Here is a 69219-nt window from a genome sequence, read left to right as displayed (position 1 = left end):
AATGTGCCTTCAACAAAAGTCTTGACCACTGCATTGTGCATCGTGTTGCCCATAACTGTTGCACTCTTGATGAAGGCTTGTGCCACAGCTTGGCCAACTGCGTCTATCATCTTGCTTTCACGTTGAGCCTCTGTCAATGGCTGGAAAGATGGAAGATTAAACTTCTTTATCACCTCACCAGATCTGTTGACGCTGTACGACTTGAGGCATTCACGTTTGAATTTCTCCACCAGCTCTTCATATTCCTTCTTTTGTTCTTCTTTGAGCTTGTCTTCAGGAACAGCAATATGGTTTTCTTCACTAACTGCAGATGACTAGTGCAGCATCTTCTCTGAGTTCCATCATGTTGAAGCTTAGATGTCCCACCGAGCATGCCAAAAGATGTGTTGACGCAAAAATCAACACACTGGAATCCGAGGGCAAGTGTTCGCCGAGTCACGGAAAGTCAACCAAGCGTGCCAGTCAATTTGACCTGAAATTGACAAGGGAGAAAACAAAGTCAAATTCGAGAGCGTATCGGATGGGATTCCGAATATCTCTCAGATGGGCGTATCGGCAAGCTTTGCCGATACTATAGATGACAAAAAAATATTAAATGCAAGCGCGTAATAAACGAGCGTATCGGCAGGATCAGCCGATACACTAAACGACAAAACCGGCTTTGAACAGCCGATCGTGTATGTATGACAAGATCTAAGCAACAAATGTGTAGCTCAGATGATGTGAAGCTAAAAACAGATCTAAACCGGCTCTTGAGATAACAAAAGTGTTACTCCAAAACCTAAAGCCGATCTAATATGTTTTTAGATATGATAATGGCCAAAAAGCATAGGAAAACCTACCAATCTAGCCGATATCGATATTTGGTGAATAAATCTAGACGAGACGACAGCGATGCGCCTGGAAGTCAAAGCCTAGATAAACTCGATAACTTTTGAATAGATTTGAACGAAGCCACAGCGATGCGCCCGGTAGCTAAAGCTCAATTACACTCGGTAAAATGAACACTCGCCAGCAAATCAAGTCAATCGAATGTGAGGCGTTCTTGATCAACTTGAAAGAACTCGTCGAAAAAAGAAGAGAAAAGGCGAAGTCGCCGAAAAAGTGCAAAGGAATTGTAAAGTTTGTTGTATTGGATGTGTATCAAGTTTTTCGGGTCCCTTACAACTGATATATATAGCCTAGCGCTATCAAGTCCTAGCCGATTACGGCAAACATTACTTGACCCTAAAGAAAAGATTATCTAAAAGATAAACTACTTAAAATATTACAACCGAATCATCAAGATTTTTGTAGAGTCCGGATCCTCTTCTCCTTCCTTGACTTCATCGGCAACTCCCCATCAGCTGAATACCAGAGCGGACGAGTCAGCATCTTTGAAGCATATTCCTCTGGTCCATCGGACGGACTCCATCGGCCGATTTCAATACTGTGCATCTTTTGGTTTCTTCCAAATCGGCCGCCTTCTCTTCACAAGAAATACCTTCCTTGACACGTGTCAAAAAATGGTGTCAACAAAATATTTTTAGCGCGTGATTTATTTTGGTAAATTTTCGGGCTGTTACAATTACGCACCTCGCGGCCCGAACCTGTCTAAATCCTTGTGTTTCTTGCACCATCGAGTTCCAAAGCTAGTCGATCTCTTGCCTACAATCCTACTGCTAAGAGTATCCCTGAGCAAACTTGATGGCTAAATACCGACAGCTAATGCGCCAGGTAGGGGAGTCGGCGAGTTCATCGGCGAATTCGATGGCCACTTTCGCTTTCAACACCATGGCGCTTGCTCAAGGCGTCAACTTCGTCTTCGGCTCATGGGTCTGCGTCGCCAATGGTTCGAGCGGGTTCAACAGCCACTTGAACAACCCCATGGGGCTAGAGGTGACCTTGTCGGAGAGCTGCACCGCCGGATCAAGCAATCTCGGCGATATGCTGCTTCCCGACCTTGCCCAGGAGATCGAGCAGAAACTCGACATCAACCCGAGTTCTACTCGAACTTGGATTGATTTCAACCCGAGTTCCACTCAGATTGGGACTCTTTGCCTCAACCCACCTTTGGGTTATGCAACTCAGCATCTGCCTACCCGCAGGCGATTAATTCCATATACTCCTCTTACAAAGCTAGCTTGGAGCGGACAGTACACGTCAAATACTCTCTTGCCACCGCTACCCGGGAGGCACCCATTTTCGACGTATACTTAGATTCAAATGAGTCATCTCATGACAATTTGGATCTAATCATTGATGCGCTGGCAAAACTCCAAAACGAGCCCATCAGTGACCAAGTATCTGCAGAATTACTCGACCACTTGCGAGAAGTTGCCAGCATTGATGACCTGCCGTACCAACACGGTACTCCTCTTATTCCCATGTGGGAGACAGGTTCCGGGGGAACAGAACTAGATGATTATGGGTCAGATCTTGACAGTTACACCCCAGAACACTAAATCTATGTAACTCTCCTCAACGAGCAAGATCAGGACGTCATCAGTCGCCATGATCCCAATGAGACTCCAGATCAGATCTCGGAAGACGACCTGACCGCAAATGCTCCACCAGATGAAGACGAAGCTAGGCGAACAGCTCGCAGGAGTAAGAATGAGCAAAGGGAACAACGAAGAATCTGGGTAGCTGAACGTGCACGCGTTAACCCGCGCGATCTCAACCATCACTTCGACAATACAGCAGATGCAATCTTCAATACTCCCATCGCTGCGATGGCCGAAGCTACCATCCGCCTCATGCAAATGCCCAGGAATCCAGAAACAGAGCACATAATTTAGCTCACCCGTAATGTTGTTGAATAGCTTGAGAGACAAAATCCCTTATCCTCAATACGCGGTGCACCGTCCAGAGCCACAGCGTCAGCAGCTCCGCAAGCTAGCCGCACTCCAGGTGGCCATCGCCGTCAACAGCAACAACAAAGAATCCAAGAGGAGCAAGAGGTCACCAGTGCCCAACGCCCTAGGGGCGATCGACCCGTAGGCAACCAGGCTCTAAGGAACCAGTCGAATCGTTGCCAGCATAATGGCCGCGGACCCAACAACTAGGAAGTAGCCGATTCTGGGATTGATGCCCGGCAAATCATCAACGCAAGTCATCAAGGACACCTCTCCAACACTGTTGATCGCTATCCAGCCCTCAGCAGCACCTTTGCCAACACCGAGTACCCCCAAAGACTTCAAACCAGCGAACCTCGTGGAAGTAGTCGATGACGTCCTCATCTCAGACATTTGTGATGGTAGCCCTTATGTCGAAGAAGCGCTTGACGTAGGACCTCAAGGATTCGACTGTCTCTTGTTTGCACATTGCAAGAGCATGGCGAGTAGCCACCCGGTGAAGGGATCCTTGAAAGTTGTTGCTGAAGACATTCTTGAGATCTTCCCATTAGTGGATGGACTCTGGCTTCAAGCTCTTGAGCCACATAAGAGGTGCGGGCTCCAGGACCATCGGGAAGTAGAGTACTTTGGTGACGATGTCCCCTCCTGCAACATTGATAGCGGTCGAGTACAAATGTAACCATTGAAATGGGTCTTGCTTACCAACGAAACCGTCCGGAAACAGTGGTGAAGCTACGCGACATGATGCAACACTGGGCCGACGAGGAGGAACAAGAGCGAAGCTGCTTCCCGTGTCGTAACAACGACAACAATGAAAAGCGCAACAACGATCGTGGAGGCAGCAGTAGTCAGCGGGATCCCACGTGAAAATGTAAGCCAGATGATGTTGTCGGGGCTATTGATCGCAGCCCGCGAGGCAAAAAGGCAGGAAAGCCTAAGGATCAGTTCGACAAGATCTTGCACAACAAGAAGTGTCCAATCCATCCAAAGAGTAACCACTCGATGTTCAAGTGCACACTCATTCACAAGCCCTCCAATCTCCCCTGCTAGATGCACCCAAGAAGAAACCGAACAAGGAGGATAATGATGATGACAAGAAAGATCCTGACGGGTTCCAACAACCCGAAAATATGGTCAACGTCATCTTTGGAGGAGATCCAAACTTCTCCAAGCATGCTCAAAAGCTACTGCTACGGGAGATCCTCTCAGTCGAGCCTGCAATTCAGAGGCTGTTGAAATATAGCGAGGTCCCCATCACCTTATTCAGGGAGGATCAATGGACCAGCTTCTCTGAACCAAGAAAATTTCCACTAGTACTCGGCCTAGTCCCTCATTCCCCAATAATCTTCTATGTGCTCTAGCAGTTCCCCAATGCATCTTCCGTCCCAATACTTCACCTCAACTCCCCTCAAATAAAGAGAGGGTTAATGCTCTCGCAATTTGTTGTTGTATTGGGATAAGAGTGTTGGGATACTGCAAAAGTAACTCCCCCGATAATCCTCAAACTAGTATTGGGACATCTCCCAATACCAATTATTGGGAACTTCTGGAGATGCTCTAAAGAGTAGCTAAGCATCTCCAAGATAGAAGTCATTTTTGGCTCTCTATTTGACTCTCCATCTAACTCTGTAAACAGATTCCTCTTCATATTAAGAGATTTACTCCAACTGACTCTATATTTCCCACTCTCCAAATATCTGCTTCAGTTCTTCCCCTTGACACCCACTGATACATGGATCCCATCCGTCATCCTCTTATTTCTTCCTTCTCCCCACCGGTCCCTCCCCCTTCCCATTCCGGTGAACCTCATGGCGGTCCTCCCCGCCCCTCACCAGGCGACCCTCACGACGGCCCTCTCCGCCTCCTCTCCTGCCATGGATGCACCACCGCTAGAGCTCTGGTCCTCTTGGTCCTGGATCAATTGGAATCATCCATGGATCAGGCCATGTGGGTCGAAAATGGTGCCGGAATCAGCAGAAAGGAGCGTCGCGGGTCCAAGAGTCGCCGACGGGCACGAGCTCCATTGCCACGGCCCGTGATTTCAAGCTCCACTACCAGCAGGTGGGAGTTCCGCTGCCACACCACTGCGGGTCCGAGCTCCGCCGCATACTCACGCTCACACGACCAGCCGTCTGTTGTCGAGCTTGTCAGCGATGGTGTCATGTGGGGCATCCAGTATAGGCGCAGGCCACGCAATCCGGCGCAGCAACCGCCGGCGCAAATTGGCTAGGCGCCATCTTCGGCAGGCAACATGCAGAGGCATGCAGGTTTCCTAGATTAGAGGAGTTGGTTTCCTTTTTGTTAGCAGCCGTGAGGCCTTCATATATCTTGTAATTGACATTGGTTTGGATTAAGCAAGGAACACCTATCCCCAACCTCTCCCTCTCTACTCTTAATCTTATCCCCTTCATCATTGAGCAGTTAAGCAAAAACCCTAGCGCTCCTATCCACCGAGACTATGAGGTACGTAGTCGAGGTCCCACTGTCTTGGGCGCCGAGGCCCTTGACAACCTGGTATCAGCTTCCAGGCGTTCCTCGTCGACCACCCTGCCACCAAACCCCACCGCGCCGCTGCCGCCTTCCCCATCCATCAACTCCATGGCCGAACCTACCATGGCGAAGCTTGCTGCCATGATCAAGCAGCTCTCCACGAACCTGGAGTCGCTGCAATCCAAGGTCGATCGGCTCCAACAGGAGCGCACCGGTGCATCGTCGTCGGGACCCCGCACGCCGGCCACCGGCGAGCACCACAATGATCGTCCACCCCGGTTCCAGAAGTTGGACTTTCCCAAGTTCGACAGCAAGTCCGACCCCCTTGCGTTCATCAACAGATGTGAATCCTTCTTCCACCAACAGCGGATCGCCGAGGAGGAGAAGGTATGGATGGCATCGTACAATCTGGAGGGTGGAGCCCAACTCAGGTACATGCAGGTCCAGCGCGATGAGGGCATGCCGCCGTGGTGCCGCTTCACCGAGCAGCTCAACCTCTGCTTCGGCCCTCCTCTGCGTTCCAATCCGTTGGGCGAATTGATGGCGTGCAAGCGCACGACCTCCGTGGTTGACTTCCAGGAGCGGTTCGAGGCACTGCTCCCTCGGGCGGGCTACCTATCTGAGGCGCAGAAGGTGCAGATCTTCACCGCGGGACTCCAGCCACCCCTCAGCCTCGACGTCGAGATCCACAACCCGCAGTCCCTCGCCGTCGCCATGAGCCTCGCCCGCAAGTTGGAGCTCCACGACCAGTGCGCCGCGGCAACCGCCCCTACACCACGCTCCAGCCGCGAGCACCAGAAGGGTATCCTCCAAGCGCCTCCACCATGCCTGGCGCTTCCTGCTCCAACCGCGGCAGCTACCGCAGCAACACCGATGGCTACCGTCGAGGGCCGCCCCGTGAAGCGCCTGTCCCAGGCCGAGATGGAGGAACGCCGCTGACTTGGCCTCTACTTCAACTACAACGAGAAATTCGGGCGGGGCCACAACCGCGTCTACCAGCGCATCTTCCTCCTCGACCTGGCAGCAGCCGAGGACGGCGACGACTCGGAGACGGACGATGCCACGCCAACAGATCAGCAGATTTCTCTCCACGCGATCATGGGCGTATGTTCCAGTGAGACCATGCAGATGCATATCACGATGGGCAGCACATCCCTCCTCGCCCTGATCGACTCCAGCTCGACACACAATTTCATTGCCGAGGAGGCAGCAGCCCGCGCCAAACTTCCGACCCTCACCCAGGGCCTCCTGCGGGTCACCGTGGCGAATGGTGGGCGCGTCCAGTGCCCGGGCGTGTTCCGCAACGCGCCATCCTCCATCAACAAAGAAGAGTTCCTAGCAGATTTCTAAGCCCTACCACTTGCCAGCTAAAGAAGAGTTCCTGACGGATTTCTACGCCCTACCACTTGCCGGCTACGACGTCGACCTAGGCACACAGTGGCTCGCGACGCTGGGTCCAGTGCTGTGGGATTTCTGCGCTCTCACCATGTCGTTCTGGAGGGGGGTCGCCAGTTGCGCTGGAGTGGCACGGCGTCTACCGCAGGGACCACGGTTCAGTCCTGCCTCGCCACGGACTTCTTCAGCGCCATCCTTGAGGAATTCGCGGCAGTCTTCACCGAGCCCTCCGGCATGCCTCCGGCGCGATCCTGCGACCACGCCATCAACCTCCTGTCGGGATCTGCCCCGGTGGCTGTCTGTCCGTACCGCTACCCGGCGGTGCACAAGGACAGCTGGAACGCCAATGCACTGCGATGCTGGCGCAGGGCATCATCCGGCGCAGCTCTTCGGCATTCTCCTCGCCGGTCCTCCTCGTGATGAAGACTGATGGCACCTGGAGGTTCTGCGTCGACTACCGCGCACTCAACACCATCACGATCAAGGATGCCTTCCCGATCCTGGTGGTCGACGAGCTGCTGGACGAGCTGCGCCGCGCCCGATTCTTCACCAAGCTTGACCTCCGTTCCGGCTACCACCAGGTGCGGATGCGCGCAGGTGACATCGCCAAGACCGCCTTCCGTACACACGACGGTCTGTACGAGTTCCTCGTCATGCCGTTCGGCCTCTGCAACGTGCCGGTGACATTCCAGGCGCTCATGAATGATGTCTTGCGGCCCTACCTACGATGCTTCGTCCTTGTCTTCTTCAACGACATCCTGATCTACAGCGAGTCATGGGCGGATCACCTTCGCCATGTGCGCGTCGTCATCGCCACACTCCAGCAACACCAGCTCTTCGCCAAGCGTTCCAAGTCCGCCTTTGGGGTCGAGTCGATCTCGTACCTTGGCCACATTATTTCTGCTGCAGGAGTCGCCATGGACCCAGCCAAGATACAAGCTATGGCCGATTGGCCCCAACCCCGCTCGGCGCGCGCGGTTCAGGGATTCCTCAGACTGTCTGGGTACTACCATAAGTTCGTCAGGGAATTCGGCACCATTGCCGCGCCCCTGACTGCCCTCCTGCGCAAGGACGGGTTCTCCTGGACGACGGAAGCTGCTACGGCGTTCACGGCTCTTAAGACCGTGGTCACGACGGCGCCCGTGCTCGCCCTACCAGACTTCGACCGTACCTTCGTGGTGGAGTGCGACGCATCCACATACGGGTTTGGTGCCGTACTCCTTCAGGACGAGCACCCCGTGGCGTTCTTCAGCAGACCGACGGCACCACGCCACGCCTCGCTGGCTGCATACGAGCGTGAGCTCATCGGCCTCGTCCTCCCCATCCGCCACTGGAGACCGTACCTCTGGGTCGCCGTTTCGTGGTAAGTGTCGACGCTCACTAACGATCATTTCCATGCGTCAATTTGATCAGAAAATCATGAGAGTTTGCATTTCTTACACGTACTTATATTCAATAAAATCTCTAAACAACACTTTACCTTCTAGAATATGCAAGTTGTGTTTTTGAGCTAATATGCAGGTTGCAAGCACACTTTGGCCTAGCAGAAATCATAGAAAATATCAGAGTACCGATTCAGGCTCAAATGGACCAAGTGTAGCCCAAGAACCGAAGCAAAACAAGTCAAGACAGGCCAACCCCAGCGTGGATCAAGCAAGGAGGCCTAGACAAGCCCAACCCCCAGCAGTTGGGGGCGGTTGGCGGCCAGGGCAGGCTGGCCGACCAGGCCCATGGGCCCCACCGCCTCAACTTTGCTACGTGGCACCTCCCTGTTGCTCCTTTAGGTCGGTTTGGGGTGCTGCGGCCGGTGCCTCCCTCCTATAAATAGAAGGGAGGGGTAGAGAATAGGATACACACACACACACCTCACTTCACTCACCTCTCAAGTTTCTTCTTGCATAGTCTTTAGGCTTAGTGGAGTTTAGGAGAAGTCTAGGAGTCATCGAGTCGCTGGTGTTGCTCGAGAGTCTGGTATGGGTTCATCTCTAGTTCTCTCTTGTAATATTCGGTTGTTTGTAATAGAATTAGACTATGGTTACCGATATCTGCTTGAAGTATGTTCTGAGTTATCGGATATATGCTTCTTGATATGGTTGCGTTATCATTCTATGCTTGCATTATATGATCGCCCTGTGCTGGAGATGGTTAGTCTTTTGTTCTTAGAACTCTATCAACTGCTCCAGTATTCGTATGATTGCTCTAGTGTGATGTCTGTCCATCCGGAGGGTGGGGGCTCCGCACGGGACACTAGAGTATCCCTTACTAGTGTAGACATGGTGTCTAGATTAGCTAAGTGTTGCTGAATGTCAACTATACCCACGGTTTGTAGAGGTAGCCGGCAGGTGGTGACAACCCTGTCCGGGCCTTTTAGTAATCCTCCACGTTCGGTTTGGGGGTTAGGAGGTACATAAAGTCGCCGGGGTGTACGGGCTCCTCCCGTCGCTTCGATAGCGATCTCCCTGTTGTGTAGTTTAATCTCTGACGAACTAACCAATGAGAAAGTGTAGATATAGCTAGCCTAGCATAGCTGACTCGAGCTTTGACTTTTACCTTGCTCCCGGCCTAAAGCATCATTTATCTTTCTTTTATTTATTTATCCGAGAGGGTAGTTTGTGTGTGTGTCACACTACCTCCTACCATGTTATTATCTTACCCCTGTTTATGCATGAGAATATCCAATCTAGATAGAGTTCACCCACTAATCTATATATTCTCTCACTCACCGTCTTCCCTGCAGAAATATAAATGACACCCCGGTATACTCCCGGGTAAAATGCTACAGCGGTATTCCGTGCGCTTGCGGATTCATTCGTGGTTCATGAAATACTGTCACCCCAAATTGGCGTCTACGGGCGTCATCGCTGGTGACGTTGGTAGGCACCAACAGTAAGAACTGACCATTACAGTCTAAACTTCTTGTTGGATCAGCGACTGGCCACCATACCACAACACCACTGGGTGGGCAAGCTTCTCGGCTTTGACTTCTCTGTCGAGTACAAGGCGGGCAAAATGAACACCGTAGCCGATGCGCTGTCTCGCCGCGACACAGAGGAGGCTATGGCCATGGCTATATCCGGGCCTCGCTTCAATTTCGTCGATCGCCTCCGCCAGGCCACATCCTCTGATCCGGCATTGGTGGCGCTCAAGGATGAGTTGACCGCGGGCACTCGCGCCGCCCCCTGGTCGCTTATCGACGGGCTTGTGGCGTTCAAGGGGCGCCTCTACATCCCGCCGACGTCGCCTCTGCTCTAGGAGATGCTCACCGCCATCCACGACGACGGCCACGAGGGTGTTCAGCGCACACTGCATTGGCTCCGGCGCGACTTCTACTTGACGAACCTGCGCAGGCTGGTCCAGGACTACGTTCGCACCTGCGTCACGTGCCAGAGGTACAAGTTGGAGCACCTGCACCCAGCCGGCCTCCTCCTACCGCTGCCCGTTCCCACTGCGATCTGGGCTGATGTCGGCCTCGACTTCATCGAGGCACTGCCGCGCGTGGGGGGCAAATCCGTGATCTTGACGGTGGTGGACCGCTTCAGCAAGTATTGCCACTTCATTCCCCTCGCGCACCCGTACACGGCGGAGTCGGTGGCCCAGGCGTTCTTCGCGGAGATCGTACACCTACATGTCGTGCCGCAGTCCATGGTCTCTGTAACACCCGGTTTATAAAAGAACATAAACCGAGCAATCATATACGTGCCAGGATCAAGTCACACGTATATACAACAGAATGAACAGTATATCATAGCACATATCACGTAAAAAGACATAATAAAGCGAATACGAATGTTATTTATTACAATAATGACAAAATGTCTGATACAGCGGAAGCGAAGTACAAAAAATACGATAAAGCTCTCCGAAGCTGAAGCAGGGCGCCACAGGGACGTCGACTGGGAGACGAAGCACCTAGAAGTCCTCGTAGTCCTGGTAGCGCTGGACGAACTCCCTCGTGTCGGCAGGAACTGAGCAGCAGTAGCGTAGCCAAGAGGAAAAAGTAGAGAAGAGGCAAGGGTGAGTACACAACTTGTACTCAACAAGTATAACACAAACTATGAGGCTCTAGGCTGGCTGACTCAACTGCATTAGCTTTTAAGTGTTGGCAAAATTTTATTAAAACTATTACTACGAGTTGATGAATTACCATTAACCCAGTTACATAGTAATTAATCAGAATTAATTACACTACTACTGAGAACCATACCAAAACCAAGCCACCAAGGTAAACCCCGAGAAGCACCTCCCTCGTCGGAAGGAGATAACTTCACTAATCAAAAGGAGGATCTGGGCCGCTCATAACCGTGAGCACGGCTAGTATACCAGTTTTACACTCTGCAGAGGTTGCACATCTTTACCCACAAGTCGTGAGCTACGCCAGTTGTTCATCACACTTCCTTAGGTGAGATGGCCAGCGACTCACTACGAGGCCTTTAAAAAGAATCTCGTTGGTAAGGCGTAACCGCGAGAGTTAGGTCGGCGACGATGGGGCCCACCTCCGGGGGTACAAGCACAGGAGCGCAATCCAAGCACAGACCAAGCCGGAGGAGCAGGGACCATTGAAGCTTACTACTCTTGCCCCGCAAGTAAGTTACTCCAAACCAAAAAGATCTAGTTATTACGCCAAGTCTATCCCATTCTAGCCTTGTGGTAGCGCTGTTGTCCCAGGTTGTCGCTCTATGAACCGGTCCTTATGGAGAGTGGCCAACCAAGCACTAAGCACCGTGCTGGCCCCCTAAACCATGTTTCTAAAAAAAACATCTTTTAACGAGAAGTGAGCCACTCAAGCCACACAGAGTGCCACTCTCAGGATTAGATTCAAGTAAACCATTAATCAAATTAATTAAAAAAGGACCAGAGTGTGTTATAGCGCAGCGACCTAGCACAACTAACCAAAATGCAACCCAAAGGCATATATAAAGGATATAAACTGGCTAGGAAATCCTTATAGGCATACAGTATTAAAATGCAGTATGAAATTGTAATTAAAGTGATAGGTTGTTCATGTTATACTTGCCTTCCTCGTACTGCTCTGGCTGCTGCTCAAAGTGCTCGGAAGACGGCTGCTCCGGGTACTGGTACTGGGGCTCCTCAACTGGATCAGCGTCTACTCACAAACACATGGCCAAAACAATGCACGAAAATAAGCATACAAACAAACATTAATAAAAACTAAGAAACAGTACATCAATACATAAAAACAGCACACTAAACTAGTCTAATACTGTTCTACGCGTTACAACGATCGCGTGGATATAAAGAACGCTAAAAACGGAGCTAAAACGCATAATCTAGGCTAAAAACAAGTTCTAGGGGCTTATTTGTAATAAAACTGAAGTTCCAGGGGCTTTTCTGCTAAAACCGAGGACTAAAACGCAAAAACCGGAAAGATCCGAGGACCAACGCGTAAAAAGACCCTAACTGGACGGCGGGTTCTATTCTAAGAAAAGCCAGGGGGTTATCTGCTAAAAACTGGGCTCAACTGTAAATATTTTTGAAAGCGCCTGGACTGCGGGTTGAATCTCAGAAAACTAAAGGGCTCTTTAGCAAAAGTACCGGCCGAACCGGTACCTTTGATTTCCAGCCGTCGGATTGAGATCTGGTGGCTTAGATCTAATGCTACCCCAGTCTAATCTCGAGCGTCGAAACCAGATCGGGCGGCTGGGGGGTTTGGGCGCGTGGGGGCGGCGGCGTGTCACCGCCGGCGGCTCTGTTTTGCGGTGGCGCAGGCTGAGCTCGCCGGAGTTCGCCATTTCCGGCCCTCCGGGGGTGGTTTTGAGCGGGGCTGGGGTCTAGGGGCGTCTAGGCGTCAAGCACAAACCACCTGAGGGGTTGACAGGGTTCGGGAAAGGCCGGAGCGTGGATGGCAAGGGTGGTGGTGGCTCTGCGCCCTGGCGAGACTCGCCGGCGCGGACCGCAGCGGCGGCCAGGGGTCAGATGAGAACCAAGGGCCACACCAGCTAGCGCAAAAGGAAGCGGGAGGTAACGGGGTGCTCACCGAGGGCTTGGGGAGGCTGATTGCGCGGCGCAGGGAACCGGCGGCGAGGTCCGGGCGGCGCTCGGACGAAGCTCGGCGGCGTGGTCGAAGCAGGGGTCGTGGCGGGGTGTAGCGGGCCCGGAGACGCTCCAGAGGTCGAGGCGGAGCCGGAGCGCTCCTCGGCCGGGGCTCCGGTGTGGCGGAGCGGCGCAGCCGCGGTGGCGCAGAGCTGCGGCACGGCGGAGCGGGGCGGTGCGGCGGCAGCTAGGTTTAGGGGCGGCGCTGCGGTGTGGGGATGGGGTTCCTGGGGGTGCGGCTGGGTGGTTAAAAGGCAGGGCCAGGCGGGGATTGCGGCGGGGCGCGGCTGGATGAGAATCCCGGCAAACTCGCCGGTGACTTCGGGCATCCGTTGCGCGGCGGGGGAAGAGAAGGAGCTGACTGGCGGGACCCACTGGTCAGCGGGCGGCGCGCGCGGTGCGGGCGAAGCAGGCCACTGGGCTGAGGGAGGCGGCGTGGCGTGCGGGTGACGCGGGCCGTTGCGGGGCTCGGCTGGGCCGGGTGGAGAGCTGGGCCGCGCGGGGTTCGCCTGGGCCGAGCGAACCGGGCCGGGGGAGTGGCGAGCTGGGCCGGCCGGATGAAAGGGAGAGAGAGGAGACGGACCGGGCTGGGTTGACTTGGGCCGGGTTTGGGTTTTGGCTGGTTTTGGGTTTTTTCCTTTCTATTTCTCTTACTTTTCTAAATCTAATTCAAACAAAGTTTGAATTCAAATTCAAATTTGAATTCAAACCACACTCAAATAAAAGTATGCACCAGCATGAATGCAACAAAAATTTAAACCTATGATAAATTTTAATTACTCAAGGAACAAAAATTAGATTAAATGCCAACTAAACACAATAAACCTTAGAAAATTAAATAAAGCCAATTAATTTATTAATAAATACAGAAATTTAAAGTTAGGGTGTTACATACCCTACCCCCTTAAAGAAATCTCGTCCCCGAGATTTAGCTGGGCTGGCTAGCAAAGAGATCTGGATATGTCTTCTTCAACTCATCTTCTCGCTCCCATGTAGCCTCAGCTTCACTGTGGTGACTCCACTGAACTCTGCACATCTTGATGCGCTTGTTCCGAGTAACCCTTTCTGACGTCTCCAGAATCTTCACCGGATGCTCAGTATAAGTCAGATCCTCCTGGACATCGACTCCGTCCAGGGGTGCCTGCTCCTCGGGTACTCGCAAACACCTCTTCAGCTGAGATATATGGAAGACATCATGAACTCCTGAGAGACTGAGAGGTAACTCCAGGCGATAAGCAACTTCGCCTTTCCGCTCTAGCACCTTGAATGGCCCCACATAACGAGGTGCTAACTTCCCTTTGACATTGAATCTGCGGATTCCTCGCATCGGAGACACCTTCAGATACACATAATCACCGACACTGAAAGTCAGATCCCTCCGTTTGCCATCAGCATAGCTCTTCTGTCTGCTCTGTGCAATCCTCAGATTCTCTTGCACAGCCTGAACCATCTGCTCTGCATCATCTATGATCTCAGGACCGAAGAGCTGCTTTTCACCAATCTGATCCCAATAGAGAGGAGTCCTGCACTTTCTGCCATACAATGCCTCAAAGGGAGACTTCTTTAGACTGGCCTGATAGCTGTTGTTATATGAGAACTCAGCAAATGACAGGCACTTATCCCAACTAGTGCCGTACTGGATGGCACAAGCTCTCAGCATATCCTCCAACACTTGGTTGGTTCTCTCTGTCTGCCCATCTGTCTGAGGGTGATAAGCCGTACTGAAACGCAGCTTCGTATCCAACGAATCATGGAGCTGCTCCCAGAACCGAGAAGTGAACTGAGACCCTCTGTCAGATATGATCTTCTTGGGTACACCATGCAAGCAGACAATCCGAGAGATGTACAACTCTGCAAGTCTAGCACCGGAGTAAGTAGTGTTCACTGGAATGAAGTGAGCAACTTTCGTCAGTCGATCCACTACTACCCAAATGGAGTTGTACCCTTTCTGAGTACGAGGCAATCCAACAATGAAGTCCATAGTGATTTCTTCCCATTTCCACTCTGGAATCTTCAAAGGCTGCAATAGACCTGCTGGCCTCTGATGCTCAGCCTTGACACGCTGACAGGTGTCACAAATAGCCACGTACTCTGCCACCGAACGCTTCATCCCATACCACCAGAAACGTTCCTTCAGATCATAATACATCTTCGTGCTGCCCGGATGAATAGAGTATGTTGTATCATGGGCCTCACTCAGAATCAACTTCCGAAGATCATGCACATCAGGCACGCAGATCCGGTTCTTGTACCACAAGGTACCCTGATCATCCTCTCTGAAATGAGGAGCCTTGCTCTTCTTAAGCAACTCACGAATCTCCTGCAGCTTCTCATCATCCTTCTGATGCTGCCTGATCTCTGACTCTAGAGTCGGTACTGCCTCAAATGCTGCACTGGAAGTATGATGCAAGAAGCCCAGACTCAACTGCTCGAACTCCTCGCATAACTCTGGAGGCATCTGGAAAGCAACGGCCATGTTGACATAACTCCTTCTGCTCAAAGCATCTGCTACAACATTGGCCTTGCCCGGATGATAGTGAATCTCCAGATCATAGTCCTTGACCAACTCTAGCCATCTTCTCTGCCGCATGTTCAGCTCATTCTGCGTGAAAATGTACTTGAGGCTCTTGTGATCAGTGTAGACATCACACCGCTGCCCATACAAGTAATGCCTCCAAATCTTCAGAGCATGCACAACTGCGGCTAACTCAAGATCATGAGTAGGATAATTCAGCTCATGCCGACGTAACTGCCGTGAAGCATAAGCTATCACTCTGCCCTCCTGCATCAGAACACACCCAAGACCATCCTTCGAAGCATCACAATATACCGTGAACCCCTTCGTCTGGTCTGGCAGAGTCAGGACTGGCGCCGTAGTCAACCTTTTCTTCAGCTCATCAAAGGCCATCTGACGCTCATCAGTCCATACAAAAGCCACATTCTTCTCTAGCAAAGAAGTCAAAGGCTTCGCGATCTTGGAGAAATTCTCAATGAACCTCCGATAATATCCAGCTAAGCCCAAGAAAGATCTGACTTCCTTCACTGTCTGCGGTGTCTCCCACTCGAGCACATCCTTCACCTTACTCGGATCAACAGCAATGCCTCCCTGAGAGATAACATGACCGAGGAATGGAACCTCGTCAATCCAGAACTCGCACTTGCTGAACTTGGCATACAACTGATGCTCTCTCAATCTCTGCAACACGAGTCTCAGATGCTCCTCATGCTCTTCTTCTGTCTTGGAGAAGATCAGAATATCATCAATGAAAATCACCACGAAGACATCCAGATAATCCATGAAGACCATGTTCATCAGATGCATGAAGAAAGCCGGGGCATTAGTCAAGCCGAAGGACATGACCGTATACTCATATAGCCCGTACTTGCAGGTGAATGCCGTCTTCGGAATATCCCCAGGACGGATCCTCAGCTGAAAATAACCCGAACGAAGATCAATCTTCGAGAATATACGAGCACCTCGAAGCAAATCGAAGAGATCCTCAATACGGGGCAGTGGATGCTTGTTCTTGATAGTGACTGCATTCAGCTCACGATAATCCACACACATCCTCTTCGAGCCATCCTTCTTATCTACCAGCAACAACGGAAAAGCCCAAGGAGAGAAGCTGCGACGGATATAGCCCTTGGCTAGCAACTCATCAATAGTCTTCTTTACTTCTTCATGCTCTATAGGCGCCATACGGTAGGGTCGCTTTGCAATAGGAGCTGTGCCAGGCAAGAGATCAATACAAAACTCAATGGCGCGTTCAGGCGGCATACCTGGCAGATCATCCGGAAAGACATCCGGGAATTCAGACACCACGCGAATACCGTCCGTGGGTCTAGCCTCCATCTGATGAAGAAATCCAGAAGGCTCTACTGCACTGATAACAACCTCTTGGCCACTGGAAGCTGATAGCAAGACTGTCCTCTGAGCACAATCTATCCGAACTCCCCATTTGGCCAGAGTCTCCATTCCCAGAATGACATCAATGCCCTTGGTGTCTAGCACCATCAGATCAGTACAGAACTCTACTCCCCTCAAAGAAACACTGACTCTCGGGCAGTAAGTGTGAGACCTCAACTGTCCTCCCGGTGAAGATACTAACAGGCACCTCTTTAATGTGCTAGTATGAATACCATGATGCTCGACAAAAGAATGAGTAATGAAGGAATGCGTAGCACCAGTATCAAAAAGCACTGTAGCTGGATATGAATTAACCATGAACGTACCAATAACCACGTTGGGAGCCTCGGCCGCTGACTCGGCCGTCACGTGGTTCACCCTGCCCTGTGCTGGCGCCCTGGGCTGAGCTGGGCGCCCCTGCTGTCCCGCCTGCGCCTTCCGGGGGCAAGCGTTGGCGTAGTGCCCCGGCTGGCCGCAGTGAAAGCAGGTGCGAGGAGGTCCCTGAGCCTGCTGTCCGGTAGGAGCTGCCGGACGTGGAGCCTGTGGTGCCGGTGGAGCTGGTGGAGCACGAGCCGGAGGTGCCGGTAACCTCGGGCCCTGACCTGCCTGCTGCTGTCGAGGCGGGTACTGCTGCGGTGGCCTCTGCTGGTACTGCTGAGGAGGCCGGTACTGAGGCTGGTACTGCTGGGGCTGCTGGAGTCGAGGACGAGTGTTGCTGCCGGAAGCAACGGGGACAACCTTCCTCTTCTTGTCCTCCATCTCCAGGTGCTTACGCTCAGTGTTGAGCGCACTGTCAACCAGATGGTTGAAGTCGTCGAAGCGGAGGTTGAGCAGCGCGTACTGGAGGTAGTCCTCAAGACCCTCCATGAAGTGCTCCTGCTTCTTGCGGTCATCCGCAACCTCGGCAGGGGCGTAGCGTGCCAGCTGAAGAAAGCGATCACGATACTCCGTGACCGACATAGTCCCCTGAATTCACAAAGTCAGATCGATATCGGAAGATTAACTCAAGATTCATAAGGATAGAACAAGGAGCATTAGCTCAAAAGAAACCGTTGAATGATTATACTTAAGATTACCTGCTTCAGTGCAAGGAACTCCTTCTGTTTCATCTTCATAACGCCCGCGGGGACGTTGTGGCTGCGGAAACGCTCCCTGAACTGGAGCCAGGTGAGAGACTCGCGGTCATGGACCGGGTGGGACTCCCACCAGTCCAAAGCTGCCCCTCGCAGCTGTCCTGCTGCGTACAAGACGCGCTCACGATCATCGCACTGGGCGATGTCCAGCTGACGCTCCACTGCACGGAGCCAGTCGTCAGCCTGAAGAGGGTCGGACGTGTGAGAGAACGTCGGCGGGTGACCCCTCAGGAACTCAGCACGCCTGTCGCGAGGCTGCGGCGGTGGAGGAGGCGGAGGCTGAGTGTGAGCGTGCTGAAGAGCCTGAACAGTGTTGTTCAGGGTAGCCATCATCTGCATCTGGAGCTGGAAGTACTGCTCCGGAGTCAAAGGCGGAGGCATCGGGATCCCAGTACCCTGGTTGTTCTGACCCTGCTGCTGGCCAGAACCTGAACCGGTGCTCCTGGTGTTCACCATCTGATTTGACCAAAAGATTTCACGAGTAAGGATATTGCAGGAATAAATTCAGATGGACATGATAACTCTTTGCGGAAAAAGACTCAGCCATGATAAAGTAGACAGGATAGAGTGGACCTTTTTACCCCCAACGATCTAACTCATTTTATTAATTAGTTAACTTTAGCATCTGAGTGATTTTCTTTAAACAAATTTAAACTACTATGCTATGCAATCAGTCAAAAATCCAAATCAAGCATGTAGCATAATAACAAGCAGACAATTTTCACGACTTAGCCGAGTTTGGCAAAAGACTCGACTAACACAACGCGTCGCAGAACGTGCTATCGTGTTATTATAAAAAGGTCACCTAGCTAACTCATGGTGGTCAGATGACTGATTCAGGCCAAAATCTACGAAACTATTCTTCAGAGAGAGAAATCAAGGCGAGAAGGGTAAAAGTTCAAGAAGTCAAGGGGTATAATAGTAAAATAGTTTCAGCAGGCAAGGATTGGTGAGAAAAAGTCCTAAAACTCGACCAGTTCTATCTAGGCTTCGTCCTACAGTCGATATGGCTCTGATACCACTCTGTAACACCCGGTTTATAAAAGAACATAAACCGAGCAATCATATACGTGCCAGGATCAAGTCACACGTATATACAACAGAATGAACAGTATATCATAGCACATATCACGTAAAAAGACATAATAAAGCGAATACGAATGTTATTTATTACAATAATGACAAAATGTCTGATACAGCGGAAGCGAAGTACAAAAAATACGATAAAGCTCTCCGAAGCTGAAGCAGGGCGCCACAGGGACGTCGACTGGGAGACGAAGCACCTAGAAGTCCTCGTAGTCCTGGTAGCGCTGGACGAACTCCCTCGTGTCGGCAGGAACTGAGCAGCAGTAGCGTAGCCAAGAGGAAAAAGTAGAGAAGAGGCAAGGGTGAGTACACAACTTGTACTCAACAAGTATAACACAAACTATGAGGCTCTAGGCTGGCTGACTCAACTGCATTAGCTTTTAAGTGTTGGCAAAATTTTATTAAAACTATTACTACGAGTTGATGAATTACCATTAACCCAGTTACATAGTAATTAATCAGAATTAATTACACTACTACTGAGAACCATACCAAAACCAAGCCACCAAGGTAAACCCCGAGAAGCACCTCCCTCGTCGGAAGGAGATAACTTCACTAATCAAAAGGAGGATCTGGGCCGCTCATAACCGTGAGCACGGCTAGTATACCAGTTTTACACTCTGCAGAGGTTGCACATCTTTACCCACAAGTCGTGAGCTACGCCAGTTGTTCATCACACTTCCTTAGGTGAGATGGCCAGCGACTCACTACGAGGCCTTTAAAAAGAATCTCGTTGGTAAGGCGTAACCGCGAGAGTTAGGTCGGCGACGATGGGGCCCACCTCCGGGGGTACAAGCACAGGAGCGCAATCCAAGCACAGACCAAGCCGGAGGAGCAGGGACCATTGAAGCTTACTACTCTTGCCCCGCAAGTAAGTTACTCCAAACCAAAAAGATCTAGTTATTACGCCAAGTCTATCCCATTCTAGCCTTGTGGTAGCGCTGTTGTCCCAGGTTGTCGCTCTATGAACCGGTCCTTATGGAGAGTGGCCAACCAAGCACTAAGCACCGTGCTGGCCCCCTAAACCATGTTTCTAAAAAAACATCTTTTAACGAGAAGTGAGCCACTCAAGCCACACAGAGTGCCACTCTCAGGATTAGATTCAAGTAAACCATTAATCAAATTAATTAAAAAAGGACCAGAGTGTGTTATAGCGCAGCGACCTAGCACAACTAACCAAAATGCAACCCAAAGGCATATATAAAGGATATAAACTGGCTAGGAAATCCTTATAGGCATACAGTATTAAAATGCAGTATGAAATTGTAATTAAAGTGATAGGTTGTTCATGTTATACTTGCCTTCCTCGTACTGCTCTGGCTGCTGCTCAAAGTGCTCGGAAGACGGCTGCTCCGGGTACTGGTACTGGGGCTCCTCAACTGGATCAGCGTCTACTCACGAACACATGGCCAAAACAATGCACGAAAATAAGCATACAAACAAACATTAATAAAAACTAAGAAACAGTACATCAATACATAAAAACAGCACACTAAACTAGTCTAATACTGTTCTACGCGTTACAACGATCGCGTGGATATAAAGAACGCTAAAAACGGAGCTAAAACGCATAATCTAGGCTAAAAACAAGTTCTAGGGGCTTATTTGTAATAAAACTGAAGTTCCAGGGGCTTTTCTGCTAAAACCGAGGACTAAAACGCAAAAACCGGAAAGATCCGAGGACCAACGCGTAAAAAGACCCTAACTGGACGGCGGGTTCTATTCTAAGAAAAGCCAGGGGGTTATCTGCTAAAAACTGGGCTCAACTGTAAATATTTTTGAAAGCGCCTGGACTGCGGGTTGAATCTCAGAAAACTAAAGGGCTCTTTAGCAAAAGTACCGGCCGAACCGGTACCTTTGATTTCCAGCCGTCGGATTGAGATCTGGTGGCTTAGATCTAATGCTACCCCAGTCTAATCTCGAGCGTCGAAACCAGATCGGGCGGCTGGGGGGTTTGGGCGCGTGGGGGCGGCGGCGTGTCACCGCCGGCGGCTCTGTTTTGCGGTGGCGCGGGCTGAGCTCGCCGGAGTTCGCCATTTCCGGCCCTCCGGGGGTGGTTTTGAGCGGGGCTGGGGTCTAGGGGCGTCTAGGCGTCAAGCACAAACCACCTGAGGGGTTGACAGGGTTCGGGAAAGGCCGGAGCGTGGATGGCAAGGGTGGTGGTGGCTCTGCGCCCTGGCGAGACTCGCCGGCGCGGACCGCAGCGGCGGCCAGGGGTCAGATGAGAACCAAGGGCCACACCAGCTAGCGCAAAAGGAAGCGGGAGGTAACGGGGTGCTCACCGAGGGCTTGGGGAGGCTGATTGCGCGGCGCAGGGAACCGGCGGCGAGGTCCGGGCGGCGCTCGGACGAAGCTCGGCGGCGTGGTCGAAGCAGGGGTCGTGGCGGGGTGTAGCGGGCCCGGAGACGCTCCAGAGGTCGAGGCGGAGCCGGAGCGCTCCTCGGCCGGGGCTCCGGTGTGGCGGAGCGGCGCAGCCGCGGTGGCGCAGAGCTGCGGCACGGCGGAGCGGGGCGGTGCGGCGGCAGCTAGGTTTAGGGGCGGCGCTGCGGTGTGGGGATGGGGTTCCTGGGGGTGCGGCTGGGTGGTTAAAAGGCAGGGCCAGGCGGGGATTGCGGCGGGGCGCGGCTGGATGAGAATCCCGGCAAACTCGCCGGTGACTTCGGGCATCCGTTGCGCGGCGGGGGAAGAGAAGGAGCTGACTGGCGGGACCCACTGGTCAGCGGGCGGCGCGCGCGGTGCGGGCGAAGCAGGCCGCTGGGCTGAGGGAGGCGGCGTGGCGTGCGGGTGACGCGGGCCGTTGCGGGGCTCGGCTGGGCCGGGTGGAGAGCTGGGCCGCGCGGGGTTCGCCTGGGCCGAGCGAACCGGGCCGGGGGAGTGGCGAGCTGGGCCGGCCGGATGAAAGGGAGAGAGAGGAGACGGACCGGGCTGGGTTGACTTGGGCCGGGTTTGGGTTTTGGCTGGTTTTGGGTTTTTTCCTTTCTATTTCTCTTACTTTTCTAAATCTAATTCAAACAAAGTTTGAATTCAAATTCAAATTTGAATTCAAACCACACTCAAATAAAAGTATGCACCAGCATGAATGCAACAAAAATTTAAACCTATGATAAATTTTAATTACTCAAGGAACAAAAATTAGATTAAATGCCAACTAAACACAATAAACCTTAGAAAATTAAATAAAGCCAATTAATTTATTAATAAATACAGAAATTTAAAGTTAGGGTGTTACAGTCTCCGACAGGGACCCCGTCTTCACGTCGGCGTTCTGTCGTGAGATCATGCGCCTCACCGGCATCAAGCTCCACATGACCTCCGCGTTTCACCCGCAGTCGGACGGACAGACCAAGGCCGCCGACAAGGTCATCGTCATGTATCTCCGATGCCTCACGGGTGACCGTCCGAGGTAGTGGATTCGGTGGTTCTCGTGGGCTGAGTTCATCTACAACACGGCGTTCCAGACGGCGCTAAAGGACACGTCGTTCAAGATCGTCTACGGTGGTGACCCGCCCACGATCCGCTCATATGAGCCAGGCGACACCAAGGTTGCGGCCGTGGCAAAGTCCATGGAGGACCGCGATGAGCTGCTCGCCGACGTTCGTTACCGGCTGGAGCAAGCCCAAGCAGTGTACAAGGCGTACTACGACAAGCATCACAGAGAGATCCGCTTCGCGGTGGGCGACTGGGTCTGGCTACGTCTTCGTCAGCGCACCGCGGCGTCCCTGCAGGCTTCTACGACGGGCAAGCTCAAAGCCCGCTTCTACGGATCGTAACGCGTCGCCACCGTCATCAACGACATCGCCTACCGCCTGGAGCTGCCACCTCGCACCCGACTGCACGACGTCTTCCACGTCGGTCTCCTGAAGAAGTTCATCGGCGCGCCCCCAACGTCGCCACCGGCACTGCCGTCGATACACCACGGCGCCACTGTCCCGGAGCCTGACCGCGTCTCGCGTGTTCGCATGGCCCGGGGTGTTCGCCAGCTACTCGTCCACTGGAAGGGCGAACCTACTTCATCTGCATCGTGGGAAGATTTCGACACATTCATGGCGCGCTATCCTGTGTTCCAGCTCGAGGACGAGCTGTGCGTCGAGGGGGGGAGAGATGTCATGTGGGGCATCCAGTATAGGCACAGGCCACGCAATACGGCGCAGCAACCACCGGCGCAAAGTGGCTAGGCGCCATCTTCGGCAGGCAGCAGGCAGCGGCATGCAGGTTTCCTAGATTAGAGGAGTTGGTTTCCTTTTTGTTAGCAGCCGTGAGGCCTTCATATATCTTGTAATCGACACTGGTTTGGATTAAGCAAGGAACACCTATCCCCAACCTCTCCCTCTCTACTCTTAATCTCATCCCCTTCATCATTGAGCAGTTAGGCAAAAACTCTAGCGCTCCTACCCGCCGAGACTACGAGCTACGTAGTCGAGGTCTCGCTGTCTTGGGCGCCGAGGCCCTTGACAGATGGTCGCGGGAGGTGGAAGGGAGCGAGGAGCGGCGCGGGAGGGCGGAAGCGGCGCGGGACCCACGAGATGGCGAGGCGGAGCGGATAGCAATTTTTGTCGAGTGATAGGGAGGGGATGGCGAGTGGGATAACCAGGCGACATTGATAGAGAGTTTGTTGGATCGCTGTTTCTTCATGTTTTTCCCAAATTTACCGATCCATATGCCTTTAGAGAGGCTGTAGGAGAGTAGTTGAGTTTGTCTACCTCTCATTTATTTCTCCCTTCCTCTTTTTTAGTCACTTGATCTAAATAGAAGGCGACTCAAATTTAGTCACTGCTTTCAGGTCTGCTTGGTTGGATGCTCAAATATTGGCATATCAAAATATGGGCATGCCAAAATATAGGCATGCTAACTTTTTACCAAAATTTTGGTAAGTCTATAATAGTATTTGGCTAGGTGGTCTGCTTTCCTGGCTTTCAAGTTTCAACCAAATGATTACCAAAATTTGTGGATTTCTGATATTTTGGTATGCCAACATTTTAAAAGCGAACCAATCAGACTCCTAGTCATTTGATCCAACAATTGACCATCAGCAAGTTTTATAAAAACCCTCTTTTATTGGGTTGTGACTAATAATCGCCATCCAAATATTTTCATATAACCCCTTAGTTTCATATAATATTTACATACAACCCTTTAATTTGGATCGTGATTAATTTGAATATTTGCAAAGTACCTCTAGAATTTTACATATAACCTCCTAATTCGGGTCGTGATTAATAATCATAATCTAAATATTTGAAAAGTACCCCCCTACTATATTTATATAGATTCCTGGTTTTCCCTATCCGTGTTGGTAAGGCCGTCGGTACTTTTACAACTGTAGCTGCATAATAACGGAATAACCATCGACAGACCATGATGCATTTCCTTGTAAAATATTGTGTTTAGAGAACGGGTTGGCGCTTGAGTCTATTTCCACGTCTAAAAAGATATTGTGTTTAGAGAAAACATCTTTCAATTCTCACTTTTGCTGACGATATTTTCTTATAATGTTTTTTATCTGCACTCTTTATTCTCTCTCTCTCTCTCTCTCTCTCTATTTTCACTTGGCCTCCCAAGTGAGCTAAATATGCTTTGACTGGATCAAGGTAAATCTAGCTCAACATGATGTACTTTTGCATGTTAATTCCATGATGAGCAATATATTTGCTGAGTTAATGTTGACCATTTTTTTTGGCTAAATTAAAATCTTATCGGGTGGGGATCCTTAAATCCACCTAACAGTAAACTAATTATAGAGAAAAAGATAATTTGTACAGAATGATTTAAGTATTCTAAGATAAAACTAGAAAGTTCGGTTTATCTGAAGAAATATTTTTCGACAAATCGAACCCTTACTTGAACATGTTTTTTCATTGCTTCACTGGCCATCATGAATCCTGTAGGTCTGACTGGAGTATAAAAAGTTGGAAAAAATCTATTTTTGACCCCTAAACTCTTCGCAAAGTCCAACTTTAACCCCCAACTATAAAACCGGACACAACAGACACCCCAACTTCTAATACCGTGCAACTTTGGCCAACCGACCCCTTCTGGGTGGTATTGTGATGACATGGCAGTGGTTTTGCTTTTTTTTTCCAACTAAGCCATGACGTGGCTGGGCCCACATGTCATACCCATTCTCTCTATCCCTTCTTCACTCCCGACGCCACCATCTTCGCTCGACGGTGAGGCGGCGCGGAGTAGGCGGCTCAGCGGCACACGCGGTGGCGGAGGCGCGAGGGCGCGGCGGCAAAGGCAGGCACCGCGCCTGATAAGCGGAGCGGGGCTCATTCTTCTCCCCTTTCTCCCCCTCCTCCTCGCCTCTCGCCGGCGGGCACCACGTCGCCGGCGAGCACCGGCCGGGAGCGCGGCATCCCGCTCCCGAGCGCACCTCGCTCCTCTCTCCCTCCCCTTTAAAAGCCACGACTGGCCTCCGCTCAAATCCCAGCCCCTTGGCCTCCATTAGCCGCCGCCACCACCGAGTTCCCTCGCTGTCGCCGTTGATTTCGCCGCCGGTGAGACGACCCACTTCGATTCCTCGCGCCCACACCATCCTCTCTGCCTCGCACACACTTTAAAGGGGAGGATGCTTCGCGTGGAGGCGATGCCGAGCAGCTTGAGCTCGCCCACAGCCGAGCAGCTCGCCGGAGATGGCTAATCTCGCGCCACAGCGGTGGAGCGGGCAGAGGGCGGGGGCTGCAGCGCCTGGCGGCGGCGCCAGGCCGCGGGCCGCCTGCTCCCCGCACGGTTAGAGGAGGAGGGGGCGGGGCCTGCAGCGCCCAGCGGCGGCGCCAGGCCGCGGGCTGCCTGCTCCCCGTGCGGCCAGAGGAGGAGGGAGGGGGCTGCAGCGCCCGGCGGCGGCGCCAGGCCGTGGGCCGCCTGCTCCCCACACAGGAACAGGAGAAGGGAGACAGGGGTAGCAGCATCCCGGCGGCGCTCACGGATGCGGTCGAGCGCTTGCACAGCAGCGAGAACGCCGTCTCCGCACGGGTCGCGGCAATCATCGTCTCCAAGCTCCGGGAGCTCCGCACGCTCGTGCTCTAGCACAACGCGCCGTGTGCGCGCACTGGAACTGCATCACGCCGCCGTCGGTCGTCGTCGTGGCCGCGTGCCTGGCAAAGGGCAGCAGGGGGCGGTACCGGCCACAGGCGCAATGCGGCGGCCGGAGGGGGTGTGGGTTGGGTGGAGATGGGGAAGAAGAAAGGGAAAGTGACGGGAGAGAGAAGGGGAGAGCCAGCGTGGCAGGTCAAACCCACTCCACGTCAGCACGAAACCACCTAAAACGAGCACAAGTGCCAAAGTTGCATGGTATTAGAAGTTGGGGTGTTTGTTGTGCCCGGTTTCGTAGTTGGGAGTTAAAGTTGGACTTTGCGAAGAGTTGAGGGGTCAAAAATGGACTTTTTCCTAAAAAGTTTTTAGTAGAAGAAATGTTTTGGGTAAGCAAAAAAGATCTATAGACTAGTGGTTTCAGAGCCTCGGTAATTCTTTAGTTTCTAAATTTGATTCTTCGTGGGAGTGAATATTCTAAAATTTAATGGTAATATGTTTTCAATGGTAGACAACATTTCTGACGACAGCGAGTGTCAGTGGTAATTTCATCAATTTTGGCTTAGTCTCCAAAAATGCTAGTAGAAGTAAATGTAAGTATCTAATTACACTGTGTAATCTAAAAACAGTATTTCGAGTAAAATTTACCGTATTCGAGCTCATCAAGTACCAGTTTGTACCTCCGCCAGGTCCCAGTCCCTTTTCGCACCCCAGACAAGTGGACCCCATGAGTCAGAGCCACACCAGCGCTAGAAATCGCGACGCGACGGCGGAGGGGCCGAGGGGTTCCGGTAAAAACCACACGAGTACCCGTACAAAACAAAACCCTTTTTCCCAGCCTTTTAAACCCCCCACTCCTCGGCCCCGTGTAAAACTACCCTTGTTCGCCGCCGCCGCCGCCGCCTCCTCCCTTCGCCCTCAGCCTTTCCTAGGGTTTCCTCCCGGCTACGCTCCGCGGCCGGCGGCGGCGTCGGCGAGACCCGCCCGCCCTCCCGCCTCCAACACGGTCGCAGCCGCGCCGCCCTCTCCGCGCCGAGCAAGGTATTTCGCCTCTTCGGCTCTCTCTTCCCCTTCACGTGTGGCGATCTCTCCGTCCTGTGGGTTTTGATCCGTCTCGCGATTGCTTAGCGTCGGGAAATGTCAGAGGGAGGGTTTTGTGGGGGCTCGTGCCACCGCCGGGATTTCATGCCCGTCTCGCAAGGGGGCATTGAAGGGGCGCGCGGCGCTCGCTGTGGTGCTACTTGCTAGTGGGTCAAGTTTTCATTTTGGATTCATATCCGTTCCTGCCCATGTACTTGCTCGATCGGGAGAGTTAATAAAACGCTTTTGAGGGTCCAACGATTTTGTTTTGTCTTTTTTCTGAGGACTGGAATGATTGATTCAATCGTCGAGTTTGCAGTCCCCGCAATTTTGCTTAGCGCAACTTCCTATTCCTCTCCTGATTCGCTTAATCTTGATTTCGATGGATGTGGCTTTAGTGATCGGTTACGTCATGCTATGTCTGTGCTCATCGGTATTAGTGAACGGCATAGAAATTTCTTCTTTTCATGTACAAATTGGCCCCATCATGATTAATATCCAGACAGATCGCAAGGTTCTGCATTGCCTTTTTGATATGTTTGATGTGATCCTCAGGACTCAGGACATATCTGATGGAATCTATTGTGTAACAAATCATGTTTATTGGTAACTGTTGTTCATTCTTCAATCAAGTGTCATTTTTTAGGATTACACCCGGTTGGAGGTCTTTCACAAGTCTTTTGAGGGCTTGGCTGCCTTCATTTTGAACTTGTTGATGCATATGCAAATGTGTCACTCTATCGACTGATACTCTGGTGATGTTGGTCTTTACACTGGGGGAAGTGGGTTATGTTGACTGATCTAGAATGTTATGGTCTTTAGCATTTCAGTTGCTATTTGATCAATTTCTGAAAACTAGACTTGTTATACATGTTAGGATAAATGAAAAAAAGAACAATTCTTATGTAAGACATATCAAGGAAATCTTTATTCCAGCACCTTTTCCTTTTTCTGCCCTTGATTGTCCACTAGTACAGGCTGCATTTGTGGTTGTGGTTCTGGTGAGGCTGTATATAAGTCACTATTTACAATTGACTACTGAACTACAATTTTCTCAGTACATGTAGACGTGTCTTCTGACCTTTCTCTTGTCATGCTTAGTATCTCTACTTTTCTTGGTTTTGCAAATGTTGCTGGCAATCATCTTTATATGTCTTGGAACTTCTATACAAATCTGTTCCCTAATCATAATCATCTAACTATTATGGGCAAGGCACTAATCTGTTCTTCCCTTCAGCAATGGCAGGGCAAGCAGGGAACCCAGCAAACCATCATATAAGTCCCCACGTGGTAATCTGTGTTTCCATGTGTTTCAGTTCAGTACTTAGAATAGTTGCCAGGCTTGCTGAATGCTATTTTATTGTTTACAGATAAGCAGCGCTTTTGTTCAGCAATATTACCACATCCTACATGAGCAACCAGATCAAGTGCACAAGTTTTACCAAGAATCAAGTATGCTTGGTCGACCAGAGTCCAATGGAACCATGGTGGATGTAACCACCCTTGGTGTAAGTCCTAGTACCAGTATTTACTGACCTAATGCTGCAGTGGGCATACCCTCTGAAACTGTCTCTAACTCTTGGTGTATCCTTCTTCTGGACAGAACATCAATGAAAGAATTATGTCTATGAACTTCGGGAGCTTCTTAATAGAGATAGAGACGGCGGATGCACAGTTATCTCACAAGGATGGGGTGCTCATTGTGGTAACTGGATCCCTGACTTCAGATGATGGCGTCTGCCGTAGGTTTACCCAGTCGTTCTTCCTAGCTCCGCAAGAAGCTGGTGGCTATTTTGTTCTCAATGATGTGTTTAGGTTTATATCAGAAAGGAAACCTGCTGAGATTACTCAAGTTGGTGCTCAAGAAAATGAAAGTGGTCAGAATGGTATATCTGCATCTGAAACATGTTCAGCATTACCAGAACCTACTCCAGCTGACAAGAGTGTGATCTTGGACCATGTGACAGCTGAGAATATTGTCACAGAGAGGCAAATTAGTAATCCCTCTGTTAATGGAACTGCTGTTGAAAATAATGTTAGTGTTGAGCCAACTGTGCAAGTGGTCAAAGAGGATCCCAAAAAGGCTCCAGTTGCTGCTCCTCCCCCTCCTCAGACAGATGTTACTAAGAAATCTTATGCATCCATTGTGAGTTATTTATCATTCTATTCAGTTTGTTGTGATGCTCAGCTTGCTATTTTTAATGACTCTACTACCTTAGTGCTGATGCCTAGGTCTTAGTGTTGTGCAGAAGTGATTTGGCTTGGATCACTTTATGGACTTCTATATAGTTTGCTTCTTCTAATTACGTTCCTGTTATGATTTTACTTCACAGGTGAAGGACATGAAGGAGGGCCCACCGACTCCACCAGTTGCCAAAACAACTCCAGTTCCCAAGCAAAAGCCAGCTCCTAAGCCAGCGTCCAAGGCTGTTGAAGGTCCGGAAAAAGCATCCGTGAAACCTGCCCAGGCTAATGAAACCAGTGATATGATTGTTGCCCAAAACAACTCTTCTCGCAGTGGTTAGTTTTGCTTCTGATCTTGGCATTGCGGTCCTATTGGCACTATTATCAATACTGACATTGTATTTACTTGACCTGCAGAGCAAGGCTATTCAATTTTTGTCAAGAATTTGCCTTTTCGTGCTAATGTCGAAATTGTTGAGGAGGAATTTAAGAAATTTGGCGCTATAAAGCCAGGTGGCGTCCAAGTCAGGCACAATAAGGTTAGAACTTTTGGTTTTGGTTCTATTTGTGATGACATTTAGTTTTAAACAATTCTTTGCTGCGTTGGTGCAGAGTGATCGTTTTGTCTTTGGCTTTGTCGAGTACGAGTCCCAGCAGTCTATGCAAGCAGCAATTGAGGTTAGCCTTTTCATCCAGTTCTTATCATTGACTGTTTATACGAGTTAGTCTGCTTTCTGGACCTTACCATACCTGACCAGTGGAAATTTACGTGCTGTAATCAAGGCCATCCTTTTTTTGAATCATTATTTTCTTATGGTTCTGAAAATTTTAAGCACCTAAGAGTGCATGTATACTGGGATTCACTAAATGTGTGGATTGTGCAGCTGAATGTGTATTTCTGATAACAGCTGAATGATTTTCTGCCTGATGACTATAGTGATTGTGATATTATAACATGATATCTTCTCTATAACAGTTGTGATGATGTTTTGTTATTTTATTTTGTATCTACAGGCATCTCCAATTCGTATGGAGGATAAAGAAGTTCAAATTGAGGCGAAAAGGACCAATTCGCGAGGTAGGCAATCTACATGATCTGAATAGTAGTAAACTACTTAGAGGTTTATGTTAATATGTATCAATTTGATAATTTAGCTGTGCCAAAATCTTCCTGTTTTGTACCAAGCTTCTCCAGATTGTTCAACATGTTAAAATGGTTGCATGTCTTGCAAATTAGTGTAGAGGAAATGGCGATATACTTTTAGGTGCTACCTGCTTACCTTGTTATTATTAATTATTGGTTGATGTTATTTATAAGTGGGTATTTCAAATTATATTATTCCATTATTTGTGCTGGGTATTCTTAAACACTTGGAAGCTATTTGTTGGTTTATGCAAATGTTCAATGGGCTCAAGGCTTTGTACAATGGTGTAGGTGGCCGTTTCCAATCTGGCAGGGGAGGGTACCATGGTGATAACTTCAGGGGACGTGGCGGCGGCTATATGGACAATGCAAACTATAGAGGCGGTGACAACTTCAACCGACGGAATGAAGAGAACTTCAACCGCAGGAATGAAGGCGAGAACTACAACCGCAGGAATGAAGGCGAGAGCTACAACCGCAGGAATGATGGGGAGAGCTACAACCACAGGAACGATGGTGAGGGCTACAATCGCAGGAACGATGGTGATAGCTACAACCGCAGGAACGACGGTGAGAACTACAACCGCAGGAATGACGGTGAGAACTACAACAGAAGGAACGACGGTGGTGAGATCTTCAACCGCAGGAACGACGGCGGCGAGAACTTCAACCGAAGGAACAACTTCAGAAATCAGAATGAGTTCTCTAGTCGCGGACGGGGGCCACCTCCACCAGGGAATGGTTACCACCAGAACGGGAATGGTATCTACCCAGTTCGCCACTTCCAGAATGGGAATGGGAGGTTTGGCCGTGTCAGCAGTGGCCCTAAGCAATCACCAGTTGCTGCGTAGAGGCATCAGGTATCAAAGTAGGAAGCTTAAGGTGATTATTTATAGTAGGAGCATTGCTGATCAGGCGCCTTCCGGTGGGCATATCAAATTTTTGTGCTGAGTTGGGTCCCAAAGAGTTTAGTAGTGGCATTCGTCCGTCCATTGGTGGTTGGTGAGTTTTGTTGCCGTTGACAAACCTTGTCAGCTGGTTGTTGGACTGGTGGCCCATAGTTTGTGTCATCTGCCTATTAGGATTTGGAGATTGGACTCTAATCTTATGAGGTGGTGCATGCAGAAATGTGTCCATGTTTACTTCCGCTGTCATTACAGGCGAAGCCTTGCTTAGTTCTGCATCTATACTGCTGCTGTTGCTATTTCTTTACATGCAGCTATTAGTAACAGCATCACCTGTGTTCCTTTTCAGTTGACCTGTGTTCCTTTTCAGTTGCCGTCTTGAAATATGTGCTGCTGGTTCGCGAATGGAAGCTGCCAGCCATGTTTTAGAACACTTGTATGTTCAAAATGAAGATAGATTCTTTTACATGAAGTCGAACTAGATTCGGTATCCTCCTTGTATGATCTGGGAGGGGAAACAAAATTCACCTATCAGTGAGTGAGAAGACCAGAAGAAAAAAAAGGCAGCCATAATCCTTGCATTGTGGCCTGTTTACGTCCTGATGTTTGGAAGCTGCCAGCCGTAATCCTTGCATTGTGGCCTGTTTACGTCCTGATGTTTGGAAGCAGCAGGGAGCTCAAATATGATCGATTATTCTGTATTTTTTTGTTTAATTGATTAGTGCTGTATGGTTGGTTGCGTGCACAGCCTATTTGTTGACGGCACGCGTCGCGTGTAACAACGCCGGCTGGTGTCATGGCGTGCGGCGAAATCTATGCTTTGAGAATTGAGATCGCTGGCTGGCTTGACCCGTGCAACTTTAGTAGACCTGCTCTTATAACACATACCACTGTTATGATAACAGTAACAGCCGCCTCGTCCCAACAGTTCGTTTTGGCTTTTGGCGAATGCGTGGTCTTCTCGAGCTGGGGCTGGGCAGCTGAATCCTGCTGCTGCTACTGCTAGTGGCGAGGTCACACCTGCCGCGAGCAGCGCTGGCGACGGCGACGCATCGAGGCGCAGGAAGCTGGATTCGCTCCCCCCCCCCCCCCCCCCCCCCCCCCCCCCGCACCGCTCGAAAGCGACGCTCGAAAAAGACGGTCCACGGCGGCGGGGCAGCCGTCCGCCGTGGCTGCGTCAATGCGTGGCGGGCCGACTGGCCGTGTCCGTCCGCGTCGACCGGTCAGAATCGACGGCCGCTGCCGCTCAAGTGGGCGCTGCTGGCTGGCTGGCTGGACGTGACCGCTGGCGCCGAGGGAATTTTTTTTATATTTTAACCCTTTTAAAACTAATATTTTATAAATAACCTCTCTCAAACTAAAATTCCAAGAAGTAGCTCTTTTGGTCACGCCACGGAACTTGGCGTGACTTATAATTGAGTCGCGCCATTGCATGTGGTGTGACTCAACTGCCACGACGGCGCGACCCGAGATCGATTTTCACGTGGTGCTGACGAAGTGAAATGAGCTGAGCTAGTCACGCCAAGTTGCATGGCGCGACCCAACATTGAGTCACACCAGAATGCATGGCGTGACCCAAGAAGGCCGCTACCAGTGCGCAAAAATACAATCCGTTTAGCCATATTTCGTTATTTGTTTTAATTTGTAAATGATCTCCTAAATTCTTGAAACTTGACATACACAATATATAAAGTGTCTGCATTCCATTTTAACTATTTGCACTCCAATACATTATGTGGGAAATGAGAAATCCAATTTCTAATTATGATAAATGGTTAGGCTTAGCATATGTGCAGAATTACACTTAGCATAACTAGAATTTTGATTTTTCATTTTCTACATAATATATTGGAGTGAAAATGCTTAAAATGGAACACAAATACTTTATATATTGTACCTGTTAAGTTTCAAGAATTTAGGAGACTGTTTGGTAATTAAAACAAATAACGAAATATGACTAAACGGATTGTATTTTTGCGCACTTAAAAGCAGCCTCCTTGGCTACTCACGGCAGCATGCTTAACACCCCGGAAACTAGACACACCCTATATTATTCTAATAACGGATGAACCCGAAGTTTAATTAACTAATAAGCAATACAATTACAACAGTCATATAAAATTTTTTCCCTCGAGACATCGTTAGATGCGAGTACTCATATGCAGGAACTCCACCGACTGGACTGACATATTATGAGATTAACAGAGTCTTTGCCCACCATAATAATGTTGATGAGAATATCCCTGTTAATATAAAAATAACTAGCCACATATCACACATACTCCATCCGTTCCAGAAAAAAACTGTTTGTTTAGAAAATTTCATACATTTTACTACTAGTGAAAAATGATCATGTTACCTCTAATTAAGGGCATATACAATAGTTAGACAGCATGCGTCTATATAAGTCCACGTAAGCAAAATGAGGTGATGTGACCATCATTAAATGAGAAAACAATGTGTTGTTGTCTACTATCTCGTCTACTACTCTGGCTTGCTCCCATTCAAAACAACATCAACTGTCAGCATCATCCATGCCATCAGCATGTGGCACTTGGTTTTAGAAGCTGCTACTGGACAGTTGCAAACCCGGATACTCCAGGTATAGCGGGCCAGGGTTCAGACATCCGATCCTCAGCACGGCCTCAAAAGAATCTAGCCGTTGTCGGAGTAGCCTATTTAGTGTTGGTGGAGAGTGCCTCCGGATCGGACGAACACTACCACAGTAAGGAAGTGCGCGAAGCAAACAACTCTGGACCAAACGTGTAACGTCCCGGTCCGGGATAACGGCTAAGATCCACTCTACACGTTGAGTGAACCACACCTGCTAATTAACTCTCTTGCGCTTTCGTTCTCGCTTCGCGCAAAAGGTTGCAACCGGAGTTAATAGCCTTCCCAGGCTCAGCTATTTAAGCTGGTCTGCCTCAGTATCGGTAACCGATATGGGACTAAGCCTCGGGTGAACAGTGTCCCAGTAGCTACAGTAACCCCTCTTGCTACAGTGCCCACGGCCCAATACTATTCAGTTTGGCCTACTAGCCCACTTAAAGCCTGAGATGTCACATACACCCCCCTTAAGACTCGACGTCCTCGTCGAGACATCGAACCAGCTTACACATACGGGACAAAGGACGAGGATCTCCTCTCTTGGCTCACGATTGTATGTCCTAGTGCCAATCAACACATGTACACGTCTGTGCGTCCAGTGCTAACGGCGCATCCCCGATGCCCGCGTACTGACCCGCACACGCCCGTGTACATACTGGGCCCGTGACCCACACCAACCCGTGCAACCGCGAGAGTCGGCTCTGATACCACTGTAACATCCCGGCCCGGGATAACGGCTAAGATCTACTCTACACGTTGAGTAAACCACACCTGCTAATTAACTCCCTTGCACTTTCGTCCTCGCTTCGCGCAAAAGTTTGCAACTAAAGTTAATAGCCTTCCCAGGCTCAGCTATTTAAGCTGGTCTGCCTCGGTATCAGTAACCGACATGGGACTAAGCCTCGGGTGAACAGTGTCCCGAGCAGATACAGTACCCCCTCCTGCTACAGTACCCGCGGCCCAACACTATTTAATTTGGCCTACTGGCCCACTTAACAAGGCTGAGATGTCACAAAACACAAAGGCTTCGCTCAATCGAGCAGAATTCTCTCTATTCAATCTCCCTCATCAACGTACAGTAGATTGGGTATTTATAGGTGGCGGTTCACCTACCAATCCCCGTAATTACACTATGATGCCCCTAACAACTATATTCTTGGAATATTCCAAGGACAAGGCCGTATTTTTATATCACGTAGTGGATTACAGCTGGACTTCTACTGTTCCCCGGGCCCGGCTTCGTACGTCATCATATGTCAGCTCGGCCTTCGCTACCCTCGAGGGGCGCTGCTTCTGCTGTAGTTCTCGGGTCTTTGCCCGAATTTTTTAGTTTCTTCGCTTGGCTTTGCCAGGTGTCTTCGCCCAAGGGGCTTCGTCTCTTCGCATGGCTTCGCCAGGCGTCTTCGCCCGAGGGGCTTCGTCTATTCGCATGGCTTCGCTTGGCGTCTTCGCAAGGCTCCCTCTCCGGCTCTTCGCAAGGCTTCGCTTGATTGCTCGAACAGTGGACCCCGCATGGCTCCTTCGGCGCGCGGGCCTTCGGTGGATGGCCAAAGGTGGCGTCCCCAGCATTTAGTACTAGTTGGAACCACCAACCGGTACTAAATGGTTCCCAGGACACTGCACGCGTTAGTACTGCTCAATTTGCGGCCCGTAGTAACACTATCGAATGGCTCTTTTCTCTAATAGTGATAATGTATTAGAGTGCTAATGGTTAAAATGGAACGCAAACACTTTATATATTATTCCTATTAAGTTTTAAGAATTTAGGATATTGTTTGCTAATTAAAACAAATAAAGAAATATGGCTAAACAGATTATATTTTTTGCACTTGGAGGCTTGGTCACGCCATGCATGCCGACGTGACTGGTCAAGGAGGCTGTGAAAGTGCGCAAAAATACAATCCATTTAGTCAATTTCGTCATTTGTTTTAATTAGCAAACAGTCTTTTAAATTCTTGAAACTTAACCGGTACAATATATAGAGTATGTATGTTCCACTTTAAGCATTTGCACTCCAATATATTATGTAGGAAATAAAAAAATTCAATTTCTAATTATGCTAAGTGAATCCTGCACATAGGGCTATTTCTTGAAATTTTAGTTTGAAAATAATTATTTATAAAATATTAATTTTAAAAGGGTTAAAATATAAAAAAAATCGCGCCGAGGGAGGTCCTACCTCTCTGCTACTACTAGTAGCATAGCAGTAGTCTAGGCTCTGTCTGATTTTGTAGCATAGTTACTGATCATTAATTTGAGATATTAAATAAATTTAGTTTATGAAATTAATTCCACAATCCTTACGCTACTTCGCGAGACGGATCTAATGAGATATTTGACCACACAATTAGAAAATAATTATTGTAGTATTATTGTAGTAATTATAAATTAATTACCATCATTAGATTCGTTGCGAAAAATTACACCATCCGTAAAAAAAATTTACAAATAAATAAACTTAGTACTTTAAGTTTATATACGAAGATTCTTTTTTAGCGCCGCAAGCCCAACAAATTATAACAAACAGCGCGAGTGCCCAGGTTAGTTCTGCGGTCCCCGGTGGCGGACGGACGCCTGTCGCCGTCTGATTCGACCACGTGGTGCGGTGGCTCGCGTTGGTCGCTGGCGCCCTCCTCGGGCTCCGTCCGATCCGACAGCGCAAGTGGGCGGGCAGGGCGTGCCAGGACTTCCTATCTATCTTCTGCATGATAAATAAGCTATTCATCTTTAAAGTTCATTTTAATTTAATTATCTGTTATAAATATATTCAACATTTCAATAAAATTAACTTAATATTTTATTAAACATATTCAACATTTCTTTTTAAAATATTGAAACTATAAGAACAAAACATTGAAATTGGAAACATAAAAATGTTGAACAGATTTCTTCTCCGACGAGCTTGCCATTTTTTCTCTGGCGGCAGCGTGCGCAACGGCAGGAGCAGCAGCCGCAGCGCGCGGCAGCAGGCGAGCAGCAGCGCGTGCAGCAGCCTGCGTAGCAGCAGCACGCGCGCAGCATCAGCAGGCGCAGCAGCGTGCGGCAGCAGGCACGCAGCAGGAGCAGCAGCCGCAGCGCGCGGCAGCAGGCGAGCAGCCGCTTGCGCAGTAGCAGCACGCGCGCAGCGGGCGGGGCGGCGCGCGCAGCGGGCGGATCGAGGGGCGGCGGCGGCGGTGCAAGGTGAGGAAGAAGATTAGGGATGAGGAGATCAAATAAATAAGATGATTTGTACGAATCTTAAACAGTGAAAAGTAGATAAAAAATCTTTCAAAAAATATATATGATTTTCCGCGTGCCAGGCCGGCAGCGGCGTACGTGGCGGGTCGGGGCGCCGAGCACGACACCGAAAGGCGGGCTCGCCCGGCCCACTTGCCTGCCGCGCCATCATTTCTTTTTCTCTCTTGCTTCTTCTCGGATGCCGCCGCCTGGGACCCCGCGCCCCATCCCCTCCTCCCCGGCAACAGCAAGCGCCCAGCCAGTTGCAGCGCCACTTGTGCTCGTGTCATGGCGCAGGTGCGTGCTGACGCACTGCCACACGGCACGTCCGTACCTACTGCGCCGCTTGCGTTCCATTCCTCCACCATCGCACGCATCGCCCATCCTTCTCGCGCGGATTGACTAGATGACCGGAGGAATTTTTGAACACTAATTAAAAAATTAATTTCAGAACTCATTTGAAAATCGCGAGACGAATCTTTTTATGCCTTTGACCGCATCATTAGAACATATGAGTTACTGTAGCACTTATGACTAATCATACACTAATTAGAGTCAAAAAATTCATCTCGCCGTGTATATCCAAACTGTGTAATTAGTTTTGTTATTTAACTATATTTAGTACTCCATACATACGTGCAAGGGAGACACATAAATTTCGAGCGAAAATTTTTGGGACTAAACGCGCCCTCGTGGCCGAGCCGATGCAGGACGCGGCAGCAGGCGAGAGCAAAGCTTGTTCCAAGGGTCCGGCTCGGCTCGTGCTCGCCGACCCCGGCTCAGCCCAACACGTGTCGTCGCGGCCCGCCGCCCCGACACGCGGTCGCCCCCCACGCACCCGTCCCCGCCACCAAACACGGCTCCCCCCAATTATCTAGCGCCCCCACTTGCCCCGCGGCCGCGCTAATCAGCAATTAGTATATAATAATAAAATAAATACTCTCCCCATCGCCCAGAGAAAGAAAGCCTTTTCCTCCCCCAATCAATCGAACAGATTGCAGCAAGCCAATCGAGCGAGCATATTGGACGGCCACGTCCCTCCTCTCCCACCAATCCCACCCTTCCACCACCCCACCCTGCACCTCCAGCCAGAGAGAGAGATCTGATTGCTTCCCCCGCCGCGCTCTTATCTCCTCTCGCCCCCCCACCTCGCTTTCCAATCCGCTGCTCCTGTCACCATACCTTCTCCTCCCGATTCGCTTGGGGGCGGGAGGGGCGCCCGGGGCGGGGGGCTAGCGCGTCCGCCGCCTACCCGTTCGGCTCGCTGTTCTCTTCGGGTGCTGCCGGCGCCGAGGGAGATTCGGCGGCATGTGTCGCGGTTGCTAGCAGCGACCGGTCGGGGCTGAGCTCACCGCGGTGGTCCCGGGATTCGGCATGGATTCCTGATCGACCGCGCCGGAGCTTGTACTGCTGCTTCATTGCCTGGGTGGGACTGGGAAGCAGCCGCGCGCGCGCATCGTCCGGCGAAGCTAGCGGCGCGCCGGGGGGGATGGCGTCCAGGGACTTCCTGGGCGGCTTCGGCGGCGGGGGCGAGGGCGCGCGGCAGCGGCCGGGGGACGCGGCGGGCGCGGGCGAGTCGGACGACATCGAGCTCAGCCTCGGCCTCTCCCTCGGCGGCCGCTTCGGCACCGAGGCCAAGCGCCCGCGCCTCGCGCGCTCCTCCTCCATCGCCTCCGTCTGCTCCGTCTCCTCCCTCGACGGGGACGGGGACGCCGACCCGTCCCCGGCCGCGCCGCTGCCGCTGCTGCGCACCAGCTCGCTGCCCACCGAGACCGAGGAGGAGCGCTGGCGCCGCCGCGAGATGCAGAGCCGCAGGCGCCTCGAGGCGCGGCGGAAGCGCGTCGAGCGCCGGAACTCCATGGGCTCCTCCTCCCTGCCCTCGGCGCCGCCCAAGCCCGCCGCCGAGGCGCCCGCCGCCGCCAACGGCGTGCAGCTCAGGAGGTCCGTCGGCTCGCAGGGCAGCACTTCTGTCACCACCACGGAACAAGGTATCAAATACAAGGATATGAATCCTAATTGGCGCCTCTGCTTGGTTCTAGCTGCTCTATGCAGTATCGTGTTTAAATCTGACAATGGGCATGCATCTGCACCAAACCCGCACCAAACCAGACATGCATGTGCTCATTAATTAACCCACTCCGATCCACTCGTTCGTTTATAGAAGCCAAACCAGCCCAAACTGTAACTTTCGTCGCCCCGAACCAAACCAAACCAAACAAAAGATCTACAGGCTCAACCCATTAAAACCCATTTCCCAACCCACCAGCCCATCTGTGATCACTCGCGTGAACTCCTGCACTTGCTTCTGCTGCTCGGCCTACCACTGACCGACGACGCTGAACACCTCGCCCACCACCGACTCGACCCGCTCCGTGAGCGCCTCCGCGAAGGCCTTCCCGAGGAAGAAAGCGTCGAGGACGGCCTTGCTCCCGTTGTCACCTGCGCGACACCACCAGCAAGAGGACACAGTGAAACCCCAGCTCGAGTCGGGCTGCCCTCCTGCTCTGCTCCCCACGTGGACTCAGAGGGTACCTGGCTTGGGCTCGGGGCATGAGCCGCCGCCGCCGCCGCTACTCCGGGCCGCGAATTTGGGGAGCCTTCTGGTGGAGAAGGGGGAGGCGTGGCAGGGGGCTAAGGCCAGGAAGGGGACGCAACAGACGGGGGAGAGGGACGGCGGCAGCCACAGGCAGCGCGGCCCCCCTGTGGCGGTGGCCCGGGCTCCTGCAGCACCGGTGGCCCGGTCCCCTGCGACAGCGGCGGCGGCCCGGCGCGTCCCCTGCGGCGGTGGCGCCGACGGCGGCTCGGCGCCTTGGAGTGGCGGTGGCGCGGGTGGGATTTGGTCGATGGATTTGCGAGGAAGCAGCAGCCTGGACTGTGGCTTTGGGACTTTGGGTTGGAACCGTGGGTAAAGCCCATTAGCAAACCGAAACAAGCAGTCCAAAACCAAACTAAACTGAACTACTCCAAGCAATAGCTTGAACCGAACCAGCCCACCAGCTTGCTCAGCCTGTTTTCACCCAAATTGAATTGGCCCAACAAGAAAACCAAACCATGCAAACTGGTTCCACCCAAACCATTGTCAGGTTTAATCGTGTTCAGCTACCATGGCTTTGTTGCTAATGCTCTATTTCTCCGCTGTTTCTCGTGTTCAGCTAACACAGGATGCGTCCTTATTTTGCTATTACAACTTGATTTACGTTACTAATGCATCACTAGTCAGCAATTTAGGAATGGTTATGTGCACCAGATTTCGGAACTAGATGGGTTAGGTTCAAAATTTTGCCGTGTGCCACCCGAGTTCTCTAGACCAACACGTGTCCGACTAGCCACCCCGATTCTGAGTCCAGCGGTCCAGCCATCTATGCACCTGTCGCAGAAATTAGGGATTTGACCCTGCAACTCCTCAATCACCATAAGGATAACCAACTATACTCACATTTTATTTTTGCCTGGATCGTAGTTGTAAGGTGTGCTAACATGTGATCCGAGCTTTGGGCATTTCATAATGTGGCAGAGGAATGTAAAGTTGCCTAAGTAGAAGCAATCATAGCAAGGTTGCACTGCAGCATCCTTAATCACTTCAAACATTGCATCCCATAAGCTGTAGTTGTATTAGCAAGGAAACTTTTTGGGCACTGCGATTTGGAAGTCCAAACATGGCCCAAGTATATTGACAAGTTAGGATCAAAATTTGCAGTGTGCCCCCTGGTTTTGCTTGAATCATTGATTGGTGGCTAGTCTCAGGTTGTGTGGCTCACAGCCACACCTCCAGATCCAGGCAGCTTCGTTTTTGGCGTTTTATTTTGGATATTCTGGGATAAAATCCCCTATCACCTCAGTTGTTGAGTCTTAGCAGTAATAAACTATGCCAATTTTGGTATCCGTCAATGTGGCAACATGCGACTGAAACATTGCGACAGAGTGATAGTTGAGATGTAAAGTTCCATGTGCTGAACTAACCATAGCAAGTTATCTAGGGCCTTGGGGGTCATCATCTCAGAACATTGCATCCCACAAGTTCTAGTTGTGCTTTGGCAAGCCAAATTTTGAGCATTACATTCTGAAATCCAAACATGGCCAAAAAGAGAGTCATTTATATATGTGATGAATTCGGTGTTTGGGATTGTGATTATGAACAAAAATGTAGACAAAACGCTATCGTTGAAGCTTATATCAAGTCCGTAGCAAGGCTGCATATCAAAAGTTTCATTAATTTCAACCATTTGACCTTTGGTCTTTCTGAAGTCTCTTCTTTTCAACCATTTGACCTTTGGATCTTTCTGAAGTCTCTTCTTGAAGCACACCACATGATATTTGATTGATATTCCTTTCTGTTATTGGTAGTTGAACCAAATAATCTTTGCATTTTCAGTGTGATGATTGTTCTGTGAAGAAATGTTGAACAATCTTGTAAAAAAACAAACTGTTCCTCCAGTCTCTGCTTGCATTTCCCCCACCAGGAATCTCAAAGTCTTTGCTGCTGCCTTCCCAGGTATTGGTGGAAGTGCAGTTTGCCAGTCCACAGATGCAAAGAGTCCATCAACTTCGGATAATACAAATCAAAATAACATGCTTCCTCCAACCAAAGCAGTTGAGAAGCCACAAAATGGCACTTCCACAGAGCAACCTCGGCTTCGGACGCTTGGGTCCCTGACAATGAGAACGAGCAGCTGCAGCGATATCAGGAAGATCATGATGGAGGACATGCCAATGGTCTCATCCAAGGTGGAAGGTCCTAATGCCAGGAGGATAGATGGCTTCCTGTACAGGTACAAGAAAGGCGAGGATGTGAGGATAGTCTGCGTCTGCCATGGTAGCTTCCTCACTCCCGCAGAGTTTGTGAAGCACGCCGGCGGCGGTGACGTATCCAACCCGCTAAGGCATATCGTCGTCAACCCATCGCCGTTCTCGTGAAAAGAGGGTTACCCTGTCAACCCATCGCCGTTCTCGTGAAAAGAGGGTTACCCTGTTGTTGGTACCTATTGTTCTGTAACATGTAGGCTTCCCGTTTGAGAGTTAAACGGAAAGTCTCTGTATTTTACATAAATTGAGAATGACAGCAAATTCAAGAGATCGTCATCTGCAAAAGTTAGGCTTGTTTACAAATTGGAGATAATTTAGCAGTTGGTACAGGATATAAGTCTGGTACTCTGGGAGGACTTTCCTTGCATATTTTTCTTCTAGAATTGCTGGAGCACAATCAACAGGAACCGATCTTTTAATATTAATTTAACTGAATTTACTTTGACTGATGAAATTTGTTTTCTTTCACGATTTCTTCAAGCTCGTGACTGTACATAAAAAATAACAAAAAATATTTCAGCATAATCAGAAGCAAAGTCAAGTTTTTCACTACGGTATCTTGTATAGAATCCAAAGGGTAGTAGAACCCAGTCCTATGGCAGTTAGCCACCACAAGAAATATGCCAAAATTGATAGAAGATTACAACCATTTAACCACTGGTGTACAAAGATCCACAGTACATAATGTCTAAACCCTTGCTACTTTTTTCTTAATGATCTTCGATTTCATGTTTTTCTTCTTCTGCTTCTTGTACTCCTTGTACATGTTTATGGATGACGATGTGTGGTTCAACTCGGCCCGCAACCTCTCATTCTCTGAGATACCTCTTAGTACTGCGAAATGGCTCTGCAACTTCTCTTCGAGCTCTTCTTTATCCACTGAGCAATCTGCCTTCTGAAGCACATCTGGGTTTAGCGCAACAAATTCCTTACCACGCCGCCTCTTTTTGAGATTCAGTGACAATGCTTTGCTGGCTGGCTTTGATAATTCCCGTTCGATTGACAAGTCTCTATATGCTTCAAGGGGGTTCACATTCAAAATCGGAACCGGGTTCTGGGTGGGATTCAAAGTTGCCATACTCAATATATTCGAAGCCATTGAAGAAACAGAGATATCATAGTGCTTCTCTAGGAGGCTGAGCTCCCAAAGAACTGACGCGAGTGCACCACTCAGATATGGATCTTTAGCCTCCGGGTTGTATTTCTGGATAAAAGAAAAGGACCATGATCAGAAAAAAAAATTACATGTTGATTGCCTATTATAGAAAGATGAGAAAACAAATACCGCAACTAAGCAAGACAGAGAACCGCCACCAGAATCATTTTCCAACATGTTACGGCACTTGCTATTCTTTTGCAGCAGATGCTTCAGTGTGACTAACGCTGAAATATTCGTCAAATATGTGCATCATGGTGTCAGCTAAATAAAGGAGAAAAGATTATGCTTTATAAAAATTCACATAACAGTGTAACACTAGCCAGGGGATGATGATCCGATGATGGAACAAATTAATAGATACAAGCATAATACTTGTATATTCAAGGCATAAGGACGAGCATATCAGTAGCAAACTACAGACAGCATCATATGGGTAGCATACTATGAAAACAGCTTATTGAACTATAAGTTGTCCACAGATACTTCTGCGCATCAATATCCCAGTCCATGCATTTTTGCATCCTACTACCAGTCAACAGTATGGTAGAAAGTTTGGCAGGTACCAGCTCAAAATAAGATAGCAACAATAGAACCCAGAACAAACCTGCAATGGCTTCTGCAGAGCCAAATGAAAGAGCAAATGTGGCCAAACGTTTTATAAAAGCAGCAGCTCTTAGCATATCCTGCTGCTTGCCTTCCCAAAGGAGTGTCTTTAGAGCATCTGCCAACACCTCACCACGATCCCTGAATGCAACAGGAAAGAGCTTCACTATGATAGATCATGGAGAATAACCAACATAATTGCCCCAAAAGTATTGAACATCATAAATTGATGTCTTGCATTGTCAAGGCAGGGAGGGGAAAAAGGGGAAAGACCACAACTACAAGCCATGAAAATAATGGATATCACTGTCTACATTATCAGAAATTCAAAATAGTAATTCATGAACATGAAACTAAATATTCTAAATTAAAAGCTTTTTTAGAATAAAAGATAAAGCATATGATGTACAAGACAAAATGCACTGTAGCACGTCCATGCGGATTAATGATAAAAAATTGCTATCTACTGAGTGTATGTTTGTTTGAAAGGAATAATGCAGTGACACCAAAATTATCTCGAATTATTCAGATAAATCGTAACTAAAAAAATAGATAGTTCTTCCTAATAACTAGCACCAAGATTAGTCAAAAGTCAAAACCTGTCAGGACGATACTCCAGTATGAGGTTATAGAGTTGTACAAAGAAATCCTGCAGGTCTACATTCAATGCTTCAAGGTTGCTCCTCCAGACTTTAAAGGCAACTATGCAGCATTGCATGCGTTCTGAGACAGACAGTGTGCTATCATGGGGTGTTCCATCCTGACGGTCGCTAAACCCAGAAAGCTTCTTGAGGCAAGCGATAAGTTCACCCATGAAATCTAAATCAATTAAATGTGAAAATTTTCCCAAACCCTCCAAGCATGGAGCGAGTAATAGGTGTGAGGCACCGGGGGAAACAATATTGACCTTGGACCTGGAGATTTTTAACAACACAAAACTGTCAGGGTGACAATTTTTTTTCCAAGACTAAGAGAACTTTCATACTATTAAATCAACACAGCTCAAGTCTAAAAATAAAACTCCGATCAATGTGATTTATTTGTTCTGCTACAACTATAGAAACCACAGTCAAGTACCCACCTTAAATTTGAAGTGCTCATGCTATGCTTCAAAATACGGAAGTATGTCTCAAATAGAGCAGAAAGTGTTTCTCTTTGTATCCTTTTTCTCTCCTTGGGATCAAGGGTGAAGGAAACTGCCCTAAGATCTGCATCAACCTGAAAAAAGATATAATGGAAGTTATTATGCAAATTCACACAGCAGTCTTATAAAAATTATGCCACATCTGATGTTACCTCCTCTCTAGCTTTTGAGATCAATTCCTGTCTGGTTTTCTTCTTATCACTAGCTGTCAATGGCTTTGGGGCCTCCTGATTTTGCCGATGTTTATTCTTCTTTGGTTTCACCTTTTGCTCCTCGGTTTCATCTTCTCCAAGATCTTCATCAAATCTCAAAGACAGGAAGACCTAACATAAAAGTCCCAGCGCATAGTCAGCAATTATATGATACTGACTCGTGTTCAGTTTTTTTTTTCACAGAAAAGTTACATGTACAAAGAATTTATAGACATTAACTTTCTGTGAAAGATAAGAAGACAATAATCACCACATACCTCAATGCTATCGGGATGGAGCTGGCAATCATTAAGCTTCACATGATCTGCAATCAACCTTACTGCTTCAATTGTTGCCTCACCGCGGTGTTTTCCTTCATTTATAAATATTGATCTTATTGTTTCACAACACATTTTCCTACAAGGAATTGTAAAAAGGCTGTAGGTTAGGTATGTGGACTACTTCAGCAATCGAATAGACTAGAAAAGTGTTCTTAAGCAAAAAAAAATCCAGTACATTTTCAGATGAAATACTCGTTTTACTAACTAGTTATAGAATGCTGTTAAAGAAGTAACAAGAAGTACCACAAGTGTTGTTGTGTATTATCATTTACTCTAATAAAAGGTCTGGGTGCCATATCCTTTTTAGTTGACAGGTTATGAAACTTCAGATATGATTTAGTTCACTATAAGAGCAACCAATACAGGTATTCTGTTCCCCAGCTCTATGGTGCATATTATTACTCCATGGTACAAAAAGTAAAGAAAGTAGTTTGACATGGTAGTCAGCTACATTATTGAAAAAATTTCATGCCAGCCTAAAGTAAATAGAGATAAAGGACAATTTACCTTACTAAATCGTCTGAGGAGCTTAAATTTTTTGCCACATTGGCCAATAGGCTTTCACGGAAATTAAAATGTGGAGCTGTATCTAATAAAGCGCACATGCATCGAACAGACACAGAATAAAAGTGGGGTTGCTTCTCCAATGATATCAATTTCTGTAGATATGCCTGAAAATAGACAAGAGAAGAAAATAAATTCAACTCTAGCAATCAGAACTTTGGAAGCTATCATGAGCATCAAAGTTGAAGGTCAAACAGATGTAAATTGGTACTTGGAAAAAAAGAGACATCTGGCTTAGTTCATGATCAGAGAAATATATGATCAACTTTCTTTCGCTAGGTACGAATGATATGAAGGAGATCAGGACCTTGTAGCAGCGGATAAGTGTGTACTCATAATATCTAGTTTTCTTCACATCTTTTGAAACTTCTACTGCTAGCTCCTTTTCTGTTAGTTGCCTAATCCGATAACTGCAGTGCACATACAATGACATGTATAAGTAACACGGGAAGAAAGAAATCGCTAAATAACAAATAAAAATTATCTGTCAGGTACCTTGGAATAATGTCCTTAAACACAGCAAGCAAGGACATCAGACCAAGTTTAACAACTTTTTGGTCTTTGTCATTGCTTATGCTTAACATATCATTCAGAGATCTAATATTCGACTCAGGATCTTCAAGCATAGCCATCCCCAATTCAGCAAGTTGGGCTTTCTTTTTTTCGAATAATTCCTCAGCTGAAAGTTCCTCCTTCACTTCTTCCTGTCATGCATAGTAAAAGGCATGTGAGAAAATTAATGTCAATTAGAACATGTGAAATTATGAACAAATCAGTTAAGAACACTGCCAGCCAAAAACCTATGTAGTTTGTTCAGATTGATCCAGTATTCGGTAGACACATCGAGATGGTTCCTTTGGCTCAAAATTCTCCTGTCTCATTTATTCTAACCTAAAGCATTATTATGTCAACATTAAGTTACTTAGCCTTTAAATCGGATATAGAACAGATATCTTGCTTAAGGTTGATGATGCCTAGGATTCTTACATATTTATGACCAAACATAGCACATAGCAAATTCATTTACATTATTAATATGATGATAAGATATATATCCTTACTCTAAACAAAGGAGCCAAAAGCTTGGTACATTTATTCTATCAACATGCTGTGAGCATGTAAAATAAATGAATAGCTAGAGGAGATTTCCAAAATGGAATTTTGACTGGGGCAAGCAATGAAAAGGAACCGAAGTATTACCAGCACATCTGAGTGTAGTTTCCCCTTTGGAACTTCAGTTTGGGGTTGTGTATTTTTCACTTTATCGCCTCCCTTTTTGTTCTTAGATTTGCCTGTCTGTTCATCTTTCTTAATACCCTGCTTGGTATCTGCACCATTCTCTTGAGCTTTAGACTTCATACTGCCCACATTTTCTTCAGACCTTGCTTTCTTTGCTGCATGTCATAACATGAATGTAGTATAGTTATGTAAGTAGATTAACACAACAAACAACATAAAGGTGAAAGCACATCGTTATTCTTCAGAATTCAGAAGTGATAGCATGTTTATTAAGTTTCAGCAAGTTTGCAAGTGCAGATGCAATGTCCAGTACGCTTCTGTTCTTCGCAGGGACAATGGTTTACCTCTATTGTAGACGAGCTCCCCTTGCAGGTTCTTGATGGGGAGCGCGTCGACGGGGTCCACTTCCAAATCGCCATCCTCCTCCTCCCTGGGCCGCCTCAAGGCTTTCCTCTTCTCGCGCTCTTCATAGAGGCGCTCGACCTCGGCCTCGTCGTGGCCGGCGGTCCTCTTGATATACCTTTAGGAACCAAACCGGGGATTCCACGCTCAATCAGAAAAGCAATGCAGCACCAAAGGGACGTGACGTGGGGAGTTGGAAGGCACGGTGCAGCGCGCCGCAGCCTAGCGACACCAACCTGTCGATGTGCTCCTGGTCGAAGTGGTGGAATTTGTTGAGGCTGTAGAACTCGATGTCTTCGTCGGAGACATCAACAGCGTCGTCGTCGACCTCCGGCGGCAGCTCCGGCGGGAGGATGACCTTGTTCTTGTCCTTCCTCTTGCTGCCGCTCCTCTTCCCCATCGAGGCCGTCGACGCAAGCCGCCGCTGGTCCCGGCTTGTCCAGGGAAGGAGAGGCGCGGTAGTGGGGGTTCGGGTTTAGGCCAGGGTTTCCCCGTTCGTCCGCAGCAGAGAGGCGGCGGCGGAGAGAAGGGGGAGGAGGAGCAAGTAGACGCACAGCCGCCGTGGGCTTTGGGTTGCTCGCTTTCCTAATGGAAACTGGGCCTTCACGTGGCCCGCACGTTCTCAGCCTGCCCTGCCTTCCGCATTTTTTTATTTTTATATTTTTCAAAATCATTTTTTACATAAATATATTTTCGATTTCATAATTTACAGTTTTGTACCCCTACCGCCCGGCTGCGGGGCGGCCGGCCCCCTGCCGCCCTGCTGCCGGGCGGTAGGGACCTGAATGTAAATAAAATTTATTTTTAATCGCATTTTGGCCCCTGGGGAGCGTGCCGCCGCCCGGTGGCGGGGCGGTAAGCCTACCCGCCGCCCGGCAGGAGGGCGGCAGGCCCCTCCCGCAGGTTAAACTTTGACCGGCAGTGCAGCAGTGCGGCATTAGATGTGATTTTAAATATTTTGGATAGAAATAAAAACCGTTAGTAAAGTAGATGAATATGAAAAGTATAACTTAGCAATTCATACACAAACGCAACTGAGAACGAAATAAGTGATGCATGAGAACGAAATAAGTATAACATGACGACATGTTCATAACAAAAATACAGAAACAACTAGAAGCACCTCCTAACCACCCCGGCCATGTCGACCTCTTTTAAGCTGTGCGTGGACGTGGTCTGTAGGGTATGTGTGTCGGTCTGGAGGCCCTATGTCTCTACCTAGACGTCCGGTGGCCACAGGTGTCTGGAAGGTAAGATCGGCCTGCTGGTTAGGTATAGAAAATAACCGACTCCGGTCTTCGAAGTTCGCCTCCAAGGTATCTTGTGTGGCCCCTATACAGTAGCAATTAAGATATCTTAATCATCGTCTTATAAGTCATCTATTTGGGTACATATTCATCATACGTACCTATTGGTGGTGGATACGAAGAAGGACACATATCAGGAAGCTGGTGGTGCGATCCTGTAAACCGTTCAAATTATTTAAAATATTCATAGAAATAAGAAGAACATGATAAAATTCGGGTTACGGATTAGGTATTTACCTTGCGTTCCTTCTGCTGTCGCCATAGGGTAATACGAAGAAGGTCCCGCATCATATAAGTGTTGTGATCCTATATGTAAATGCAAAAGGAATTAGACTTCATACCAAAATTAATTGAAATTAAGATATGGACTATATGTTTACCGAAATGTCGTGGTGGTGCTTGTGTTGGTTGAAATGACATCCCTGCAGCTAGTGCCATGGTACTAAATTGGGTCCCTCCGTGAGGTTGATAAGGTGGGTGTCTATCACCTGTATGGACTGAGAATTAATTGTTGTTATCAAAGTAGGAAGTCAGTAAGTATCCTCACGTACCTGGATAATGCTGCTGAGACCAATAAGGTGTTGGGGAAGACTGCTGCTGTGTGGGACCACAAGGAAACGAGGTCGAGGCTTGAGACGAATCGTAGGAGTTCTCGTACGATGTCCGGCTACCAAAGGCTTCAAGCATGGAATGAGCTCTTTGTTAAACTCGGGTCCAGGCCGACTCTTGCTCATTCCTATCCATCATAGATCCCGCTCGAATCCTCATCAAATTCGCCCTGGCATCTAGTCCATCAACCTGCACATTTCAAACTGCATGCAAGAAAAAGAAAGACATTAACACTCTAATCCAAAGTATTTGAAAAGCGATGATAACTTTGACTCACCGCCCCAGCTAGTGCATCATCTCTATGTCGCGCATAGCCATCATGTGGGGTCGCAACATGCGGTTGTGGATGCATATCAGCATATAGCAAGCGGCAACGAGTCTTAGGCTGGTACCAGCTCAGGTACGCCCTGTACGAAGCCTCTGTGTATGCAGGGGTCGGAAGCGCCACGTTCTCCTCTGCCTGGTCCCAGCCATCGACCCAAGGCTGCACCCTTGTCACCCACATGTTCGAGAAGGGTTGACCAGCCCTCGACAAACTAAATATTGATTAGTTAAAGCAGCAATGCATTATCACTGAAATGACATCTGAATCGTTACCTATGGTCATGACGTTGGACCCGATCCAATGCTGACAGCACAGGATACAACTGCCTTTGACCGAACTGCCTCCTGACTCTGTCCGGGCAGTGGGCCTCAATGTAAATGTCGTACACCAACGCTGTAGTTGACATCCAAAGGCCCTGGTCCTGAGAGCAAACCGAAGATATCCCGAACGGTGCACGAGTGTTTATAGCCAACTGGGAGTAGGGCTCCCACACAACGTTTTCAGGTGTCAACCGATCAAACTCAGCTACAAACTCAGGATAGGACCGCCGAGACTGTACGTGGGCCCAACTCTTCTGCACAAAATTAATAATATATACCAATAAGAAATACAAAGAGGGTCAAACAAAGCAATAGAACTGCCAACAGAATAGTACGAGTATCAGTCATTTCCGTACCTGACGAGCGTACCAGAGAGTCCCTATGGTGGGCCTATCATCCTCGGTGTCACCGTACATATCCGGCTCATACGGTGAGTGGTCGATAATCGGACGACCAATTGCTATCCTCTTGTACGACCAAAGCTGTAGCAGAATCGGACATCCTGTAAGAATTGCATTGTGCTTATTTTGCACCGATGCCTTGTAGAGGCCACGGTATGTGGCTGCAAGTACCGCTGAACCCCAACTGTATTGAGGCATTTCCTCCACAGCTACCTCTGCGATCTCCTGTGCGTAAGGCACAAGCACCCTATCCACATAGGCCTCATGTGAGTTATTGAACATTATGTATCCAAACAACCACAACATGTATGCCTCAAGGGATCGAGTGACGCTATCCTCATCAGCATCATGTGTCAAATTGTCGGACTGCATAGAAAAGATGAACATTTATGAGTACAAGATCAATTATAAAATAAAACCATAACGGCACTAGTCAAAAGCATAACTCTAACATTACTCATAATAAAATGAGGTATGTATCTGGAACTACAGAATCCATGACTTGGCAGGGCCTATTGCTTTTGGGTGCTCCTCTACATCAATCGCGATGTCAATATTTGCAAAACGCTCTTCTAGATCGTCCAACCACGTAGACGGGACAACGCGAGGCCCTACGGCATCCCCACTGATAGGAAGACCCAGCAGCATCGCAACGTCCTGCAGGGTCGGTGCCATCTCCCCATAAGGGAGGTGGAAGGTGTGTGTCTCAGACCTCCATCTATCAACCAGAGCCGTCAGTAGGGACATGTCCAGCTTTGCCAAACCACTCTCAGCAACACGACCTATAGTAAGAAGACCAGCCTCACTCAACCTAAAAAGTAGAACGATCAAAGGTAAGTACATTATGTAGGAAACATATATGAAACAAACGTATTCTCAGAAACATAATCCGACGACATATCACCTGGGCACCCATCGTGGGTCAACAGGAATCAACTCCGCTGGTGGACGTGGACGCAGCACGTTAAGTTTCACGCACTGAACCACTGCAAGGAAGGACCGGTGCGACGAGTCTATGACTCGGTCAAGTAGAGCTGGCGTATCTTCGGCTATACCTAACACAAAAATATAAGTTTTCTGTATTTTCTACAATTTATCTGAAATTTTCATAAACTTTTCTAGCATTTTCTAGCATTTCCTACAATTTTTGTACAATAAATTTTTATAAATAAAATTTTCTAACATTTTCTACAATTTTTCTGCATTTTCTACCATTTATCTGAATTTTTCATATACTTTTCTAGCATTTTCTACAATTTCTGAGCATTTTTTTAAAAATTTTCTCGCATTAAACAACTAATCAATACTACAAAAATGGTTGGTAAACCTAAATGGTTTTTCTAAAAACTAATCCTAATTCTACATAAATTATAATAAAAACAGTACCTAAATCGCTAAAATATCATTACTGCTGCATACACTAATTATAGAATTAAACATATAAAATATTTAGAATATGAAAGTTGAGAAATATTTATTACCTGCGGTTCCGATCCAAAATCCGGCAGGGTTTCGCCGCTGCAACTCCCTCCCTCACCCCTCCTCTCTCCCTCCCCCTCTCTGAATGTCGTGGGAAGCAAATGAGGGGGGAGGGGGAGCTCAGCCTTACCGCCCCCTGCCGGGCGGCGGGTAGGGCTACCGCCCCGCCACCGGGTGGCGGGTACCTGCCGCCCGGCTGCCGGGCGGCAAGCTCCCCCAGGGGCCAAAATGCGATTAAAAATAAATTTTATTTATATTCAGGTCCCTACCGCCCGGCAGCAGGGGGCCGGCCGCCCCGCAGCCGTGCGGTAGGGGTACGAAACTGTAAATTATGAAACCGAAAATATATTTCTGTAAAAAACGATTTTGAAAAATATAAAAATAAAAAAAACGCCTGCCTTCCTTGGTGGTAACCAGGCCCGCGGGCTTAACGGGTTGGTGCCAGCTGTTGGTTTTCACTTTTCAGCAGTGCATGAATCGTTTTTCTTTGCACTTCTCCTGTGACAGACTACTCAAAAAATTGAATAAAAAAAGACTACTAAAAAATTGAATAAAAAAGACCACTCAAAAAATAATATCTCTCTTTCTCTCGACTTTATGAACTACCTGCCAAATAAAAAGACTATATGAACTACGACTTGCCGACTACTATTCCTGCTTTTATGACTACTATGCCTGCTTTTATACATTTCAATTTTTACAACACAAACAGTGATAAAGGGGAAACAGTACAGCTCTCCGTTTCGCACCATTCAATCACAGTAGATCAACCACGCAAATGTGGTAAACAACGGATATACATCACAGAGCAAGTTGCAGACTGCAAGAGTTTGCTAGGCTGATGGTTGCCATGCTATACAGGAGCAGTTTCAGATCAGAACCAAAAAAAAAATGTATTGTTAGACCAGCACGGCAAAATCCTCCCGAATGATGGAGCTCGAGCTTCTCCCTTCGGTTACAAGGTCAGAATCAGATGGACACAAAAAAGTGCGATGACTGTATTACAATATGAAGATGCCACTAGTACATATAAAGGAGAGTCCACTTGACCACCTCTGGATTTGACTACCTGCGAGAAATGACTTTGATCAAATGAGACACAGCAAGAGAGACGACCGAGAACTTTCTAAGACATTAAATTCGTGCAAGGAGGGTTGGCAGTAACAAAATTTGTTCTTTTTTCTTCTAGTGGAAAAAGCTGACTGATTTCGGCTAATTCAATAGTGTTCTGTGAGAGAGAATAAGTCGGAATAATCCTGAAAGCAGATAAGCCAAACCAACCAGAGATTCAAGGGGTCCACAAATTACAACTTCCTTCCATGCATCATTAACCTAAACCAACATTTCAAGTTCAAGATGATGACGAGCTTTAAAATAACAAAGTTACTAAGAAATGCTTGGCAATAGTATTTGAAATCCTAGTATGAACTTTTCACAACCAATTTGAGTTTGGGGATGCACCAGATGTCGCAAAACCCTCACTAGGTTCTGTCATGATATTGCTTTTTAGTTTTTATAGGAAAGTGGATAAAATTGAAAATTCTTGAAAGAGCATAGTGCATAGTTATACTCTCAACATTTATTAAAGCATTGAATGTCGATGCAGGAGAAAACAAATCATTCCATAGACTTAGCAATCGTCACAGTTGAACCCTAACAATATCCAAGCCAACTAGGCCAACAAAGAATGAAGAAAGATGGGTGGACCAACAATGAAGAAAGACAAATCAACCAGGCAATGAAAAGGTAACAAGTGTACGGCAGCCAAAACTGCATGAAAGCAGCATCGACCATATCTTTCACGAGCAACATAATTTACAGTTTGGCCATTTACCTTTTTGCTCTTGTACACTACCATGCCCAGGGAAATGAAATGGTCATGTAGTGGTTGAACCGAATTGCCGAGGATCTCTCTTTCCCTTCGATCTTACAAACACCCCCCATAAGTAGTTCTCACCATCTATCCCTGTTACCACGATAGAAATTAGGAGCTTACTGAATGTGCATAGTACATTTGATATCTTCTCAGGATATTGAAATGTATTTGATTCCAAGTTTCCAATGCAGATAAATTGGGGAAGAACCATCAAATATAATGAGAAAGCAGTACAGGTCATTGCTTTTTTTTAATGAAAAGGAACAGAGAATAGAACCACTGACACTGAGAATCAGGAGGAAGCACTTCCGAGGAATATATCAACAACTTTATGCCATCAATATACGCCCTTAGAACATAATTGCTGGAGGCTTCCAATAAATCAGAGTGTTTTTCATGCCTAAAAACAAAAGAGTGAATTGGAAAAAATTATGTTTCAGCACATATCTATGTGAAAGAATCTTGGTGCGGAAACGAACAGAAACGTACCCATCAGGTTCATTAGAAAAGAAGAACAAGCCAATGTCTTCGTAAACTGGATTGGTAATCTCAAAAGACTTTGGCCAGTCATTCATTCGAGGTAATAACTGCAATTGTAGATTATTGGGTATCATCTTGACAATATCATAAACTTTGGATGACACTTTTGATGGAAACTGGGCTTTAAATTCACCAAGATTAAGATTTGCTCCAGCATCCAAGACATGAAAGCATCCCCTAAAGAGCAAAGGACAGTTAAACATTCCAGTCCAGGAATGCAGCATTGTTAGATTTTGTTACAAGCTACCAATACAGCATCAGAAATACAGATAACAACATGAAATATATGAAAATAGGGTTAGGTAAGGAATCACACAAGAGAAGAATAATGTCTTTTATGAAAAACATAAGTACCAGCAACATACTATGAAATATTACAAGACTACTATACTAGGCCAGATAGATATGCTTGCATACTACTATACTAGGGTGTTATTTATGAAGGGAGTGCATGTCAGACTAGGAAATTGTCAGGAATTGACCAGAAACAGTCATTTACTGAGTTTTGTCCAGAATTTACAGAAACAGCTACTTGCAGAGAAATTTTCCACCATGTTACATCACAATAGATTAACATGTAGCATGAAGCAGACTAAAATGATTACGCTTGACAACTTGAAAAAATTCATATCATTAAGAAACCAAGTATAGTTGATTAATTGCTGCAGCTGAGAATTCCATAATAAAGGTAAAGATTGTTGGGATGAAGTTATTGCAAACTACGAGGGTATACAACTCACTTCCAACAAATGGCACGTGGTGGGCGTCTTGTATACTCCACACTTGAATCGATGCAGAGTATCACGTCTCTATTCTGGTTCAGACTCTCCGTTTCAGATTTGCTTACAGTATCACCGTCTATTAGTACATTGAAAATGAACACAATGATGTCACTTGATTAGTGCAGTTAAATCTTCAGATTGCATCAGAAGTAAAATCTAAATATGGGGCAGAACTAAGTATATATCAAAACTAAGCCCTTTTTCAAATGTCATGATACTGGAGAATGGGAACTGAGCTGTTCCTTTGAGAACTGCAATGCTAAAAAATCAAGGTAGAATATGTTTCCATAGCGACGTACCTGAAGCACATAATGTTCCAGTTTCCCTAGGCCCATCCTCAATCTCAGAGTTGATTTCGCCTTCATGTGCTTTCACTATCTTCATTTCTCTAGCTTCTTGTTCAAACATGGAGTCAACATTTACTTTAACCAGTTCACTTGTTCTACATCTATGAATTGTAGACATGGAACCACCAGCTCTCGTGTCCCATTTCATGCTTATGCCATCAATCTTCGCCTGATCCTGATAGGTAGCAGCAGATTGTTTCATGCTATGCACTTGCGTTTCAGTCCTATTGGAGGATATGCACTTCATATTTGCCAACTGTTTCACATGCGGAGGAGATGCAGGATGAACTTGTCTTTGCCGTATAGCAAAATCTGGCCTGCCCTCAATCTTTGCCTGATCACGACTTGCAGCAGCACATTGTTTCAGGGCTTGCACTTGCATGTCACTCCTACTGGGGGATATTGATTTCATATTGGATGGCTGCTTCACGCTTGGAGGAGATGCAGGATGAACCCGTCTTTGCTGAGTAGCTAAATATGACCTATGCACGATTTTCGTTTGATCATGATTTGCAACAGCACATCGTTTCAGAGCTTGCACTTGTGTGTCACTCCTGCTGGGGGATACACACTTCAAATTGGATGAGTGTTTTGTATTTGGAGGAGATGGCGGGTGAACCTTACTTCGCTGCACAGCAAACCTTGACCTAACATACGATGGCCTCTCTCTACTCAATGATGCCACTTCTTCAGAAGAAATGAATTTCACTTTAGCATTTCCAAATTTATTTGAAGATCTGGGATCAATTTGATTCACCACATTGCTGTGACTGAGGTTCAACTTCACAGTTTCCCTTTCCTTCATGCTATCACAACCATGCCATGGGTTTTGGAGCTGAGTTTGCCCACCTTCATCATGATTAGATACGAACTTTGTAGTTGAGTCGAGTTTATTAATGATAGCAAAAGTGAGATAGGTGATCAAGACAAGTGGAAAAAAATTTATATACTTTGACTAGGTTTTGGGCACCCGTTAGCATATTCCTGGCATCCGGCACAATACCATTCATGTGGAATCACATATGTCACCACCTGCATACAATAACTTCGAATGGAAAACGACAAAACTCTCAGAGAGCTAAATAAAAAAAATTGCACATTCATTTTAAATAACTTTATTACCACAGAGTAAATTAAATAGAAATAACACATTATAAAGTAGCTAAGAAAGTTTCAAGCATAATTCATACACATATCTATCCTGAAGCCATACTGATTTCATATCATTACAGATATTCAGCTATCATCTACTTCTCTTGCTAGTTCCTGCTCTCAAGACATCATTATGTAGAAAAATGTCAAGCAATTAATCAGCATAAACACACACATATGCAAGGCAGATGGCCAGTTGTATAAGTAGATTTTTCAAGAACTTAGGATTTGAAAAAACAAAGGGGCAAAAACTAGATAGCAAGGAGTACCAGTGCTCATAAGCATTGCACCGAGCACAGTTTGCAATAAGCTCAGGCCTGCTACTACTGCCACATATCTCACACACCACGATGTCCTGCATGAAAGGGAAAATATAGCATAGCCAAATGTCAAAGACATAATTTTCGTGTTCATCTAATAATTTCACGAGGAAGAAATATACATTACAATAAGAACGTATGAAAACACATGACTTTGTCAAAGAAAATATCTGACAAAACTAATCCAATGAACAAATAGAACCTATCATTACACCAAACCAACTTAAAAAAATGCATTTATCTGGCTACGCATAAACAAAGGTATAAATAACAGCGGAGCATCCTAGCTATCACAAAAAAGTATGTTACTGAACTCCCATGTCCACACGAGTTATGGATTATCGGCAGAATACTTTTAATGTGAATTGGCTCTTACTCCATTATCAAGAATTATGGTGTTTTCAAATGTTTCCTAAGTCAAACCACAGAGGACATATTGATGAAAATATAAGAATAACTAGTCATGGTACCCCTCTTAATTAGCATTGTTCTACTTTTTTGCATAGTAATTATCCTCACATTAGTCTTTATATGGGAGGAAAAATCAAACTGGTCGAGCATGGCTGTGCTAAACCGTTGAGCCTCCGCTATTCCTGCCCTGAAAATGTTAATCAAAAGTTTCCTAACAAAGAGCACGGTATTGCTCAGTAATAGCTACTAACACAGTACAATAAAACTAACATGTACTTGCAATTAATGGCCATTAGCAGGATGGAACATTGAAGAATACAAAAACCTAAGCACTGAATTACTGAACAGGCGAACACAATAAGCAATCTAAGATTAGAGAAAACTAGAAACCCTATGATGAAACCGTCTAACTGATTTCATGTTTCTCGAGCAAGAATTGGACCGACTATAGAAAAAAGAAGCCGGTGAGATTAATTCCAAGGCTGCTTCAAATTACCGAGCATTATAACAGGGTAAAAAAATCAACACTGTAGAACACAAACTAGACCAAAAACATGATAGACCACCAGTAATAATCACATAAAGAAAGGGGAAGAACTCGAAAAGAAACGAATAAGGAAGCAAACCATCGCGCCACCGAGAAAGCATGAAGGGCGCGGAAAGTTGTGGGTTTTTGAGACCTTCCACACCCAAAATGCAGGAACCGAACCCAAGAAGGCGGGTTCGATTCCGCGAGCAAGAACGAAAAAGGCGCGGCCTTCCGAAACCCCACCAAAACCCTACCGCGATCACAGGAGGGGCCAAGAAACACAGCGCAACTAGAGAAAATGCACGAACCAACTAGCAGTTCCACATCAGGATCGCAACAAGATGCAACCTGATGGCACCCCGCGGCTCCTAGAACGGAAGATTTTCCCGAAAAACGAAAAAGAAGAATCAATGAACCGGGCGGAGAGAAGCACTCGCCGCACGAAGAAACAATCACGATCAGAAATGCAGTCCAACCATAGTGGGGAAAGAAAAGAGCCGCGAGAAGAAGTTCCTCACCATTGCGCCGCCGCGGTGCGAGTCCTAGACCAGGGAGACGAGATGCCTTGATTGGAGAAGGTGAGAGGGGGGTGGGTGATTGGCAGGTCAGGGGAGAGGGAGGAGCCGAGGAGGAACGGGGGCTTTCTGCCTTTCTCCTTGTGCCCCCTGTTTTCCGTTGCGAGCGAGCAGAGCAAGCGACACGAGTCAAATGATTTTCACCTCCTGCAGTATACATCGTGGAAGGTCCAAACTACCCCTCGGCTCACATGCTCGTTCACATACTCGTCTGTGCGTGTTCCTTCGTGAGTCGTGACGTAATTGTAATTCCAAAAAAAATGTTGGGAATAACCTGTGAGTTTTACTTATGTTTGAGTTGAATTCCACTCTTTTTTTTTATCTCAAGAGAAGTTCAGGTTAACATTATTATGATCAATCATTAGCTTAGTATTTTGTCACTTTCAAATTCCTTATATAGACACACATCCGTCAACGTCCATTGTTAAAATATTGCCCAACTTTCTTTAAAGGGAAAAGTCCACTTTACACTATCGAACTATCGCATAAGTTTGATTTCCAACATTTAACTACAAAACCGAATAACATAGACCATCCAACTATTAAAACCATACAAATTTGAATCTTGGGATGGTTTCTAAGGTGGTTTTGTATTTTGTGAGAATTAATAATATTCAAATTTAAACTAAAAAAATTATAAATAATTTATTTTAGATAAAAAAATACGAAAGGGGTATTAAAATTTTTCTAAAAATGCAACCTATCTATTGGCATGATATATTGTAGTAATTCAGATTATTTTTTTATTTTCATAATATTTGACTGCTTGTAGTTATGTTATTATTTTTGAATAACTAAGTTTTAAATAGAGCAATAATAGATAGATCACATTTTTAGAATAAATTTTGGTTCTAGTTTCATATTTTTTTGATTTAAAATGAATTAGATTTGATTTTTTAGATCTATTTAGAATTTTTAACTTTTAAAAAAATACAAAATCACCTTGGAAACCATCTCAATGTCCAAATTTGTCCGGTTTTGGTAGTTGGATGGCCTATCATATCCGGTTTTATAGTTGAAGGTTGAAAATAGGACTTTTGCGATAGTTTGAGGGTGTAATTCGGACTTTTCTCTCCTCCATTTATTTTGTTCTAAGAAAATATGTAAAGTACACATTTTAATAGCCTTGCATCACTGGTACACTATAAAAATGGATATTCGTTACCAAACAAAAAAAAGGAGCAAATCCATGGAGCGGATTAGAGTTGGCTTGGTCATAAATATACTGAGCATGTATACCACCGAGATGTTATTTATACGAAACAACGCAAACTTGCTAATAAAAAACCTAGCAAAATTTTGGATTAGAGTACCGTGATTTCTTTTTGGATTGTACTATTCGTGGTATGACATATTTAAGGGAAAATATGTGAAATTCCTTACAATACGATTTGATTGGATTTTGTGCATCTTTTTTTGACAAATAGTGCAAAACCTAGCAAATTTTAAGATTTTATGTTCAGGATCTAGAAGGGTTTGTGAGTTCCGCTTCAGGGTACACACGATGGATCATGGGGTGCTTCAGGGTGGATTAGTAGGATTTTTTTTTGAGAGAAAGATTAGTAGGAATTTGGGATTGGGGTGCTCCTCTATTTACCGTTTTTTTTTTAACAATCATAAAGGAAAGGAAGATAGTACTGGTATTTGGCAGACGTCGGTGTTGAGTTGATCGTACCCGACGCGAGCGCTACACACGTTCCTACACCTAAAGTGTGATAATTTGCGCGGTAGCGGCATCAAAATTAATTTGGAATTGCACTGTTTGATCAAATCACGAAGAAAGCAGAGCATATAAAACCGTCCTGACTTTGATTGGTTTGGAGATGAGTGAGGGGGTGCTCACATGGCTGGTCGATCGACTTTGATTGATTTGATGGAGATGGAGCGAACCGAACCCACAGTCACCGGCTGCTGGCTGCTTCCTGCCGTGCTTTACTGCTTTGCTAGTCCCATGACACTTGTCTGCCCATTGCATTCTGCCCTCGTAGCAGCAGAAGAGTAGGACTGTTAGGAGTAGCGAGCAGTAGCTCGCACTACTGGAGTACACAAGCACTACATAGGTAGGCTGAATGGTGCCATGCAGTGATGGCTGGAATGGATATAGGGTAGGTAGGCCGTGCGAGGCACATGGCTGAAAACCTTTTGCAGCTTCCACGGGCAGCAGCAGCTGCTCTCCAGTTTTATCCATCTCATGATGGAGAGGCCTTCAAGTTTTTATGGTCGGGCAACGAGGGTACTCCTCGATTCTATGGTGGATTGGTCTTTTTTTTCCCTTTCCTTTTTCTTTTTTCACTTTGCATGTCACACACTGACACGGGCATTCATTTCCGCCCTTTGCAAATTCATTCATATTTCATTTGGTACAAGTATTGTGCAATCAATCCATCCACCGCAAAAAGCTTTTCAGCAAAATATTACTTTCTTATACAGTGGAGCAAGCATGTTCTATGCCGTGGTCCAGATCTTGCGCATCCAACCGGGAGATCCACAATGAGCAGACTAGCGTGCAAGATAGTATCATATACACGATACACCTTCGCAAAAAACAAATATAACATATACACCAAACAAAATAAGCCCAAGGCCTTTCTTAGTGAGCTTTCAGAAAGCGCCTGGTGCGGCCCATGAGCGACGGAGAGCTAATATAGAAACCTGCTGCTGTCGACAACAACATGACACATTTGAGAACACAGTCGACGTCATCAATATTGTTTCAGGTGGACAATGAAGGTGCAGCATTCGAAAGTGCACCAGCGGTCCAGTTATAACTACAAAGCCAGGTAACAAATTGAAAATAGCAAAAACTTTACAAAATCTCTTAAGAGATGCCAATGCCTGGATGTTGCAAATAATCAGGTTCTTCTGCTCCTGTTGCTCATACTCTGCTACAAAAAATTTTTTTTGAAGAAAGCTTCATTTCAATTTGACATCACCCATTTCAAGTATGCCGATCAAAGAACTTATCAATCGCCACTGAGAAGGCAGCGAAGCCCGCACATCCAATGCATGTAGCTTTAGGGCCACCTGCAAGAATTTAAAAAAATCACATTAGGCATGATGTTCAAACATAGATACAACAGGACGACGACGACAACAACATAACTTTTTGTCCCAAGCGAGTTGGGGTAGGCTAGAAATGAAACTCAAAAGACACAAAGGTCATGGTTCAGGCACGTTGATAGCTAGTCTCCAAGCGCTCCTATCCAAAGCTAACTCCTCAGAGATATACCAATCTTTAAGGTCTCTCTTAACCGACTCGTCCCAAGTCCGTTTAGGTCTACCTCTACCCCTCTTTACCTTATCAACACGCTTTAGCACCCCACTAAGCACCGGCGCCTCCGGAGGCCTCCGTTGAATATGTCCAAACCATCTCAACCGATGTTGGGTAAGTTTCTTCTCAATTGGTGCCACCCCTACCTTTTCCCGAATAGCTTCGTTCCGGACTCTATCCCTCCTTGTGTGCCCGCAAAACTACCGTAACATCTGCATCTCTGCTACACTCAGTTTTTGTAGACCAACATTCAGCACCGTATAACATCGCCGGGCGAATCGATGTCCTATAGAAGTTACCTTTTAGCTTTTGTGGCACCCTCCTGTCACAGAGGACACCAGAAGCTTGATGTCATTTCAACCAGTCAGCTGAGATTCTATGTCTAACATCTTCATCAATGTCGCCATCCTTTTGTAGCATCGAACCTAAATACTGAAAAGTGTCCTTATGGGCCACCACTTGACCATCGAGACTAACATCACCACCCTCGTGCCTAGATGCGCTGAAATCGCACATCATGTACTCGGTCTTGGTCCTACTAAGTCTGAACCCTTTTGACTCTAACGTGCGTCTCCACAGCTCTAACTTCCTATTTACCCCTGCTCTACTCTCGTCCACTAGCATCACATCATCAGCAAAGAGCATACACCAAGGGATATCACCTTGTATGTCCCTTGTGACCTCATCCATCACCAAAACAAATAAATAAGGGCTCAATGCCAACCCCTGATGTAGGCCTATGTTAATAGAAAAGTCAGTAGTGTCACCACCACATGTCCGGACAAATGTCATCGCATCCTTGTACATATCCTTGATGAGGGTAATGTATTTAGTTGGGACTTTGTGCTTCTCCAAGGCCCACCACATGACATTTCTCGGTACTTTGTCATACGCCTTCTCGAGGTCAATAAAGACCATGTGCAAGTCCTTCTTCTGCTCGCTATATCTCTCCATCAATTGTCGTATTAGGAAAATCGCCTTCATGGTCGACCTTCCAGGCATGAACCCAAACTGGTTTTGGGTCACACTTGTCACTCTTCTTAAGCGGTGCTCGATAACCCTCTCCCAGAGCTTCATCGTATGGCTCATCAGCTTAATCCCACAGTAGTTAGTACAACTCTGAACATCTCCCTTGTTTTTGAAGATCGGTACTAATATACTTCTTCTCCATTTTTCAGGCATCTTGTTTGACCGAAAAATAAGGTTAAACAGCTTAGTTAACCATACTATCACTCTTTCACCTAGGCATCTCCACACCTCAATAGGGATACCATCAGGGCCCATCGCTTTACCGCCCTTCATCCTCTTCAAAGCCTCCCCGATCTCTGCCTCCTGAAATCTCCTCACAAAACGTCTGTTGGTATCGTCAAAAGAGTCATCTAGCTCAAAGGTAGTGCCCTCATTCTCCCCTTAATAGATACAACAGGACTGCAATATAGAAAATGTCTACTCATTCTAAGCTAGTTATCTAAGCAGGAATGGAAAATTAAGGGATAGAATCATAGAAAACGTGTATGTCACTATACATACAAAAGGAACAGAAACATCTTTCAACTTCAGGCTATAGTCAGAAATAATACAGAACACTTCAGTAAGTTCAGCTATCTGAACTCGGAGACATGGCAGATACATAAATAGTTGGAAGAAAGCTACTAGAGATGTCAAAGATACCCATCCACCCCAATCCATACAAAATACAAGTTCAACCAGTGGCAGATCCAGGGACGAGACTGAGCCCAGGCAAATGTCAAGCAAGATGCTCTCTTCCAATGTTGTCTTCTACAGAAGGATGATTTGAATAAGCCTAGAGCATAGTTTTTTTTGAGATATTGATTGAGAGCCCAGGCGGGTGCCCAGGGTCGCCGGGCTCTGGGTCCGCCACTGACTCCAACATTTGCACCACGGGCTTTAAGGTAGTGTTTGGTTGGTGGGACGGCATGGAGTGGAATAGAGCAGCTCCATTCTTAAGATTGTTTGGTTGGAGTGCAAGGGGATGGAGCGGTTCTAGACGAGGAATATTCCTTAGAGATTCAGGAAGTTGTCTTGGGAACTTCAGTATAGGTTGATAATAAGTTGAGACAATTGTCTCATGATTTCATAGATAGTGACATGGCAAAATAGTTACCTTTTACTGCTAAAGCTCCTCCTGTGACACAGCCAGCTACTGCTGTATTGGTAGTGTCATGCTTTGCCCGAGCCTGCAAAAGCACGAGAATACCAAGTTCATATCGGAAGAGAACGTGTAGAAAATTCATGAATACAAGAAATGTTAACCTTCTCTATGACACATTCAGCTGCTGAGAAAATCAGGCCCATGACCGCAAAGGTTTTGGCATTGCTTATACTTCTCCTACCCATCTGTTTTGCTGTGTATACTATTTGTTGCCTGGCTGTCATTTCCTCTGCCATTATTGGATTGTCCAGAGCTCCAAAGAATAGTCCCATAAGTACACCAAGACCACCTCCTATTGAATGTGAGGATACTGAGTTAATACAGGTTATCCAAAAAAAAATGTATACCTCTATCTAATGATCGTCAGGATGGCCAAGGTAACCAGTTGGTACTGTAGGCTATTTAGCTTAAGGTAAGAGAACATGGTTTTCATCCTAACCTTGGGTAACCAAACATTAGATCTTAATGTCTGTCATTCTGACAATACTACTCCAGACTGTACGCAACCACTGACAAATGGGTTATATTGATGATAAATACAGTGCACATTGTGTATATCAGTATTCTCTTATAACTCATTTTGAGAAACAGACATGTTGTGCACAAAAAATAACACTGCTATGCTAGAAAAAATTGTACTCTACAGGCCTTTCTAGATAGATTGAAGCATTCAAGAATAAAGCTTCCTTCAATAAACTAACCATCAGTTTCCCTCACAATTGCTTGTAGTGAGTAAACTTGAAATAAATCAGATTAAATATGAGCTTGAATTTTACTGGCTATAGAAAAATGCCATTGTATGTTTATTGCTCCATGCTTATAGCAACACTGAAGGTCAAAGAAGAAAACATTGAAGGGAGTGCACAGTTAATACAGCCTATGGGCAATTTCTTCCCAACCTACTTGAATTTTTTTGAACCAATTCATTGAGCATATTCCATGACTATCAATTACCATGACAAAACTATTAAAAAATTAAGTTTATCTTAGGCAAGTTCACTTCAAACATACTCAAGCAGCATATCACATTTAAAATTAAACTCCATTTCAAGGGATAACAAGATTTTCTTTGATATAGTCCAAAAATTTCTAAAGATATCTGAACAGGCAAAAGGAGAACACACAAAATGGTAAGCATAAAACCAATTCTCTAATTGACGCATTAGCAAACAAAATTATGCTCATTCCTTACAAAACGAGCTTTATTTGTTTTGAACTCTTTTGACAAACCAGGGAACAACTACCCAAAACCATATAACCAATGAACCACCGCTGCAATATCCCACAAAGAATGAGTACCAGACCTCTCAATATCTCAAGCACCATCCAGTCTCCAAATTCTCAATGGATTAACATTTTTTTGTCCAAAGCATGGCAACTGTTAAGCTTCTTCATCAAAATGTTTTCTTGGAAAACTTCGTTGGGGACTAGCTACGTAATTGTAGAAACACCACTGACGACGCTCAAGAAAAGGAAACAAAGCCGGAGCTACCGGGCTCAAGAGTAGTGTGGCTCACCCATGACGCCACTAACGACGCTGCGGACCACGCAGTTGTTCCAGATGTCCTGCCCCTTGATCTCCTCCGCCGTCGGCATCCGGATCGGCTCCACCGCAGCTGCCTGGCTCGCCGGCTCGTACATCTGGCCCTCGAGATTCGGCATCTTCGCTGGCGGAGGGGTGTGGGTCTCGCCGGAGCTGGGGTGGGAAACGGGGCAGCGGATCTACTCAGGGTTTGTTGGGTTTTGGAGAGACGGCGGCGGCTGGGTGCGGGCTGCCGGGCTGTGGAGCTTTGGTGAATTGGTGGTGCTCCATCAGGAGGGGAACTGAACGAATCAATCGAAAGGCGACGCCCTCGCGAATACGCGATAGAGAGGATGTTGGCGTAATCACGAATATTATGTTTTACACATTATCTGTAGTACTCCCTCCATACTTGAAAAGAATGTCGTTTTGGACAGCGACACGGTCTCCAAAACTTAACTTTGACTTTTTATTTTTATAAAAATTTATCGCAAAGTGATATATTTATACTTTTATGAAAGTATTTTTCAAGACAAATATATGAATATTTTGAAACTCGCCAACTTAAAAGTTATTCATGATTTATGTTCCCAATGTTGGACCCAAACCTTGTCCAAAACGACATTTTTTTTAGTATGGAGGGAGTACGTGTGGTTACAGATGAAATTAGGATAGCTATAAACCCTAAATTCTAGCTGGCTGTACGAGAAAATAGGAATTGAGATTACTGCTGTTATTCTAGTCGTCGTTTGATCGATCATCATCGGAGCCGGCCACCAGATTCTGCCGCCGCCGCCAAGCCACCAGCCTGCTACGTACCACCACTGCACCATCCATCGATAGCCATGGACCGCTTCGCTGAGATTGAGGGAAAGAGGGTGTACGACCCGCTATACAGCTTGTGCCGCGCGGGCCACGACAACTAGCTTCTCCGTCGGCGAGCACGGGGAGGTGTTCGCGAGTCACCTAGCGCTCCGATCAATGAGCAGATGGGTAGTCAGAACAAGAAAGATATACATCAGGAGCTAGCTGATTTCAGGAGGGGGCGATCACATGGAGATGGGAGTGGCATGGGAGGGAGCGATAACAGGCATAGGACAATCACAGGTCAGGGAGGGGTCGATCACAGGTAAGGACGATTACAGGGAGGTGTCAGTTAGGGAGGGACTATGGATGGCAGAAGGGCAGAGCGCTGCAGGTGGCGGCGGGCAGAAGGAAGCGCACGAGATAGGCCACGGGATCACGATGGTTCCCCTAAAATTATCCTTGAGGGACCAACTTTTATGGTTCCCCTAAAATTATCCTTGAGGGACCAACTTTTTATTTTTTTGAAGTAAATACGGAGAAGAGATGGAGTTTGTTTTGCCTCCGTATATCTATTTGGGTATTGGCAAACAATAAAGTTTTGGAAAGAAAATATTGGGAATTGTTGGAGATGCTGCTAATTAAAAATAACTAGAGAACAATCTTTCAAATATAACTTTTGCTAATACTCACTAAAAATGTCTTTACTAGGAGATACGCTTTAAGAGGAAACGAGAGTAGTAGACAAAGCGAGGCAGCGCAGCTGCAGGTAAGGTGGGGCACAACAACAGGCAAGGTGGTGCGGGGCAGCGCAACAGCTAGAACGGGGTGGCAACAGCATGCGGATAGGGCAGTGCAGCAAGCTGGCGGGGCGCACCAGCAGGCGGGCAGGGTGGGGGTGGCGAAGCAGTAGCCGGGTGAGGCGGCGCAGCAGCAGGCAGACGGGGCAGCATAGCAAGCAAGTCGGTGGGGCAACACAACAGCAGACAGGTGGGGCGACGCAGCAGCAGGCAGGGTGGGGGCACAACAACAAGCAAGGTGGTGCAGGGCAGCGCAGCAGTTAGAACGGGGCGACAGCAGCAGCGGACAGGGCGATGGAAGGGCGGGGCGGCGCAGCAGTAAGGAGGCGTTTGTTTGCCTGCATCCAGGCTGCCCAGGCTCACGGGATACAATGTTGGCTTGTTTGGTTAGTTGTACAAGCACCTCAGCCAAGTTCTGGAGATGCAAAATGAGGCCCTCAGCCAGGCTCCGTAGGAACGAGGTTTCTTTTCGTTTGTGCTGAGCCAGGCTCGTCACATGCGTCTGCACATGACAGCCTGCACCATGCAAGAGATAGTGATGCGGGGCAATAGCTAAATCAAACAGCTTCTCTTCAACACCTGCATGAGTGGATACGGCAACCAAACAAAAGTGTGCCACATCTATTAAACCTGGCCACCGTGGGTCTGGACTGCTAAAACGAGCCAGGCTACGTTGGGAAGGAAACCAACCACGCCCTAAGCGGGCGAGGCGGTGCAGCAGCAGGCGGACGGGGAAGCCTAGCAAGCAGGGCGAAGCGGCGCAGCAGGCGGCCGGCTGACCGCCAGGTGGCCCTGTGCGCCGGAGCAAGACGTCATCAGGATTGCCACCGCTGGTCCCTCGTGAGCAGGCGTGGAAGTGTGATGCAGTCCAGCAGAGGGAATGTGACAGAACCTCCCGAATTAATCCAGCTCAAATACGCTAACCCTTCTCATAAACGCAATACGAGTTAACACGCACTTCAAATGGAGTAATCCGGCAGCGCTGTCGGATAAAATCCGTAATAATCCACGTACGCGTCGATCGAAACCCAAAGTTTACATGCAACTCACACGAAAGTGAGTCCAGAGAGTACAATATTTCACAAATATATTACATTACCGAGTCTTAACTTAATTATTACAAACCAAGTTCGAAATCTCAGAAAGGTGCGTGAAAATCAAATTTAAAGAAGTTCAGAGTTCAACTACAGCGGAAATAAAGCGAGTTCTAAACGACGATACAAGATGTCATGATGAAGCCCGTACATGACATCACTCGGTATTGTCATCGTTGGCCGGAGTCGGATCCCACTCCACCGACCAACCAGGTGGTAAAGTACACGACCAAGTCAAGCTAGCTATCTGATCTTCAAACGTATCACCTAAAAACAAAGTTGAGCCACAAGCAAGGCTGAGTATAATAATACTCAGCAAGGCTTACCCGACTATGGGTATACTTAGCCCACTACCTAGACATGCAAGGCTTTTGGCTGGAGGGGTTTATTTCGCCGAAAAAGCAACTAAGAGTAAATCCTTAATTTCCGATTTTAGCTTCAAAATTCTAGTTCAATTAACCCCCTAAGTGAGCATCTATCCAATAGCATATATGGTGAAAAACAATTATTTTTCATCATTCAACCATATTCCTCATCATCATTGTTTCACTTCTTACTCAATGTGGCAAAAGTGTTAAGCAGTCTCATTGTCCGTGAGCGGCGGAACGATTCGAATCGAGTTTATTAACCTTGCAAGGCAAACCTAACCCACACGCATCGAGAGCGAAGTCACCCACGCAACATTTCCCCTTTCTTATCGTTTCGCGGGACAGGCCCACCGCCCTCGACTACAAGTACGATAACTCTGCACCGGCTGACGGTGGGGTGGTATGTCCCACGCTCCGGTCCAATCAGGTACTTAAGCTTACCGATTACCATATTTCTCGGCATATGGTTAGTACGTTCAAACGCTTAACAACCACTACCACACACTGCAGCCTTAGTACATTGTCACTAAACCGATGGGGTCCCATGATCCCGCTGTGAGCCTTATGATTGCAGCATGTAGTAGACATTCAACTCCTATAAGCTCGCGAGTGACAGGAAATCACTCGACTTCTACCGAATCAGTAGCATAGCCATCTAGCGACCTACACATACTAGTGTTAAAACATAGGTATCTAGGATCATG

General features: G+C 47.3%; 6 protein-coding genes across 11 annotated transcripts; 2 read left to right on the top strand and 4 right to left on the bottom strand.

Annotated features, from left to right (window-relative positions):
• The first annotated feature begins 26803 nt into the window (after window positions 1–26803).
• Window positions 26804–31589, top strand: LOC120689803 (nuclear transport factor 2-like). The gene is made up of 9 exons (XM_039972210.1): window positions 26804–26969; window positions 28246–28298; window positions 28379–28516; window positions 28612–29154; window positions 29342–29528; window positions 29610–29731; window positions 29805–29870; window positions 30207–30270; window positions 30628–31589. The coding sequence occupies exons 2-9, from the start codon at window positions 28248–28250 to the stop codon at window positions 31185–31187; spliced, it is 1731 nt and encodes a 576-aa protein (XP_039828144.1). The 5' UTR covers window positions 26804–26969; window positions 28246–28247; the 3' UTR covers window positions 31188–31589.
• Window positions 31590–38152: 6563 nt separating this feature from the next.
• On the top strand, window positions 38153–42312 carry LOC120693433 (ninja-family protein 6-like). 3 transcript variants are annotated; one of them, XM_039976862.1, is made up of 3 exons: window positions 38153–39052; window positions 41557–41990; window positions 42030–42312. In XM_039976862.1, exons 1-2 carry the CDS (start codon window positions 38554–38556, stop codon window positions 41976–41978), a joined length of 921 nt encoding a protein of 306 aa, XP_039832796.1. In that variant the 5' UTR covers window positions 38153–38553; the 3' UTR covers window positions 41979–41990; window positions 42030–42312. The 3 variants fall into 3 exon arrangements, with proteins under 3 accessions (XP_039832796.1, XP_039832795.1, XP_039832797.1); XM_039976861.1 differs by having other exon boundaries at window positions 38154–39052; window positions 41557–41985; window positions 42025–42312; XM_039976863.1 differs by having other exon boundaries at window positions 38187–38277; window positions 38347–39052; window positions 41557–42312.
• An 83-nt stretch (window positions 42313–42395) lies between these two features.
• LOC120693432 (nucleolar complex protein 3 homolog) lies at window positions 42396–48075 on the bottom strand. Its single transcript, XM_039976860.1, has 13 exons — window positions 47747–48075; window positions 47453–47628; window positions 47070–47263; window positions 46365–46573; window positions 46177–46279; window positions 45813–45976; window positions 45243–45381; window positions 44926–45096; window positions 44711–44847; window positions 44229–44543; window positions 43631–43770; window positions 43153–43250; window positions 42396–43071 (listed from the first exon to the last, which is right to left on the bottom strand). The coding sequence occupies exons 1-13, from the start codon at window positions 47908–47910 to the stop codon at window positions 42556–42558; spliced, it is 2526 nt and encodes an 841-aa protein (XP_039832794.1). The 5' UTR covers window positions 47911–48075; the 3' UTR covers window positions 42396–42555.
• A 1472-nt stretch (window positions 48076–49547) lies between these two features.
• Window positions 49548–50597, bottom strand: LOC120689171 (protein MAIN-LIKE 1-like). The gene is made up of 4 exons (XM_039971494.1): window positions 50428–50597; window positions 50024–50325; window positions 49704–49962; window positions 49548–49553 (listed from the first exon to the last, which is right to left on the bottom strand). Exons 1-4 carry the CDS (start codon window positions 50485–50487, stop codon window positions 49548–49550), a joined length of 627 nt encoding a protein of 208 aa, XP_039827428.1. The 5' UTR covers window positions 50488–50597.
• A 1900-nt stretch (window positions 50598–52497) lies between these two features.
• LOC120689856 lies at window positions 52498–60753 on the bottom strand. 3 transcript variants are annotated; one of them, XM_039972288.1, is made up of 9 exons: window positions 60327–60753; window positions 56918–57003; window positions 56447–56541; window positions 55449–56345; window positions 55108–55225; window positions 54317–54544; window positions 54112–54227; window positions 53786–53917; window positions 52498–53020 (listed from the first exon to the last, which is right to left on the bottom strand). In XM_039972288.1, the coding sequence occupies exons 1-8, from the start codon at window positions 60669–60671 to the stop codon at window positions 53829–53831; spliced, it is 1974 nt and encodes a 657-aa protein (XP_039828222.1). In that variant the 5' UTR covers window positions 60672–60753; the 3' UTR covers window positions 52498–53020; window positions 53786–53828. The 3 variants fall into 3 exon arrangements, with proteins under 3 accessions (XP_039828222.1, XP_039828224.1, XP_039828223.1); XM_039972290.1 differs by lacking the exon at window positions 60327–60753 and adding an exon at window positions 58427–59322; XM_039972289.1 differs by lacking the exon at window positions 60327–60753 and adding an exon at window positions 58427–59308 and having other exon boundaries at window positions 56447–57003.
• A 389-nt stretch (window positions 60754–61142) lies between these two features.
• On the bottom strand, window positions 61143–65782 carry LOC120689857 (mitochondrial import inner membrane translocase subunit TIM22-4-like). 2 transcript variants are annotated; one of them, XM_039972291.1, is made up of 4 exons: window positions 65445–65782; window positions 64029–64219; window positions 63880–63952; window positions 61143–61507 (listed from the first exon to the last, which is right to left on the bottom strand). In XM_039972291.1, exons 1-4 carry the CDS (start codon window positions 65587–65589, stop codon window positions 61422–61424), a joined length of 495 nt encoding a protein of 164 aa, XP_039828225.1. In that variant the 5' UTR covers window positions 65590–65782; the 3' UTR covers window positions 61143–61421. The 2 variants fall into 2 exon arrangements, with proteins under 2 accessions (XP_039828225.1, XP_039828226.1); XM_039972292.1 differs by lacking the exon at window positions 61143–61507 and adding an exon at window positions 63024–63086 and having other exon boundaries at window positions 65445–65777.
• Between the last annotated feature and the right edge of the window lie 3437 nt (window positions 65783–69219).

The sequence above is a fragment of the Panicum virgatum genome, chromosome 9N (genome assembly GCF_016808335.1).
Source record: "Panicum virgatum strain AP13 chromosome 9N, P.virgatum_v5, whole genome shotgun sequence".
NCBI lineage: Eukaryota > Viridiplantae > Streptophyta > Magnoliopsida > Poales > Poaceae > Panicum > Panicum virgatum.
The sequence above is the reverse complement of the archived record's forward strand: the minus strand, read 5'-3'. Positions and strand labels throughout refer to the sequence as shown.

Excerpts from the sequence above, each read along its gene's own strand:
- LOC120689857 (XM_039972291.1), bottom strand. The coding sequence starts at position 65,589 with ATGCCGAATCTCGAGGGCCAGATGTACGAGCCGGCGAGCCAGGCAGCT. Across the intron at positions 63,953-64,028 it reads CTGAATGTGTCATAGAGAAG|GCTCGGGCAAAGCATGACAC; the intron begins GTTAACATTTCT and ends GTGCTTTTGCAG. Across the intron at positions 61,508-63,879 it reads AGGAGCTTTAGCAGTAAAAG|GTGGCCCTAAAGCTACATGC; the intron begins GTAACTATTTTG and ends AAATTCTTGCAG.
- LOC120689803 (XM_039972210.1), top strand. The coding sequence starts at position 28,248 with ATGGCAGGGCAAGCAGGGAACCCAGCAAACCATCATATAAGTCCCCAC. Across the intron at positions 28,299-28,378 it reads ATCATATAAGTCCCCACGTG|ATAAGCAGCGCTTTTGTTCA; the intron begins GTAATCTGTGTT and ends TATTGTTTACAG. Across the intron at positions 30,271-30,627 it reads GAAAAGGACCAATTCGCGAG|GTGGCCGTTTCCAATCTGGC; the intron begins GTAGGCAATCTA and ends ACAATGGTGTAG.
- LOC120693432 (XM_039976860.1), bottom strand. The coding sequence starts at position 47,910 with ATGGGGAAGAGGAGCGGCAGCAAGAGGAAGGACAAGAACAAGGTCATC. Across the intron at positions 46,574-47,069 it reads AACTACACTCAGATGTGCTG|GAAGAAGTGAAGGAGGAACT; the intron begins GTAATACTTCGG and ends TATGCATGACAG. Across the intron at positions 46,280-46,364 it reads TTTAAGGACATTATTCCAAG|TTATCGGATTAGGCAACTAA; the intron begins GTACCTGACAGA and ends TGTGCACTGCAG.
- LOC120689856 (XM_039972288.1), bottom strand. The coding sequence starts at position 60,671 with ATGGATAAAACTGGAGAGCAGCTGCTGCTGCCCGTGGAAGCTGCAAAA. Across the intron at positions 55,226-55,448 it reads TGGAACATTATGTGCTTCAG|ACGGTGATACTGTAAGCAAA; the intron begins GTACGTCGCTAT and ends ATGTACTAATAG. Across the intron at positions 53,918-54,111 it reads GCTTCCTCCTGATTCTCAGT|GGATAGATGGTGAGAACTAC; the intron begins GTCAGTGGTTCT and ends TCGTGGTAACAG.
- LOC120693433 (XM_039976862.1), top strand. The coding sequence starts at position 38,554 with ATGGCGTCCAGGGACTTCCTGGGCGGCTTCGGCGGCGGGGGCGAGGGC. Across the intron at positions 39,053-41,556 it reads TGTCACCACCACGGAACAAG|GTATTGGTGGAAGTGCAGTT; the intron begins GTATCAAATACA and ends CTGCCTTCCCAG.
- LOC120689171 (XM_039971494.1), bottom strand. The coding sequence starts at position 50,487 with ATGTACGGTGACACCGAGGATGATAGGCCCACCATAGGGACTCTCTGG. Across the intron at positions 50,326-50,427 it reads CTCTCTGGTACGCTCGTCAG|AAGAGTTGGGCCCACGTACA; the intron begins GTACGGAAATGA and ends AATTTTGTGCAG. Across the intron at positions 49,963-50,023 it reads GTCCAACGTCATGACCATAG|TTTGTCGAGGGCTGGTCAAC; the intron begins GTAACGATTCAG and ends ATCAATATTTAG.